Source organism: Capricornis sumatraensis, chromosome 16 (assembly GCF_032405125.1).
Source record: "Capricornis sumatraensis isolate serow.1 chromosome 16, serow.2, whole genome shotgun sequence".
In the NCBI taxonomy this organism is placed as follows: domain Eukaryota; kingdom Metazoa; phylum Chordata; class Mammalia; order Artiodactyla; family Bovidae; genus Capricornis; species Capricornis sumatraensis.
Window position 1 is genome coordinate 81,155,672 of NC_091084.1, and position 71,599 is coordinate 81,227,270.

Consider the following 71,599-nt stretch of genomic DNA (forward strand, 5'->3'; position numbering starts at 1 on the left):
ATATAAATGGGGCAAAAATAAGGAACGGGTGAGGCTAAAGGGTGTATGTGGTGTGGTTTAGTCTCTAAGTCGTGTCCGACTCTTGCACACCACCGGGCTTCTCTGTCCGTGGGATTTCCCAGGCAAAAATACTAGAGTGGGTTGCCATTTCCTTCTCCAGGGGATCTTCCCTGCCCAGGAATCGTACCTGGGTCTCCTGCATGTAGGCAGATTCATTACCGACTGTGCTAGGAGGGAAGCCTGTATTATTTTTGCAACTTAAAAAGTTACATTAAAATACATTACAATTATAAAATAAGTTATATTAAAAGTTAAAATCTGAGTGGGAGGAGAGCTGATGGTAGAAATGCTAAAATTGTTAACTATTCAAGTTAGATAAGAAGTGAATCTGAATTAATTTATCATACTCTCTGCTTTGTATACGTTTGAACCTTTGAATCCTAACTTTATTTTTCAAATTGAGATCCACTTGACATATCATATTTCTTGTGCCAGTTTAAGGTGTTTAACATGCTACTTGGATACTTTTATGTACGGTTGCCATTGTAGTGATAATTAGCACCTCTAATCGTCATATAATTGTTGTTTCTTTTTAGTGGCTGGATTAATGAAGATCTAGGCTCTTAGGCTTCCCTGGTGGCTCAGATGGTAAAGAGTTTGCCTGCCAGTGCAGGAGACCTGGGTTCTATTCCTGGGTAAGAAAGGTCCCCTGGGGAAGGGCACGTCAACCCACTCCAGTGCTCTTGCCTGGAGAATCCTGTGGACAGGGGAGCCTGGTGAGCTACAGTCCACAGTGTCGCAAACAGATGGACATGGCTGAGTGACTGAGACAAACACACGCAGGGTCTGTTAAAGTTTGATGACTATAAAAATCCTGTCTGCCTCCACTGTTTTTGCATTAGATCTCTAGGAGTTACTATTCGCTGCAAGTTTGTACCCTTAACAGCATCAGACCTGTCTCTCGCTTCCCAGTGCCTGGCAACCACCATTTCCCTCTGTTTTTAAGAGTTCAGACGTTTTTTAGATTCTTCGCGCAAGTGGTATCACGTGGTACTTGTGTGTCTCTAGCTTCTCCCCCTTAGCTTCCTGCTCTCAGAGTCCCTCTGTGTTGCTGCAAATGGCAGGGTGGCCTCTCTCACGGCTGGAGAACACCCCGTTGAGTATACACACCACATGTTCCGCATCCACTCCGGTGGCGGACATTCAGGTTGTCCCCACATATGGCTATTCTGGGAGATGCTTCCGTAAACATGGGAGTGCGCGTTAATACTAATTTTAAAGAGCTCTGAAGCACCACAGAAAAAACTTTCTTGCAATACTTTTCACTCCGTTTACTGCCGGGGTCCAGCCCCGGTGGATCCAGGGTGATTCGAAGGTGGGGACGGAGTCGGCGTCTTTGGAAAAATACATATTTAATCACAGATATAGAGAGATTGGAAATGGATAGTGCAGTAGGAAGATAAGTGGAGAAAAAGAGGCTGAATAACTTGGATTACGTGGAATAGCATCCATGCTCCAGATGGGAATTCAGCCAGAAAAACGGGAGCAAGAAAGAAGCGACATGGGGGAATCAGTCTTTCCAGAAACTGATCTGATTTCTTTATTTTGGGGTTTGCTTATATACCTTTTGTTACACATAGGGATGAATACAGAGTCACGCAGGGGTCAGCAGTCCTGACCTTTATCAAAATCAGGTGCTTCACATAAATGTCTAAAAAAAGGTACATCATCTTCTGGCCATGAGTGAGACCTGCTGACATTTTATGATCCTTTCTTTCTGATAACCAAAAAACTTATTTCTTCCAAGGGTGTTTTTTCTTAAACCAGGCACCACCCTCCAAATAAAGTTACATTCCTATAAGGTGAGGGTGTAGTGAGTTACAATCAAGAAAGGAATTTATTTAACCCAAGGTTAACATGATTAGTCTTAAAGGTTAATACTTATTTCTCCTATATGCTTAAAGGTTAATACTTATTTATCCTATATGCTAGTTATATTCATTAGAAGTGTAGGGAACATGGAGATTTAGCAGCAAACATCAGCCCAACAAATGAAAAATCCTTTCACCAATGTTCCCCTTAAGATCTATTTAGTCTTAAGATAGTGATAAAGTTACATTTTTACATGGCAAGGACACAGTGATTTATAACAAAGCACAGTGATCTATTACAAAAGAGAAAATCCATTAACTCGAAAAGCCTAGTATTGCTAACATCAAAAACTACCATATTTCCTTTTCTATAGTCCAAATATATTGATTAATATATTCCCAAGTGCCTAAGGATATGGAGGCCTGGCGGCAATCATTGACTCAACAAGAGGAAAAAGCCCTATGCTAATTAAGACTCTCAAAATACTCCAAAACTCTCTGTGCTCTTTATGGTTAAGAGGTAGTAAACAATCATGTGCATAGTGGCAGGAGTATGGATAATCCTGTCACACAAGCTAGTCTGTCAGCAGAGAGGTTTGACCTGAGACATCCTTGTCCCACCCAGAGCAGGGAATTAGCAGCAATTATTGACACAACAAATGAAAAAACCCTTCACCAATATAATTCCTAACCAACCCATTATACTAATAATTTCTAACTCCCCAAAATAATTTGCCTTTAGTAAGTCTAAAACATCTCGTGCCTCTCAGGTTGGGAGGCTGTAAACAATCACATGTGGCCAGACGAACCTATACAGGCGGGCTAGATAACCTTCAGAGGAGTCCGGAAGCTGAAACACTCTTGTCACGCCCAGGAATTTTTATTGCCTTGGAGCTGCACGTTTACTCCTTCTCCGAGAGAAACGGTGATGGGGGAGAGCCCCCCGTAAAGTCAGAGGTGTAGGTGAGCACATAAAACAGACTCTGGTTTTGGGGTTAGATGCTCGGGAACAGGGGGTTTCCTGAGGCTTGATCACGCCTTTGCGTATGCCAAGCCTCCTTCCTCATGACCTTTGCCATGGGCGGAGTTCCTCACGCTGGCCCCCAGCAGTTTACAGTTCAAAATTCATAAGTAGGGTGAAGTAAAGAAAATAATTTTTCACTATTTATCTTACAGACAACAAAACTGATATTCAAAGAAAAGAAGTTTCTTACCCAAGGTCACACAGCTAATTAATTTTGGACTCAAAGCTTTAACCCATATCTCCTGGGCCCCCAGTGTACAATCTTTAGACATAGCCTCCATCCTCTTAAATGGTGTGGGATCAATAATTTGGGATTAATGATTGGATAGTACTTTCTATCTTGCCCTAAAAGTTGCTTAGGTACTTTACCGCTTCACTTTTGGGAAAACTTAAAAACACCCAGAGACGAATATGATACCGTATGTCCACTATTTTGGCTTAGTAACTGTAGATGTTTGTGCTATCTATGCTTCAGATCTTTTTGTAAAAATTTTATGTATTTTGTAATTTTCTTTCTTTCTTTACTGTTGGTGGTGTTGGGTCTTCCCTGCTGCTGGGGCCTTCCCCTCGCTAGAGCGAGCAGGCGCGAGTGCCCCCTGCAGCATGTGGGCTTCTTACTGCGGCGGCTTCTCTTCTGGGGATCACGGGCCATAGGCACGCAGACATCAGCAGCTGCAGCTACCAGGCTCCAGCGAGCTGGTTCAGGCGGCTCAATTGCTCCACGGCCCACGGGGACCTCCTGAACCAGGGATCAGACCTGTGTCTCCTACATTGGCAGGCAGATTCTTTACCACTGAGCCACCAAGGAAGCCCCTTCAGATTTTTTTCTTTTTCAACTGGACAATAATTGCTTTATAATGTGTTGGTTTCTGCCATACATCACAGATCTCTCTCTTTTTTTTAAATCAGAGAAATAATACATTAAAAGTCATTGAAATCCCCATGTGATCTTATCCTAGTTCCAAGCCTCTCTTTCTTTAGAGACAATCATTATCATAGACTTGGCTTGTATCCTTTAGTCTATGAAAACCCAGTTTTCAAAAACTGAAAACTGTGACTTCTACAAATGTAAGAGAAACACATCAAAGAGATTATGCAATCTATCAAGGAAGAAAACAGTAAGCAATTAAGGCTAATTCAAGGAGCATTTGAAAGATAACTGTAGGCAGTGAACTCAATAAAATTAACAAAAGAAACTTCATCAACTCAATGAAAGAAAGTTTAGAATGTAGAGAAGATTGTTGGGTTAGATAGCCAAGTGGTTCTTGTGCTGTATGGCAGTAAACTGTAAACTCTGGGTGATATTTTTCTATAAGACACATACTGTTTGCATTTCTACTGGACAAAACTCTATGAGTAACACATAACTTCACTAAGTCTGGAACTTTAATCAATAGTGAACAATCAGACCAGGTTCATTTTCCTAAATAAATCCTTGGCTGCCCAAGGATTTAGAGTAAGCCTTAGAATGACCCTGAAAAGACATGCTGCTCCCCTTTTTCCAGTATTTCCAAGTTCTGGATAATTTCTCTGCGCAAATCTGTATTGCTCTATTTTAGCGCAGTTATGAATCCATAGATAATAATAGTAGGTGGTGATTATTGAGCATTTATGTGTGCCAAGCAACGTCTTAACTGTTTCATTGATACACGTATTAAGTCTCTTTAGCTCCTCAATACCAATATTAGGTTCTATTACTATTCTCATTTCACAGATGAAAAATCTGAGGCACAAATCCCTAAGATCATTCAGCTAGAAAGAGGCAGAACTGTGATCAGTCCCAAGCTGCCTGGTGTCATACTGTACATATTATTGGGCAGGTCGCTTTTGAGTTCCTTTTCTGCTAGATGGCAAGACTCTCTGCGTCAATTCTGAGTAGTCATAGTATAACAGTATCCCCCCCGCACCCTGCCTCAACATCCACCCATGCAAATCTACACCATTTAAGGAATATTGCTAAAACAAACACACATTTATGCACCATCTATCTTAAAATAGAAACTTACAAGTATCTTTAATGTGCTTGTGAATCATCTGACGATCAGGTTAAAATACAAATTATGATTCGGCAGATTTGGGGAACAGCCTGAGACTCTGTGCTTCTAACTAGCTCCCAGGGGACACAGATGCTGGTGTTCCACAGATGACGCGTCGAGCGTCGTGACCTAAGAACATTCCTGTGTTCCTCTCTAATTTCACCCATGTTTTCACCCCAACAAGAGGTAAGCACTATCCCAAATTTTGTGTAATCACTCCTTGCTTTATTTTAAATAGCTTTAGCATCAGTGAATACAGTTCTAAATATTATAATGGTTTAACACTCATTACAGAGTATTGGCTGTGTTCCTTATGTTATTCAACGCATCCTTGAGTGTTTTACACTCAAAGCTTCGCACCACCCTCTCTCCCAGCCCCGCGGTGGCCCCCACTGCCCTATCCCAGTGGTGACCTCCGGCTTCTCCTCTGTCTCTATCTGCGAGTCTGCCACTTTTTTGTGATATTCAGCAGTTTGTTGTATTTTTAAGATTCCACATAAAAGTGATATCATACAGTATTTGTCTTTCTCTGTCTGACTTATTTCACTTAGCCTCAGTTCAGCTTAGTTGCTCAGTCGTGTCCGACTCTTTGCGACTCTTTGATGATGCCATCCAACCATCTCATCCTCTGTTGTCCCCTTCTCATCCTGCCCTCAATCTTTCCCAACATCAGGGTCTTTTCAAGTGAGTCAGCTCTTCGCATCAGGTGGCCAGAGTATTGGAGTTTCAGCTTCAACATCAGTCCCTCCAATGAACACCCAGGACTGATCTCCTTTAGGATGGACGGGTTGGATCTCCTTGCAGTCCGAGGGACTCTCAAGAGTCTTCTCCAACACCACAGTTGAAAAGCACCAATTCTTCAACGCTCCGCTTTCTTTACAGTCCAACTCATCCATAAATGACCACTGGAGAAACCATAGCTTTGACTACATGGACCTTTGTAGACAAAGTAAGGTCTCTGCTTTTTAATAAGCTGTCTAGGTTGGTTATTGCTTTTCTTTGAAGGAGCAAGCATCTTTTAATTTCATGGCTGCAATCACCATCTGCAGTGATTTTGGAGCCCAGAAAAATAAAGTCAGCCACTGTTTCCACTGTTTCCCCATCTATTTCCCATGAAGTGATGGGACCAAATGTGGTGATCTTAGTTTTCTGAATGTTGAGCTTTAAACCAACTTTTTCACTCTCCTCTTTCACTTTCACCAAGAGGCTCTTTAGTTCTTCTTCACTTTCTGCCATCAGGGTAGTGTCATCTGTATATCATATCTGAGGTTATTGATATTTCTTCTGGCAATCTTGATTCTAGCTTGTCCTTCAGCCAGCCCAGCATTTCTCATGATGTACTCTGCATATAAATTAAATAAGCAGGGTGACAATATACAGCCTTGACGTACACCTTTTCCTATTTGGAATCAGTCTGTTGTTCCCTGTCCAGTTCTAACTGTTGCTTCCTGACCTGCATTCACATTTCTCAAGAGGCAGGTCAGGTGGTCTGGTAATCCTATCACTTAGCATAATACTCTCCAAATCCATACATGTAGCTGCAAGTGGCAAAATTTCCTTCTTTTTCCCTATATAGGCTATATATACTTATAAGCCCTATATATAAAATAAGCCGTATATATATATATAAGCATTACATGTAAGGCCATAGCCCTGTAGCCACCAAGGAAGCCTTATACATAGGCTCAGTGATAAAGAATCCTCCTGCCAAGGCATGACATGAGGGTTCAATCCCTGAATTGGGAAGCTCCCCTGGAGAGGGAAATGTCTACCCAATCCAATATTCTTGCCTGGGAAATCCGAAGGACACAGGAGCCTGGCGGGCCACAGTTCATGGAGTCACAAAAGAGTTGAAACATAACCTAGCGACTAAACAAAAGAGCGACATATAGATACGCTCCACACACACACACGCCACCTTCCTCTTCACCCGCTCATCTGCTGGTGGGCACTGAGCTCGCTTCCATGCCTTGGCAACTGTAAATAGCACTGCCGTGAACGGTGAACACAAGCATCTTTTCCAAACAGTGTTTTTGCTTCTTTTAGCTTTGTATCTGGGAATGGAATTGCTAGATCCTGAAAAGACTCTGATGCTGGGAGGGATTAGGGGCAGGAGGAGAAGGGGACGACAGAGGATGAGATGGCTGGATGGCATCACAGATTCGATGGACGTGAGTCTGAGTGAACTCCGGGAGTTGGTGATGGACAGGGAGGCCTGGCGTGCTGCGATTCATGGGGTCGCAAAGAGTCGGACACGACTGAGCGACTGAACTGAACTGAACTGAACTGTCTTTTTAAACCTGACACCGATGGAACACTACTATGAGCAGCCTTCTGTTCCTTGTTTCCTGCAGCCGTATGCCTTAGAGACGTGCTGTCTTGATGTACAGGCCTCTGGTTCACGCACCTTCGCTGCTGTCTAGTTTCTGAGCTCTGTCTGACTCATCCCTTCCCACAGATGACAGGTGTTTGTGTTGCGTTCACATTTTTTTGCTGTGAGAAGCAGTGCTGCTTTAAGCATTTCTGGTATATGTTTTATAATGAAAATGCACAAGAATTTCTCCTGATTATATGCCTACTTACAGAACTGCTGAATCGTAGTGTGTATACATGTTCAGCTTTTCAGTTCAGTTCAGCACTCAGTTGTGTCTGACTCTGCGACACCACGAACCGCAGCACGCCAGGCCCCCCTGTCCATCACCAGCGCCTGGAGTTCACTCAGACTCACATCCATCAAGTCGGTGATGCCATCCAACCGTCTCACCCTCTGTCGTCCCCTGCTCCAACCTTCAATATTTCCCAGCATCAGGGTCTTTTCAAATGAGTCACCTCTTTGCATCAGGTGGCCAAAGTATTGGAGTTTCAGCTTCAGCATCAGTCCTTCCAATGAACACCCAGGACTGATCTCCTTTAGGGTGAAATGGTTGGATCTCCTTGCAGTCCAAGGGACTCTCAAGAGTCTGCTCCAACACCACAGTTCAAAAGCGTCAATTCTTTGGTACTCAGCTTTCTTTATAGCCCAACACTCACATCCATACATGACTACTGTGTAAGAACCATAGCCTTGACTATATGGATCTTTGTTGGCAAAGTAATGTCTCTGCATTTTAATATGCTGTCTACGTTGGTCATAATTTTCCTTCCAAGGAGTAAGCATCTTAATTTCATGGCTGCAGTCACCATCTGCAGTGATTTTGGAGCCCAAGAAAGTAAAGTCTCTCACTGTTTCCATTGTTTTTCCATCTATTTGCCATGAAGTGATGGGACCAGATGCCATGATCTTAGTTTTATGAATGTTGAGTTTTAAGCCAAATTCTTCACTCTCCTCTTTCACTTTCATCAAGAGGCTCTTTAGTTCCTCTTCACTTTCTGCTACAAGGGTGGTGTCACCTGCATATCTGAGGTTATTGATATTTGTCCCAGCAATCTTGATTTCAGCTTGTGCTTCCTCCAGCCCAGCATTTCTCATGATGTACTTTGCATATAAATTAAATAAGCAGGGTGACAATATACAGCCTTGACATACTCCTTTTCCTATTTGGAACCAGTCTGTTGTTCCATGTCCAGTTCAAACTGTTGCTTCCTGACCTGCATATAGGTTTCTCATGAGGCAGGTAGGGTGGTTCTGGTATTCCCATCTCTCTCAGAATTTTCAACAGTTTGTTGTGATCCACACAGTCAAAGGCTTTGGCATAGTCAATAAAGAAGAAGTAGATGTTTTTCTGGAACTCTCTTGCTTTTTTGATGATCCAACGAATGTTGGCAATTTGATCTCTGGTTCCTCTGGCTTTTCTAAAACCAGCTTGAACATCTGGAAGTTCACAGTTCACGTACTGTTGAAGCGTGGCTTGGAGAATTTTGAGCATTACTTTACTAGCATGTGAGATGAGGGCAATTGTGCGGTAGTTTGAGCATTCTTTGGCATTGCCTTTCTTTGGGATTGGAATGAAAATTGATCTTTTCCAGTCCTGTGGCCACTGCTGAGTTTTCCAAATTTGCTGGCATATTGAGTGCAGCACTTTCACAGCATCATCTTTCAGGATTTGAAATAGCTCACCTGGAATTCCATCACCTCCACTAGCTTTGTTTGTAGTGATGCTTTCTAAGGCCCACTTGACTTCACATTCCAAGATGTCTGGCTCTAGATTAGTGATCACATCATCATGATTATCTGGGTCGTGAAGATCTTTTTTGTACAGTTCTTCTGTGTATTCTTGCCACCTCTTCTTAATACCTTCTGCTTCTGTTAGGTCCAGACCATTTCTGTCCTTTATTGAGCCCATCTTTGCATGAAATGTTCCCTTGGTATCTCTAATTTTCTTGAAGAGATGTCTAGTCTTTCCCATTCTGTTGTTTTCCTCTATTTCTTTGCATTGATCACTGAAGAAGGCTTTCTTATCTCTTCTTGCTATTCTCTGGAACTCTGCATTCAGATGCTTTTATCTTTCCTTTTCTCTTTTGCTTTCGCCTCTCTTCTTTTCACAGCTATTTGTAAGGCCTCCCCAGACAGCCATTTTGCTTTTTTGCATTTCTTTTCCATGGGGATGGTCTTGATCCCTGTCTCCTGTACAATGTCACGAACCTCATTCCATAGTTCATCAGGCACTCTATCTATCAGATCTAGACCCTTAAATCTATTTCTCACTTCCACTGTATAATCATAAGGGATTTGATTTAGGTCATACCTAAATGGTCTAGTGGTTTTCCCTATTTTCTTCAATTTAAGTCTGAATTTGGTAATAAGGAGTTCATGATCTGAGCCACAGTCAGCTCCTGGTCTCATTTTTGTTGACTATAGAGCTTCTCCATATTTGGCTGCAAAGAATATAATCAATCTGATTTCGGTGTTGACCATCTGGTGATGTCCATGTGTAGAGTCTTCTCTTGTGTTGTTGGGAGAGGGTGTTTGCTATGACCAGTGCATTTCTTGGCAAAACTCTATTAGTCTTTGCCCTGCTTCATTCCACATTCCAAGACCAAATTTTTCTGTTACTACAGGTGTTTCTTGACTTCCTACTTTTGCATTCCAGTCCCCTATAATGAAAAGGACATATTTTTGGGGGGTTAGTTCTAAAAGGTCTTGTAGGTCTTCATAAAACCGTTCAACTTCAGCTTCTTCAGCATTACTGATTGGGGCATAGACTTGGATAACTGTGATATTGAATGGTTTGCCTTGGAGACGAACAGAGATCATTCTGTCGTTTTTGAGATTACATCCAAGTACTGCATTTGGGACTCTTTTGTTGACCATGATGGCTGCTCCATTTCTTCTGAGGGATTCATGCCCACAGTAGATATAATGGTCATCTGAGTTAAATTCACCCATTCCAGTTCATTTTATTTTGCTGATTCCTAGAATGTTGATGTTCACCCTTGCCATCTCTTGTTTGACCACTTCCAATTGGCCTTGATTCATGGACCTGACATTCCAGGTTTCTATGCAATATTGCTCTTTACAGCATCGGATCTTGCTTCTATCACCAGTCACATCCACAGCTGGGTATTGTTTTTGCTTTGGCTCCATCCCTTCATTCTTTCTGGAGTTATTTCTCCACTGATCTCCAGTAGCATATTGGGCACCTAATGACCTGGGGAGTTCCTCTTTCAGTATCCTATCATTTTGGCTTTTCATACTGTTCCTGGGTTTCTCAAGGCAAGAATACTGAAGTGGTTTGCCATTTCCTTCTCTAGTGGACCACATTCTGTCTGACCTCTCCACCATGACCCACCTGTCTTGGGTTGCCCCGCAGGCATGGCTTGGTTTCATTGAGTTAGACAAGGCTGTGGTCCTAGTGTGATTAGATTGACTAGTTTTTTTGTGAGTATGGTTTCAGTGTGTCTGCCCTCTGATGCCCTCTTGTAGCACCTACCATCTTACTTGGGTTTCTTTTACCTTGGGCGTGGGGTATCTCTTCACGGCTGCTCCAGCAAAGCACAGCCACTGCTCCTTACCTTGGATGAGGGGTATCTCCTTACTGCCGCCATTCCTGACCTTCCACGTGGGATAGCTCCTCTAGGCCCTCCTGTGCCTGCTCAGCCACCGCTCCTCAGGTTGCTCCTCCTGGCCGCCGACCTTAGCCTCAGGCGTGGGTAGCTCCTTCCAGCTGCCCGGCTCCTCCCAGCTGCTGAGCGCCTCGGGCTCAGGGTGGATCCTCAGGGTCACCGCCCCTGACCTCAGACGCGGGGTGTCTCCTCCCGGCCACCACTGACTTTGGACGCGGGGTGGCTCCTCCCAGCCGTTCCTGTGCTGTTGCAGCCTGGCACTCTGGGCCGCTGTCCCTGACTTCGGATGTGGGGTAGCTCTCGGCAAGAACTGACTCATTAGAAAAGACCCTGATGCTGGGAAAGATAGAAGGGGGGAGGAGAAGGGGACGACAGGATGGAATGGTTGGATGGCATCACCGACTCAATGGGCATGAGTTTGAGCAAGCTCTGGGAGTTGGTGATGGACAGGGAAGCCTGGCGTGCTGCAGTCCATGAGGTTGCAAATAGTCGAACACGACCGAGCGACTGAACTGACTGATGCCTTCCTCATTCCAACAGCCTTGCAGGGCTCAGCAGAGAAAGCTGTTGACCTGGAGCCTCCTCTGCAGGGCCTCCTTCACCTCCTTGCTGCGGAGGCTCTAGATGGCGGGGCTGAGCATGGGGGTTATGATGGTGCAGCAGACAGACACCACCTGGCCACTGGTGTCATCGGCGGATCCACGAGGCTGGACGTAGGTGAAATCACGGTGCTGTAGGAGATGGCAGTGGCCAGGAAGGGGGAGGCACACGTGGAGAGGGCCTTCTCCTTCCCAGCTGCCCAGCGCATCCTCCCAATGTTCACCAAGACCAGGCCGTGGGAGGTGAGGATGAGGGCAGCAGGTAGATAGGTAGCCAGGGCAGAGAAGGTATAGAGGGTCATACCTGCCGTGGCTGTGCTGGCACAGGCCCGACGGAGAAGGGGTTGGATGTCACAGAAGTAGTGCGGTACCTGGTTGGGCCCACAGAAAGGCAGGGCAAAGACATTCCCAGTCTCAATAGCAGAATTAGTGCCACCGAAAGCGAGGAAGCAGCCACCAGCTGGAGACAGGGGCCCTGGTCATGACGGAGCCCAGTGGAGAGGTCGGCAGATGGCCGTGCAGCGGTCGCAGGCCATGGAAGCCAGCAGGAAGCTCTCAGCCGTGGCGGGCATCACAGAGAAGGCCGTCTGGACCACGCAGCCCTTGAAGGAGACGGACCTGCCCGAGGCCAGAAAGTCGCCCAGCAGCCGGGGTGTGACCACAGAGGAGTAGCAGATACCAAGGAAAGAGAGGACGCTGAGAAAGAGGTACATGGGCCTGTGGAGGCGGGAGTCCGTGAGGATGAGTGCCATCATCCCCAGGTTGCCCACCACGGTCATGACATAGATGAGCAGGAAGCCTCCAAAGAGAAGCTTCTGGAGGTCTGGATCATTGGAGAATCCCAGCAGGATGAACTGGGTGACGGGGGTGTAGTTTCCAGCGGCAAGGGCTAGTTCTCCAGGCGTCATCTGCAGAAGTGGCAACTGACCATCACTCAGACAGTGTTACTGAGCGTGCCCGCCCGTGCATGTGCAAGGTGCATTGAGGGAGAACGTCAAGTGAGTGTCTTCATTTAGAAGAAGAAACGGCGGGGGAAGGGGGGGTCCTTGGCCCCCTGGTGGTCCAGGCTAAGGCTTCACATTTCCAAGGCAGGGCTTCCGGTTTCGGATCGTGGTCTGGGAACTAGATCCCACAGGCTGCCCCTAAGTGTTTGCATGCTGCAAGTAAAGATCAGATCCTCCTCACCGAAGACCTGGGACAGCCAGGGAAATAAACAAATATTAGGAAAAAGAAATAATGGCAAGTGTCATGCCACAGTGGATAGGACATGGGCGCTGAGGCCAGACAGACCTGTCTTAGTTCTGACTGTGCCGCTAACTGGTCCTGTCTCTTTGCATAAGCTGCATTCACAAGGCTTATTTTTCTCATCTTTAAAGTAGGGAAAGGAAGTCTACTTGTCAGGTGGCTCTTTGGTGGAAATGAAAATACAAATCTAAAACCTTCGAATGTGTGGGACACTGCAGGTTATCAGTAAACATGAGGTCACTCCCCCCTCGATTGTGCGTAGATCCATAAATAATGCTCACGACTCTGTTTGACGATGACTGCATTCTATGCTTTTTAAAGAGTTATTCGTGTTTATTTTGGCTGGGTCCTCGTTGTGGTGCTCAGGCTCTGTCTGGCTGTGCTGAGTTGGGGGCTCCTTTCTCCTTGCGTCGTGTGGGCTACTTAGGGCACTGGCTTTGCTTCTTGCAGAGCTGAGCTCTGGGCACTGGGCTTCAGTGGTTGCGGTGCACGGGCTTAGGTGCCCTGTGGGACATGGAATCTTCCTGAACCAGGGATTGAACCTGTGTCCCCAGCATTGGCAGGCAGATTCTTAACCTCTGGAGCCCCAGGGACGTCCTCATTCTGACCTTTTTAAATCGCGATGTAATTCACATATCGTAAAGTTCACTATTTAATGGTGTACAAACCAGTGGCTGTTTGTTCATAACATTTCATAACCATTGCAGAGCACTTTCACCACCAAAGAAAGAAAACTCTGTTAACTATTACCATTCACCTCTTGTTTCCCTCTTCCTCCAGCCCTTGGCAACGATTAATCCACTTTCTGGCTCTGTGAATTTGCCCACTCTGGATGTTTCATGTCCTAGGATTCACACAGTCTATGGTCTTTGGGCCCTGACTGCTTTCACTTCGTCTTTGCAGGGCTTACCCATGTTACGGGCACGTATGACTATTCATGCTGTCTGGTTCTTAAACATCCTCCGGGTGCCCCCTTGTCTATACCATAACCGTTTTGTCCTCTGAGAATCTACTGAGTTGAATGTCACCTCAGAGACCAGTCAGACTGTACATGGTGTGTTGGGGCTTCCTGGACAGTCCTTCAGGACATTTCTCCCTAGGAGGACTGGATAGGCCTGGGGTCCTTTCTTTCTTCCCCACACTTTCCTCTCTATTCTGTTCCTCAAATCCTTCTTCGTTGAGAGTTTGGGCTAAGGTTCTGCAAAGCAAGCCCAGGGACACCTCACCAATCTCTTCATCCAAGCCTCACAGCCTGCATAGAGGACACGGAGGGAAGAGCATTGAACTTGACCGAAGAATGTCACAGCCTCATCTTTGTCCCGCCCACTGTGACAGGACAGGGGAGGAAGGAAGAGCCGTGGACAGGACGGACGGAGACCTGCCTCCTGGGTCTGGCTCTGCGGCCTGCTGGCTCTCTTAGCTTGAGCGATTCTCCGCCCTCTAGACCTCTGATCCCTCGATAGCAAAATCAAGGTTGTGCATGAAAGACACCTGGAGTCAGGCCTGGTGCTGACAACCTGACTGAGACTCTGGGCTTCTTCCCGGACTTCTTGCCTGGGTACAGATCTTGGTGCCAGTGTAACCCCACACAGCACACAGAGAACCCCCCAGACGTGTCCAGGGAAAGGATTCTCCACGGCTGATTGGAGGAGACAACTTTAGGAGAGTCTGACCAGCTCACAGGGATCTATTTAAGTACCTGTCCACTCATGGCAGTAATCCCTGGTAGACACGTTATGCATGAAGTGGCAATTTCTGTGACACCTCGTTAACATAAATGAATCAGTGGGACATAAGGAGTCTTGTTATGGTGATGTCATTTAACCTACTGAGCTCCTTCTCAGTGTCGAGAATCACAGAGTGATGTGTCATCAAAAATTAGTCTTAATTCTGTTTTTTATTTTTAAAAATTTGTTTTTAGCCAGAGGATACTTGCTCCACCATGTTGCGTTGTTTCTGCCATACAACATGAGTCTGGCACAGGTATACACATGCGGCCTCTGTCCTGAACCTCCCTCTCACCCCCATCCCATCCAAGCTTTCAGGTGCTCACAGAGCAGCAGTCAGCTGTTACTTTTGAAAGACCCTCTCTCCATTCTGTGGAAAGATTCCCACCTGAGTTAAATATTTTTCTAGGCTTATATTCATTCATTTTATAAAATCAGTTTGTTTAAATAAAGTCATGAAACTCGTTTGCTTTTTCAGCAGCTGTTTATGAAATTACTTTCCTGCCTGTGATAACCTGGCTGTTCTGTGTGCTGGTGAAATGCCTTCTACTGGCAGGCGGGATATTTCCTCTTGAAAGTGGGAGAAGGGCAACTGTGGAAAGGAAGAGGAGGAAGCAGCGTGGCACTTGGCTACAGATGCGTGTTCAGGGACGCTGTTTTCATAAAAGCGTGAACTGCGGCTCTGGAAATTGGTTCCTTTAGGCCCATGAGCTCTTCGGAAAGTCTTCCCTTATCCCCAAAGGGACACCACCCCGGTCTGAAGACGGGAAGGGCTGTCAGTTCCAGGAATCTTGTCTCTTGCCCTGTGGCCTCTCTTTCCTCCCCCAGCTTATCTCCTGATTCTGGGACGTGAGGAATTCACTGGAACACCCTGTGCCCTTCACAGAGCAACCTTCTGTTTATTGCAAAGGTCACAGTATGCATCGCTGGAAGTCAGGGTCCTGGCGGTGTGGCGGAATCCTATCGCATGATTCAGCCTTAAAGTTAAACCTGCGAAGTCTGCTTCCTGCCTGGGACTCCTGTTTCTCCACCTGATGCCCCACGTATTTTTCATATGCACACCTCCCTTTCTAACTGTCTTACTTTGGGGGATTACTTTTGTCCAGATCCAAATGTCCAAGAGCTTCTGATCCACAAAGAAAAGTAGCATTTTCCTTTTTCTCTCCTAGGAGGACAGCCTGATTCCCACCCCACCCCACCCGCCACGAAGCATCACATCCAGCCCTGTGCTTGGGCTGGACTTCATCCTGCTTCCCAGTAAAGGAGGTTTCTGGTCCTCCTCCCCAGCTCCCCACGTCTTACCATCTTCCCCGACCCAGACAGTCTACGCTCCCTACTAATCGGCTCCTCCCGTCCCAAGTCCCAGATGAATGCTTGATTCCTTCCGAGGCACCTCTATCAATAATTCTCAAGGACGATGCCCTTGACTGCCAGCCTCAGAATTGCACCCCGAGGCTCTCAGCTAGTGAAGAGCCTCCAGATGTCTCCATGAAGCCTGCAAAGTCTGCCTGCAGCCCTGCTAGCCACCCGCCCCTCACCCAGCTGAACTCCCTTCCTGGGTGCTGCTGTAATCTGGCAGGTGATCTGACTCACACAGATGCATTAAGTATTGTTTAACAGGGCTTTGTCAATGTTTCCATGTTTTTCTACCCCACCCCCCACACTGTAACTTCTGAAAGCAGAGGCTGTTCTGAGTTTTGTATCAAGTGAATAGCAAATATTTGAACAATGACTGATACCAAAAGTTATTTGAACCATTCCCTTTGTTTAAAAGTATTCAAACAACTGTTCAAAATAGCATAAAGCCAGGCCTTGGTCATTTAGGATCTTGAAATATTGCTGAGAGAGAAACTGACCCCGTGACCCTGGAGTGAAGTTGGGGGGTGCCCACTCGGCAGGAAGAAGCATTGGAGAGGCCGCGAGGGCTTCGGAAAGGGAGGGACAGGGCTGGACCCTGAAAACTGAGGGAAGTGGAGCTCGATGGAGGAGATGGGAACAGGTGACAGCCTGGAGAGGGAGCTCACCGCCTCAGCAAGCGTTCATGGGGCAAAAAGCGTGCGAGGAGAGTCAGGGGACCTGGCATTTGAGAGCCACTCAACCCTGTGGAGCCTCGGTCTCCTCCATTCCTGTGAGGGCGGGGACAGCGAGTGTCAGTGACTCAGCACACGTCTGGAGGCAGGGCACACACTCGATGTGCGTTACCTTTCACCCCGCCCCAAGTTACATTCTGAACATGGGGAGCTGGGCAAGCTTTCCGGGGACCCCTGAATGCAGCGGGGTCTCAGGAAACGCCTACAGGCTGGCAGAGTAGGGGGTGGGGTGTGTCCAGATTTGGGGGAGAGGAAGGAGAGGAGAACAGGGGACCTCAGCTCTCTGAACCAGCTCTGGTGGGGTACTCAGTAGGACTTCCGATGGACAATCACCCATCTCAGCGGGAGGTGCTCCCACCTGGCACACCGCCAGTGGGAACTCAGGATCCTCCCCACCAGGCATGCGGGGGATTCCAAGACTCACTTCCACGCCAGCCCGTGTCCTTGGGGTTCTCTCTAGAGCTGTTTCTGGACTCAGAGCTGATGGCAGGGCTCCCGGCTCAGGGGAACAGAGAGCGGCCCTCAGGACTGAAGCTGAGGCCGTCCCCGGTCCCGCCAGTGTATCAGGCTGGCTCTGCCCTCTCATGTCCCCAGGTGCAGTGGAGGCTCAGAGCTCCGGGAGGCCCTGACACACACCGGGTCCAGCTCGTCTCCTGGGATCCCGGGAGGGTCAGTCTCAGGGCAGAAGGGATGATCCCCTGCAGAGTCTGGTCACGTGCTTTGGTCCTGAGGCAGAGGAAGTTAGGGTCTCCTTGAGGAGCTGGCGCTTGTGGTTCCACCTTGGCCGCAGGGAGGCTCAGAAGGAGAGGAGGGAGCTGTCCCGTGTCCTCCCTCGACTCTGAATTGTGGGTGAAGGGACATTGTCTTTCCCCTGTGGGGGCTTGCTGGAATCTGGAGGCCAGTTTTCCCAGCTATTCTACTAAAGGGCCCAGGGCACCTTGGCTGGACACGGAGGGCCTGCCCTGGGCTCCAACCCTGGAGGACGAGTTGGTGACCCTGAGCTCCACGAGAGTGAGTCTAGGGCGGGTCAGGCCGGGCTGAGCCCCTTTCCTAGATGGACCTTTGTTGGCAAAGTAATGTCTCTGCTTTTTAATATGCTGTCTAGGTTGGTCATAACTTTTCTTCCAAGGAGCAAATATCTTTTAATTTCATGGCTGCAGTCACCAACTGCAGTGATTTTGGAGCCCCCAAAATGAAATCTGTCACTGTTTCCACTGTTTCCCCATCTACTTGTCCTGAAGTGATGCGGCCAGATGTCATGATCTTAGTTTTCTGAATGTTGAGTTTCTTTTTTTTTTTTTTTGAATGTTGAATTTCAAACCAACTTTTTCACTCTCCTCTTTCACTGTTATGTGTAATTTACTATAATAATTGAAAAAAAAGAAATGGAGGGGTAATGGAATCTGACTTCCATGCTTGTCCTGAGAATTAAACAGCATTACTTATGAAAGCCCCGCCTCGGGCGCAGCAGACACTCAGTGAAGTGCAGCTACGGCCTGTTTCTTCCTCTGCTTGGCCCTCACTTCCTTCTTTACCTTCTCCACCTTCTGTTGACTCGTGTTAATTTCCAAGTTCAGGGTCCCTGTTGTGCGCCTCCTACCCAAATCATATACTGAAGCCTTAATCTTCTATGAGGAGATAGTGTCATTAGGGAGATAGTCAAGGATTCAGGTGAAAAGAATTCATAAGGGTAGCGCCCTAGTCCGATTGGAATGATGTTTCTTATTTATTTGTTATTTTTTGGCCACTCTGTGCCACCTGCTGGATCTTAGTTCCCTGGCCAGAGATCGAGCCTGTTCCCCGCCTGCAGTGGAAGTGCAGAGGGCTAAGCACGGGACCCCCAGGGAATTCCCAGGAGCACTGTCTTTGCAGGAAGAGGAAGAGGCAGCTCGTGTCTGTCCTTCTCTCCCTGTGTGTCTGCAGACACAGCAGAGGCCGTGTGCGGACGTGGCAGGAAGGCGACTCTCTACGAGCCAGGAAGAGAGAGGCTTCCCCAGAATCCGACGGATGGCACCTGGGTTTCAGACATCCAGCCTCCAAAACCGCGAGGAAGTGCACTTCTGTTGTTTCAGTGACTGACTCTGTGGTGTTTTCCACGGCAGCCCTGGTAGGCTGACACTCTGCCTGCGGGCACGGTCGTGCGGACAGCTCTCCCCACGGCACCGCTTCTCAAGCCCCACTGGGGATTTGCCTTCCTCAGCTCGGCCGCTTTTATCCTGCCATTGCTGGGCACTTAGAAAATTCAAATTTATCTTAGTGTTAGCTTGAGGAAGACATGATTAGGGAGAAAATCTGCTATAAAAACAAATTACCTTGTGGGTTCCTGAGACAAACATGAGTTATGTTTGGAAAGTTGGTATAATTGCTCTCTCCCCGCAGATGCTGATAACCAAGTGTTGACTGTAAATTATACAAGTACACACAGAGAAGTGGAGGTGCGTGTGTGGGTTGTGTGGATTGTCCAGCCTGTCTGAGCCCAAAGGAACCAATTTACATGCAAGTGAGGGTAGGTAGGAGAGAATGAGATAGAAAGAGCACGACTTTTGCAATTATTAAATAGGTTAAGACAACCTCGATCCATCACTTTTACAAACTGTATAACCTGGAGTCAGTTACCTTTGCAAAACAGGGACGAAGCACTCACCGCAGAGGGTGATGGGAAGATCCCCATGAGGCAGTGTTTGCCAAATGTGGATCAGCTCTAAGTGTCTCCCTCCTCTGTTTTGAAATAGAATCAGTCAAGCAGATGTGTCCTTACAGACCTTGTGCTCAGAGGCATGGGCTGCAGCCCACCAGCCTCCTCTGTCGGTGGAATCCTCTCACCAAGACTACTGGAGTGGGTCGCCGTGTCCTCCTCCCGGGGATTAAACCTACGTCTCGTATGTCTCCTGAATTGGCAGGCATGGTCTTCACCACTAGCGCCGCCTGGGGAGCCCCTACATTTACAGAGCGTAAAGCAGAGGAGAGGGCTGACCAACTGTCTCCCAGGAAGTGAAGATGCAAAGAAGAGTAAGCTCACGCCAGAGGATGGCAGATTTAGAGGGAGAGATGGAAGGGGAGAGGGCTTAGTTCTTAGGAGGGGCTTAAAACACAATCTACTGAATTAAATGGAATTATTAAATGAGTGAACCGTTTCCTTTGGAGTAACACAGGGGTTTGGGGTGCCTGCTGTCTGCACAAGTGAAAATTCGAGTGTAACTTTACAGTCAGCTTTCTGTATCTGTGGTTCTGCATCCGTGGATTCATCCGTGACCTGGATGGATTTTGTGTCTGTATTTGAACTGTTTTCTCTACGAAGGAAAAATGAAAGCTTTCTCTTATCCCACTTTGAGTATTTTCTCTCTTTCCATATTCAAATCCATTTTTATAAATCTGGATTTATCCAGTTTTATAGATTCCTTCATGTGTGTAGGAATTTATTTTTTAATTCATTTGATATCTATCAGGTAAACATCTACCATTTACAAAAAGCTGCGTGTGGTTTCTTTGTCTTAGATAAGTCCTTGTTGATATCTGAAGGAAGCAGGAATGGGTACCTGTTAGGAACTGTACAAAGGCCTCTAGGAACTCATCAAATTAACATAGGCAAAACATTTTTTTTTAATTGGCCATGCCATGCAGCTTGTGGATCTTAGTTCCGCGACCAGGGGATCCATGGCTTCCTCAGCGTAGGCACAGAGTCTTAACCACTGGACCACCACACTGCACTCCTAATGTCAAATTTAAAAGATAACTATTAAGATAAATCTATTACCTTTGTTTCACCTAAAATTCTGTAGTCCACACTAATGTGGCCTTGGAAATAACTTAAACCAGGCTTAAATCCTGGCTCTGATATGTATTAATTGTGTATCCTTGGAAAAACTACCCTGTGTCTTTGACTTCCAGGTTCCTCATTTGTAAAGTAGGGTTGAAGATTCTTGCTTGCAAGAAATGTCAAACAACCAAATGAAATACAGCACATAAAGTGTGTAGACTGGTTTGGTGCCTGGCACAAAGTATGCCTCTGGTTAGTGAGAACTTAATTGATTAGAGACGGCAATTTAGATTCACTAATTTCCAAATATAGTTTGGTTTGAATGGAAACAAAGACAAAAAGGGTAACCCATCTGATTCCATCGTAGTGGACTAGATTTTCCTTGGGATAGTAAAAGCTGTTATCTCCAAGGAGGTGTCAGAAATCATGAGAGTAGCTGGCCGAAGATTGGTGCAGGGCTGTGACTGGTACGTTATGACTGGAGCCAGATACTGCATCCAGCTTCTGAGTGGCCTGGAGGGAGCGCTGTCCACTCACCAGGGTGCTGAAATGACCCCGAGCTGCACACAGCACGTGGCGAGGGGTTTTGTCTGAACCTATCTCTGCTCCCTAAAGATCACCTCTCAGGCGCCCCTCCTCCCCTCCCCCTTTCTCACAGTCTGTCACCCCAGCCTCCTACCTCCAGCTCCCTTTCTCACTCACACCACCCCTCACCCCTCACCGCTTCTCTTCTAGCCAGCGGATCTCCAACCTTCCTGCAAATGAAGCTCACTGGTGCTAATATGCTTCATTCCAGGATGGTGCTGCGTGTGGGAAGTGGGTGGAGTGAGCCTTTGAGAATTTCTCCCCCAGTCACTAATAGCCGCTGGTGTTAATGTGGCTTGGATTACAGCCTCAAGGACTGAAGATGCTGAGGATGACGCTTTTCCGAAACGTGGTTGTAGCTGCCTGTTCTGGCTGGCCCTTTCCGCTCTGTCTCCCGTGGTCCTCAGCCTGGATGCTCGGGTCTCCACCCGTTCAGCTGTTGCGTGTGATGTTCTTCTCTGCTTCCTGTCTTCTTCTGGTTCCTTAAGCTTAGGATAGCCTTCTTTCTTCTCCAATTAAGATGTATCTTTCCTATATTTAAATGTCCAATTTAAGATTCTCCCCCTCCATGGTGAATATAGCCAATATTTTATAATACCTACAAATGGAAAGTAGGTATGGAAATGGAAAATTGAAGGGCAGGGATCAAGCTGTGTTTCGTTCCAAACACTGATGCAGGATATGCTGTACCAGTGAAGTTGCTCAGTCGTGTCCGACTCTTGTGACCTCATGGACTGCAGCCCGACAGGCTCCTCTGTCCATGGGATTCACCGGGCAAGAATACTGGAGTGGGTTGCCATCCTCTTCTTCAGGGGATCTTCCTGACCCAGGGATTGAACCCGTGTCTCCAGCATCTCCTCCATTGGTACTAAACCACCTGGGAAGCCCAGTGTGTACCTGGCATCATGACCGACGCTCCTGCTGGGGGGGAAACAGATGACCCGTGGCTCTGCATTTCTGTGGCTCCTAGGGAGCTGTGTTGTCAGGGTCATCTCCATGCTTGTATCTTCTCTTATGCTTCCTTTTGTGGTTGGTTCTTCCCACGGCTCTCTTTTCCTATCTTCTCTTTATCCTTCTGCTTATTCACTATGATGTAACCTTTCAAGAAATGTTAAGACCCTGGGGTAGTTTCTTTGGAAATACTGAGGGCAAAGAAAATGATGACTCTCTGTTTGGAGACCATACATAAACACAGAAGAAACCTCGAAGGTTACACATCTAACTCGGTCGTGCAAAAAGAGATGCTAAGAGCCAGATGGGGAAGAAGTGTTTCAACTCAATCACCTGATTAAATAGCTACTGAGGGTGAGGTTAACAGTCAATAATTTTGCACCATAAGTCCCAGGAAAACATTTCCAGAGACCAACACTCAACTATGCAGACTAAAAGGACTGTAACAATTTGAGCTGGCTGGATGTCATATTTACATATCATTTGCATACACCTACATCAACCCCGCCCTGCAATGTCTTCTTGGTTATTTCTGAAGTGAGAATGTATCATTGCTTCCCCTGGTTGGCATTTTTAGTCTTTCATTTCTCTGTTCCTTTTCACCCACTCACAGTCTTTGGCCCAGATCCCCTGCAGCATTCAAGGGGAAAAAGTATTCACAGAACATTAAAATTAAACTTCAGACAAGTGTGTTTCTCTGACCATCTGGCCCCCTCTAGAACAGCCACTTCTCGAAGACAGGGGCTCTGGGCCTCAATATTCCCTCCAGAACCCAGAAAACGGGGATGCTCAGTGAGCCCCAAGCTGAAGAGGTGGATGGTTGCAGGCGGAGCCAGTCGGGGTGGTTGGGACATAGCTTGACAAGGGTTTTAATGCAAGACTATATATTCCGTGAGGACGGTGACTTTCTTCCTAATCACACTACCTCCAAGACTAGGTCCAGCTTCAGATACAGAGTAGACCACATACATGTGGGGAATACATGAATGTATGAAGTTACAAAAAAGTTTCGTATGCTTAGGTGAGGGGAAAAGCCAGGCATCAGTTAGTTGTCTGCTGAATATGTATTTAGTAGTGAAAATCATAGCTTTTCATGCTTTTAGAAACTTCACAGTCTTCCTGTCACTTGCTCTCTCACAGGTTTCAGGGAAAGTGCCAGGTGAAGTCTTAAGTGCTATACAAGTGAGGTATGTTGTTATTTCAACACAATTAATCAATTTTTGGAAGAAATATTCTCAGCCCTAGATTATATTTCTGGGAGGCAGAGTTACAAAATTTAACCTTAAGAACTTATTAGAGACGAGTGACAGATAAAGAACTTCTTAACAAAGAGATTTAAGTGCATGTACACACTGCTATATATAAAATAGCTAGCTAATAAGGGCCTGCTGTATAGCACAGAGAACTCTACCCCGTACTCTGTGATGACCTATATGGGAGAAGAATTTTAAAAAGAGTGGAGATATATATATATATCCTGGGGGAGGGCATGGCAGCCCACTCTAGTATTCTTTCCTGGAGAATCCAGAGGAGCCTGGTGGGCTACAGTCCATGGGGTTGAAAGCAGTTGGACACAACTGAAGTGACTTAGCACACACACACGTGTGTGTATATATGCACACATATAGAGCTCATTCACTTTGCTGCACAGCAGAAACAACATTGTAAATCAACTGTGTTCCAATAAAAATTGATAAAAATAGACATTTAAGTGCAGGCCTGGAGAATCCAGTCTGAGCCATCTTAAACTAAAGAGGGGGATTTATTATTAGACTCCAGAGGTGCTCCACGGAACTGGTGGTGGTTCTGAGGCAGGTGCACAAACCCTGAGAGCCCTCCTTTCAAGAGGTTGGCCTTAGTCCCCTCCCTCCCCGCCCCCCGCCCCCCGGGGCCTGGGCTGGACCTAGGGTGACTCACTCCCGATAAACGGAAAGTGGAAGCAGCGATGACGTGTGACTTCTGAGATGTGGTCGTTGCGTTGGCTTCAGGGCTGCCGTAAGGGGCACCAGAAACTGGGTGACTTAAACAGCAAAAGGGTGTGTCTCGTGGTTTTGGAGGAGTCAGACAAGCCGGAGCCCTGGGTGTTGGCACGCTGCTCCCTGCTGGGGGCTGTGAGAGGAGCGCTCGCTTCACCGCTGCTGGTGGGCTGGTCACCCTTCTCCCCAGGGTTCTCCCCGTCTTCACTGTCACACAGCAGTTTTCCTTTATGCATGTCTGGGTCCAAAGTTCCCTACTTTTGTTTTTGGAAACAGGAAAACGTTTATTACAGGGCCATATAAAGAGGTGGGTGGCTCATGTCTTACGAATCCCAAGATTACTGAAAGCTTTCCGCCAAGCCCTTTTAGAGGAAAGGTGAAGATGAGGCGTGGTTGTGCAGAGTCACACAGTCGTGTCTGACTCTTTGCGACCCCATGGATGGTAGCTCGCCCGGCTCCTCTGTCCATGGGATTCTCCAGGCAAGAATACTGGAGTGGGCTGCCATTTCCTTCTCCAGGGGATCTTTTCAACCCAGGGATCAAACCCAGGTCTCCTGCATTGTAGGCAGATTCTTTTCCATCTGAGCCAAACTTCTTGGTGCCGATCCTTTGTTCTTTTTTTCTTTCCCCCCTCCGAGTCTTTCCTAATGAGCCTGTTTGCAGCAGCAAACGGGGTGCAGACATGAAGGACAGACTTGTGGACACAGCGGGGGAAGGAGGGTGTGGGGTGAATTGAGACAGTTGTGGGGAAACGTGTACGTTACCACCTGTGAAATTAGACAGCTGGTGAGAAGGAACGGCGGAGGGATCGGAAATCTGGTGCTCTGTGACAGCCCAGAGGGGTGGGATGGGGCGGGAGTGGGGAGGGAGGTTCCAGTGGGCCAGAACGAATGCATACCTATGGCTGACTCATGCTGAAACCAACACAGTATTGTAAAGCATTTATCCTCCAATTAAAAACAGATAGATTTTAAAAGGTTGCCCCCTTGTATATAAGGACATGAATCGTATTGAATTAGCACCCATCTTAATTACCTCATTTTATTTTATTAAAAAATTTTTAAATTTTATATTGAAATACAGTCAATTAACAATGTGTTAGTTTCAGGTATATGGTAAAGTGAATCAAGTATGCATATACATGTATCTATTTTTTCTCCAAATTCTTTTCCATTTAGGTTATTACAGAATATTGAGTAGAGATCCTTGTACTGTATAATAGGCCCTTGTTGGTTGTCTGTTTCATTTTGTTATTATTTAAAAGTGTGTATTTATTTGGCTGTGCTGGGCATGCAGGCTCTTTGAGCTTTAGTTGCAGCCTGTGGGATCTAGTTCCCTGACCAGGGATCGAACCCGGGCCCCCTGCCCTGGGAGCACCCAGTCTCAGCCACTGGACCACCGGGAAGTCCCAGTCATTTGTCTTAAATATAGCAGTGTGTGCATGTGATGAGCTCATTCAATGTGAGTACTTCTGTAAAGGCCTTATCTTGAAATAAGGTCACATTCTGAGGTATTGAGGGGAGGGCTTCAATATGTGAATTTTGGGAAAGACTCAGTTGAAGCCGCAGCAATCATAAGCGGTCCCGTGGCCTCCTTCTCGCTCTGCCTCCTGGATCACTGACTCTGAGTCCAGCCGCTGTGCTGTGAGAACACTCAAGGTCTGCTCGGCAGGGACCAAGGCCTCCTGCTAACGACCAGGTGGCTGAGCCACACTGAAAGCAGCTTCTCCAGTCTTGGGGATGACTGCCGCTCTTGAGGACCTCTTTCCCCTCCAGCTTCATGGGGATATAACTGACAATTAAAAATTGGTTGCATTTAAGATGATAACTTGATGGTTGGTTTTGTTTCTCAGACAGCTTCTGGGATCTTAGTTCCCTGACTAGGGACCGAACCTAGGCCCACAGTCTTAACCTCTAGACCACTGGAGAAGTCCCACCGATTTGATATGCCTATACACTGTGAAATAATCCCCATAATCAATCCAATTACCGTAATCATCACCTCACACAATTACTGTCTGTGTGTATATATAGATATGTCGGGGGTGCTCGTGGTAAAGGAAGAACCTGCCTGCCAGTGTAGGAGGTGCAAGAGGTGGGGTTTGACCCTGGGTCAGAAGATCCCCTGGAGAAGGAAATGGCAACTCACTCCAGTATTCTTGCCTGGGAAATCCGTGGACAGAGGAGCCGGGCAGGCTGCCATCCGTGGCGTCGCCCAGAGTCAGACACGACTGTGCGCCTGAGCGCCAGCACTGCGGTGTTTACATCAGATCTGTGGAACTGGTTCACCTTTCATAACTGAAACTGTGTGCCTGGACCAACAGCTCCCATCTTCTACTTAGTCCAGCCCTTGGTAACCAGCATTCTACCCTCTGCTGCTCTGACTCTGATTTTTAGATCCGCGTGTAAGTGAGGCATTTGTCTTTCTGTGCCTGCTTATTTCATTCAGGACAGTATCCTTCAGGTTCATCCAGGTTATTGCAAATGGCAGGATTTCCTTATTTCTAAGGCTGAATGACATTCCACGCGTGTGTGTATGTGGGTATACCTATACGTACACACATATGTCCATGTGTATAACCTTTTCTTTATCCATTCATTTGCTGACAGATAGTTTCCATTTCTTGGTGACTGTGAACAAGGCCGCAATAAATGCGGGACTGCAAATATCTGTGGCATTATTTCCTTTGATATATACCCAGAAGTAGGGTTGCTGGATCAGAATGGATTTCTATTTTTAATTTTTTTAGGAAGCGCCATGCTGCTTTCTGTAATGGCTATACTGATTTCTCTTCCCACCAGGGGTGGACAAGGACTCTGGCTGACCCCTTGACTGCAGCCGTATGAGAAACCCTGGGTAGAACCACTCGGCTCAGCTACCCTGGAATATTCAACTTGCAGAAATCGTGAGATAATGAATGCTTGTTATTTTAAGCTGCTAACTTTGGGGGTAACTCATGCAGCAGGAGAAAATTAAAGTGGACCCTACTGGAAGGGACAAGGGAGGAACCAACAGGCATGTCTCCTCTGCCTACTGGCTTTCTCTAGGACTTCATCCATAGGGAGAGACATGAGCACCTCGTGGCTTTTGAGTTTACCTGTTACAGTTCCAGTAATGCAGAAATCCCAATTTCAAATTTCCGCGAGAGTGCGGGTCAGCTGGGGCAAGGACAGATCACTGTAGGGATGAGTCCAGGCTTCCTGGGACATGGAGAGTTTATCTTTGGGGGAGTTCACTAAGAAAAAAGAACACTAGGGAATTCCCTGGTGGTCAAGACTTGGAGCTTTCGTTGCCAAGAGCACAGATTCAATCCTTGTTCGGGGAACTAAGATCCTGCAAGCTGCTGGGTGTGGCCAGAAAAAAGAAAAAAAGAAAAAGAACACACGATTACACACAAAAAATGATTTCTTGGGGTGGATGAGAAAATAAATCACAACAAATAAAAAATGTTCTATCAGTGACAAACACCAATGCGTCACAAAAAAAGAAACAAAACGGTCTGATGTTTGTGTCAGCTACCCCGACGACTGGACGTGGCTTCTGCGCCTGTATTTTCTGTCCATTTCAGGCCCGTGTGCGTCTGAGTGCTGTGGCCACAGGAGTGTAGTCGTCTGAGTTCCGACTCCGCACCGTCACGCCTAATGCCGGGAGAGCCGGCACAATGGGTACGTCCTGAAAGCTGTTCTCCTCTGGGATGACTACCAGTGTGTGCCAAGTCGCTTCAGTCATGTCCAGCTCTTTGCCCCCTATGGGCTGTAGCTGCCAGACTTCTCTGTGCGTGGGATTCTCCAGGCGAGAATACTGGAGTCTGTTGCCATGCCTTCCTTCCTGGGGTCTTCCCCACCCAGGGATCAAACCAGTGTCTCTTACGTCTCCTGCACTGGCAGGTGGCTTCTTCACCACTCGCGCCGCCTGGGAAGTCCTGGAATGACTACCAGTAACTGAACCAAATGCCAGGCTCTTTAGAAATCATAAGAATATATGCGACAAACCCAAGCAGAGTGCAGTCCCATCTCAACCAGCCCTTAGCTGGGCCTCACATTGCCAGCAGCCACTCTAAAGCTGCAGAAGGGTGAGCGGATGCGGGCGAAATCAGGGTGGAAAGAGGCAGTGGTTTTAACCAACTGTGGCTAAAAATACCTTCGTTCTAAAACTTTACAAAAAGACATCTGAGGATGTGAGCACGTAGCCACGGCTTTCCTAGGGCCTTGGGAGAGTCCTGGCAGGTAAGGAGCCCTGAAGCCTTGGTGTGTCACCCTTCCGGAAGATTTGTCTCTGGGCAGAGTCTTGTATTAATAGGACACAGTGATTGCTGGAAGCTTAACCTGGTGGATGGGGCAAATGTTTCCTGAGAAAATAACAAACCCCGTAAGGAGAGATAATTATAACGCACAGTGAGACGAGGCTCGGGAGGACCAAGGGTGCAGAAGTGTGGGAGTGGAGGGTTGACTCAAGCTCGCAGAGTCGACGTGAGGGATCGCTTACTGTGGGAAAGGACGTCTGCCTGAGGGGGAAGAGTGTTCCAGGCGGACACGTGGCCTATGTGACGGGAGGAGGTGTAAGAGACTGTGGCTGATTTGGGGGGCACAGCAGATATTGCAGGGATGTTGGCGTGAAGGGCGTGAAGGGCGTGAGGATGCTTGAGAAGTGACCCAGGACAGCAACCTAGGTCAGGTCACGCAGGGCCTTTCGAGTCATGCTGAGTCTTCTTTGGACTCTACTCCGAAGGAAGTGGGGCATCAGTGAAGGGTTTTCAGCAGGGAATTTGGACGATCAGATTTGTATAAGCCTAACACAACCCTGAATATTCACTGGAAGGGCTGATGCTGAAGCTGAAGCTCCAGTACTTTGGCCACCTGATGTGAAGAGCTGACTCACTAGAAAAGACCCTGATGCTGGGAAAGACTGAAGGCCGGAGGAGAAGGGGATGACAGAGGATGAGATGGTTGGATGGCATCACCGACTCATTGCACATGAGTTTGAGCAAGCTCTGGGAGATAGTGGAGGACAGAGGAGCCTGGCGTGCTGCAGTCCACGGGGCCACAAAGAGTCAGACAGGACTTAGCCACTGAACAACAGCAAAAACTACAGCACTTGAGTCAGTATGGGAGGCTCAGCTATGTTAGAAGAAGACTGTCCACAGATAATTTAGAGACCCGATAGACCTTTGTTCAGTGACAGCGTCTAGTCTAGCAGACTGGGAAGCGCTCTGAAGAGCTGTGCAATTCGAGAGAGTTTTGCAGGCCGATGTGAGTAGGAACAAGGAAGTTAAACTGCGCATTTGCTTTTTGTTTGATTTTTTGCAGATTGCATTTCACTGTAATTGTTCCTGGAGAAGGAAATGGCAACCCACCCCAGCATTCTTGCCTAGAAAATCCCTTGGGCAGAAGAGACTGGCAGGCTACAGTCTGCCAACTGGGGCTGCAAAGGGTTGGCCACAACTGAGCGACTGAACGCATAGTTAATTACAACATATTGAATGAAAATTCCTGTGCTATATGGTTAAAAAAGTTAAAAAACAAAACAAAACTGGGCACTTGCCCATTGGGTAAAGCAGGGTTGTTTCCTTACAAGGAGAAAAGGGAAGTCTTGGATGCCGGTCAGGTGACTTGTGCTGAGTAGGCAAGCAGTGTTGGGTGGACCCAGGGCTTTCTCTTCTGGGGGAGCAGAGAAATTTAGTTAAGTTTTGCTTTGTTGATATGGGGCTTAGCATGAATCCATTCTGGGTCTATTGCGGTTACTTTAACAGAGGAAACTGGAACCCCTTTCTATCTCAAACGCAGCAATGCAGGGGGGAAAAAGCCCTAATAAAACAATTTGAAAGACATGATTGAACTCAAATCTCAGGAAAGGAAATCCCTGAGAGCCAGAACTGAAGAGAACTCCTAAACGTGGGGAAGGGAGGGGAACTTGGACTGTGGCCCCAGCGGAAGGGGCCTGGATTAGGGTCTGTAGGGTTGGGGCTGGGCTTGAACGATCAGACACGTTGAGGGGTTGTCTGGGCCGCAGGCTTGGCATAGGCAGGATGCAGTGACTGACTTCAGGAGTCATAAATCCAGCTGTCCACCCAAGCCTCTGTGCGAAGGGTCAGGACGCCAGAGATCTGCAGATAATGGGTCATTCCTGCCTTAGCTTCTGACATGGAGACCTCTCAGAGACCTCCCTCCTCTCCCAGCGTGTGGGCTGCACTTGCCTCCTTGTGCAACACAGTCACACTTTTTTTTTTTTTGGCTGCACTGGGTCTTTGCTGCAGCACAACGCGGGCTGAGTTCCCTGACAACGTGGGATCTCAGTTCCTGGACCACGATCACCAGCGATTGAACCTTCACTCCCTGCGTTGGAAGGCAGATTCTTAACCACTGGACCACCAGGAAAGTCCATCCATGTATTAACTGAGATCCTACCGTATGTCAGAGATCATGTACTAGGGGTTCAAAGATTAAAAAGAAGAAAAGAAACGAACCCTTTAAATCTGCTGAATGATTATCTAGGAACATATCCAGTGAAAAAGGTTTGGAAACTTGGAATTTCTTTTCCTGAGCTGGTCGCTTTTTTGTTTTGCTTTGTTTCCGTGGGTTCCAGTGGCCTCCTGTTGATGATTGTTCAGCGACTGCTCTGGCAGGAGGAGATGAACGCGTGTCCCTCCACTCCACCATCTTGAACTGGAAGCTGCGATCCCCCTTAGCTGGTCTTAGCCTCAGCGGTTTTCCCATCTCTTTTCCATCCAAGGCCCTGCAGGACCTTTGAACCATGATGAGTAGATTTCCGGAGGTATATCCCGGCAGAACAGGCACAAGCGAGGGAGGGTCCCACTCACTGTGCGTGCTCATTTGCTTCAGTCGTGTCTGACTCTTTGCAACCCCATGGACTGTAGCCCACCAGGCTCCTCTGTCCATGGGATTCTCCAGCCAAGAATACTGGAGTGGGTTGCGTGCCCTCCTCCAGGGGACCTTCTGGACCCAGGGGTCAAACCCATGCCTCTTAAGTCTCCTGCATTGGCAGGTGGGCTCTTTACCACTAGCGCCACCTGGGAAGCGGTTATAAGTCTCCAGCAAGGGCCCCATCCTACGTCTGGTACCTTAACCAGGAATGTGTCCATCAGGCTTGGGTCTTCATCAACTGAACAGAGGCTCTCTGCTCAGTTGAGCACGACCTCTACCTAGCAGCAAGCAGATGTGACTGAAGGGCTGGTGAACCGATTATGACACACAGGGCAGGGTCTGAGGGCCTCTTGGGTCTTCAGTCTCGCGTTGGGCAAGCAATGAGCACAGCAAGCTTCTGCGGAGAAGCAGGGTGTGTATAGGCTGGGTGGAATTCGCTGACGGCTGGGAGAAAGTCCGTGTGTAGGGTGGGGTTAGGGTAATGTATGCCCTGAGGATTTATAACTTTCTTCCTGACGAGGGGTGTGGCATGGAACGTTTGAGGTCCAACTCTTGGAAAAGGACCCAGTGGACAACCTGCAGGCTGCTTTGTTTGTGTGCCCAGGAGTGGATGTTGCGTTGGATGGGGTGGGGGCCCCTTGGAATGGGTATCTTGTTCTCTAAATTACGAATACCTACTTGGAGATCGGATTGCCTCACTGTGCTGCTAAGATCGTGGCCTCTGGAAGCTCTCTGGTTCTGGGAGAAGGGCAGGGGTGAACCTCAGCCGCTGAAAGAAAGCCTGGTCTTACCATGGCTAGTTTGGAAGCCACCAGCCAATGCGGCTGCTGAGCCTTGAAAGATGCCTGGTCCAGACTGAAATATGAGAGAAAGACATGCTTCAGATGTAGACTTCCTGTGGGAAAAGAAGAGAACATAGCTCATTACTAATGGTAAAACACTGACTGCATGTTGAAGTGACTATTGACATATTGGGTTAAGTAAAATTTATTTTTGAAATTAATTTTGCCTGTTTAATTTTTTAAAATGTGAACAACCGCTAGGAAAGGTAAATAACATGTGTGGCCTGTGCTTGTGGCTTGCATGATGCTTCTTTTTTTTTTTTTATATACCCAGCGATGTTTATTGTTAGTAAGAAGATTGCATCCCTCACTTCTAAACAAGTGCATACATAGGTGGATGTACAAATAGGAGATGCATATTCACTGTTAAAAGAGAACGCAGACTGCATGACGTTACTCTTGGACGATGCTGCCTCAGCCCATCAGGACTTCTGGTTACCGTAGGATCTGAACTCCTGAGTCCCTGCTTGGTTCTTCCTCCCCTCCCCACGCTCTGAGAATCTGATTATTCTCCATGACCACCACTTCCTCCTTCTCATCTATGAATCTGAAAGAAGCAGCCATAAGCCCTTAAATGTGATAAGGAGATAACCTTCAGGAATTGCTAGGAAGAAGCAGCTACGAGGGAAGGGGTTGGGAGACTGAGCCCAGCCCTGCTTTCTGTAGAAGGAAGGGAAGGCGAGGAGGGAGGTCCTCTAAGGCTAGGGGTCTCAAGCAGGCTCCTTCCTTCCTACCCCCGGGGGACATTTTGAAACATCTGGGGACATCTTTTAGCTTCCATGACGGCTCAGATGGTAAAGAATCTGCTTGCCGATGCAGGAGAAGCAGGTTCGATCCCTGCATCAGGAAGATCTCCTGGAGAAGAAAATGACAACCCACTCCAGGATTCTTGCCCAGAGAACTCCTTGCACAGACGAGCCTGGGAGGCTACAGTCCACGGGGTTGCAAGGGAGTCGGACACAGTTCAGCAACTAAACAGCAACAACAAGGAGACGTGTTTGGTTGTCACACCCGGTGAGATGGGGATGCTACCAACATCTTAAGGCAGAGGTCAGGGAGGCTGTGAAATGTTCTACAACACACCGGAAAGCCTCCCCCCGCCCCACTGCCACCCCCCACCAAAGAATCGTCCAGCCCCAAGCGTTGATAGTGGGAAGGTTGTGAGACCCTCACCCGCCTCGAAAGGCCTTGGATAAATGGGGACCTGGGACAGAAAAGAGGCTGCAGACCCTGACGCAGCAGGGAGCCTGCCTCACCCCCTCCCATTCCCTGGCTCTTTCTTTTTATGAAAAATTTATTTATTTTTAATCAGAGGGTCATTGCCTTACAATGCTGTGTTGGTCTCTGCCATACATTGACGTGAATCAGGCACAGGAATAACACGTCCCCTCCCTCTTGAACCTGCTCCCACCTCCCTCTGCACCCCATACCTCTAGGTAGTCACAGAGTGCTAGGTTGAGCTCCCTGCCTCATACAGCACATTCCCACCAGCTATTTATTTTACAGATGGTAGTGTGTACGTTTCAACACTACTCTCCCCGGCTCTTTCTTCCTCCTCGGTGACTCATGGCGCTTCCCCTGTACTCCGAGCCTGTCTGAACTCATCCTGGTGGAGAGAGAAGCTCTCCTTCTCAGGCATGACTCACAGGCCCCGAGCCTCAGGCACAGACCTCTCCCTGCAAGAGATAAGCCCTCTGGGGGAGAGAGCTAGAAGGGGATTGATTCGGGGCGGGGGGTCAGTGGCCACTCTCTTTCCCTTACCTTGCTGGGTTTTTTTTTTTTTTTTCTCCCCTCTTGTTTTCAGTTCCCCTGCAGCTGCCCTGAACTCACCAGCAGCACCCGGTGAGACCTGACTCTACCAGAATCCTTGGACAGGTAGCTGGCTGTCAGAGTTGCTGGGCTGAGAAGGAAGCTGGCGGAAGCAGGCAAGGATTTCTCACAGAGGAGAAACCTGTGAATTTGCCTCTGGATTTCTTAGAGCTCTCCAGGGTCTGCAGCTGGGGGCAGTGCTGCTAGGGCTTGGACAGGTCCATCCTGTAACTTGAACAAGAGCCAACCAGTCTATCCTAAAGGAGATTGGTCCTGAACATTCACTGGAAGGACTGATGCTGAAGCTGAAACTCCAATGCTTTGACCACCTGATGTGAAGAACTGACTCATTGGAAAAGACCCTGATGCTGGGAAAGATTGAGGGCAGGAGGAGAAGGGGACGAGTGAGGATGAGATGGTTGGATGGCATCACCAACTTTATGAACATGAGTTTGAGTAAACTCCAGGAGTTAGTGATGGACAGGGAGGCCTGGTGTGCTGCCGTCCATGGGTTGCAAAGAGTCGGACACAACTGAGCAACTGAACTGAACTGATTCTGTAACTTTCCCACCAGATTTCATGGAGCCCTGATTCCAAACCCCAGCTCTGAAAGGCAAACTCCCTGCCCTCAGAGAATTTACTGTCTAGCTGGGGAACATGAAATGTGTATGCTTAAAATGATCTAAAAGGCTTTAAAGGGGACTCAGTGATAACAGAGGCTTTAAGGCAGCAGAGAGCCAGGGTTCAGGGTGACAATGGGGTTGCCAGAGCTGACAGCACCTGGGCTCTGGAGCCAGCTTTGGCTGAACCCTTTAGTACAAAAGGTAGCACTAGTGTTACCAAAACAGTGTGGTGAGGTCCGGCTGCTCGTCGCTCAAAAGCCAATCAACAGGCCGGCTTCATGGGAAGAAAGGTTTGCTTTATTTCCCCCCGCTGGTGGCGGGGGAGGGTGGTGGACGTCTGTCTGAGGGCTGACTCTCCCCCGACTGGCAACCAGTGGGTCAGAGCTTTTACAGGCAGAAGGAGGCTACGTGCGGAAACAGCACAGTCAGCTCTGACAGTCATCTTCAGATCAGCCATCGGGGGCCTGGCCAGGGTCAGACCTACAGTTCGTTTGACCTACAGTTAATCTTCAGTTCCGGCCTTCCCAGGTGGCTCAGTGGTAAGGAATCTGCCTGTCGTGCAGGAGACCCTGGTTCGAACCCTGGGTCAGGAAGATCCCCTGGAGGAGGAAATAGCAAGTCACTCCAGTATTCGTGCCTGAAGAATCCCATGAACAGAGGAGCCTGGTGGGCAACAGTCCATGGGGTCGCAGAGAGTCAGACACGACTGAAGCGGCTGAGCACAGCTGCCAGTTCCAAGGTCCATCTGTTCCCATTTCTCGGAGGCCAGTTCTCGGAACTGTCTTGGGTACAGTCCGGTCATTGTGTCGTTAACTTCTCCACCTGGTGTTTCATTATTGCTAAGACAGCTCCCGGGACAAGGCTCAGAATATGATCTGTAGAAGTCCTTGACTTTGCTTAATGACTACATTGTTATTATTTAGCCTCCTCTGACTGTTTTTCTTTGTTTCTGCCTTTCTCACTTCTCTGATTAAGCTTACTGACTAAATGCTTCCACAAAAGACAGGCAGAACACCTGAGGGGGTTGGGGGTGGGGCAAGAACCGTGGGGTCCTGCTCCATTTCACTAAAACCTAGGAATAAACGAGACTCTGCTCTCTGCTCCTGATGCCCGCACACAGCTGGGCAGAGTCCTCCCTAGGAGGACTGCTGGGGGTTTCCAGGTTGGTGTCTGCTGGAAAACGGCCCACAGATGCGGCTGGCTGACCTGGACAGGAGGAGTCCCGGCTCCCCACAGAAGCATGCAGCCCTGTAGCTTGCAGCAGTGGCTGTGGGCTTCAGCTGGGGGCATCCTCCCACTCTGCTCTTGGGAGAGGGGCTCCTTCGGTTCTTCCGCCTTCTGGCAGGAGCTGTGATTTACTGTGCGTCTATTCTGTGGCAGGTACTGTGTAGGCGCTTGGCTGTTTTATCCTATTTGTCAAGCAATAAGCAGTGGCTGGACATCCTCTCTGTACTGAACACTGGGGCAGAGGCTGGGTGACTGGGAAGTCAGCTAAAGAAAAACCCAAAACACAAATGGGAGAGAAAAACAAAACTGACATTTTCTTTTTCTAAAATTATTCCTTAAAAAAAACCACATTTATTTCTTTTGGCCGTGCCCTGAGTCACGCGGGATCTTGGTTGCCTGAGCAGGCATCGACCCAGTGCCCCCAGCCCTGGGAGCATGGAGTCTTAGCCACTGGACCACTAGCCTTTGTTCAGTCGCTCAGCCGTGTGAGACTCTTTGTGACCCCATGGACTGCAGAGCACCAGACTTCCACGTCCTTCACTGTCTCCCAGAGCTTGCTCAAACTCATGTGCGTTGAGTCAGTGATGCCATCCAAGCCTCCCATCCTCTGTCATCCCCTTCTCCTCCCACCTCCAATCTTTCCCAGCATCAGGGTCTTTTCCAACGAGTGAGGCCTTCCCATCAGGCGGCCAAAGTGTTGGAGCTTCAGCGTCAGCATCAGAGGGAATGGCAAACCACTCCAGTATTCTCCCCTTGAGGACCACGAGGGAAGCCCCCACACTGACATTTTCAGCGCCACGTGTGACCGCTGGTGTGCAGGTGATAATCAGCCTTGACCTGGTCCCTGGCTGCTGCTGAGATGGCTGCTAACTGGGGGTCTCCCCTGACTCAGGCACCTCGCGTACACTTAGACAACTGGATGCCGCGACCCCACCTGAGCCAGGCGCCACACGTGAGCCAGAAGCCCAGTTCTAATGATGCCAGATCCTCTCTAATTAAAAACCTGGGGAGGACTTCCCTGGTGGTACAGTGGCTAGGAATCCATCTGCTGATGCAGGGGACACAGGTTCGATTCCTGGTCCGGGAAGATTCTGCATGCACAGAGCAACAAAGCCTGTGTGCCACAGCTCCTGAGCTGGCGTTCTGCAGCTACGGAGGCCCATGTGCTTCACACCCTGAGCCTGTGCTCCCCAAGCAGAGAAGCCACGGCGGTGAAAAGCCTGCGCTCTGCAAGGAAGCCCAGCTGCGGCTGGCTGCACCGAGGGAAAGCCCGTGCGCAGCAACAAGGCTCCAGCGCAATAAACCAAACAGTGAAAAACCCCAAAACAGCCCCCAGGCAGCCTCAGGTGTGCGGGACACCCAGCCACGCTGCTTTGCCAGCCTGGGGCAGGGACCGTTCCTGGTCTGGCTTCACAGAGTGCCTTTTCTCCTCTCACACTCTCAGATCTGAAGCTTTCCTGGGCTGTGCTGGACGGGGCTCCCTACTCGAACCTTTTCTTTTTCTTTTGTTTTTCCCATTCAGCGCTCAATCTTTAGCTTCTGGTAGTTTTCAAACTTTTCTTTAATGAAGGCAGAGGGAACACAGAGCAGGGAATGATGACGGCGGCTGTAGGAGGCGGAGAGATTCCCCAGAAGAGGCTGAGTTCAGGCTGGGACTAGAGCTTCCGAAGGCGCTTCCCAGGTGGCCTGCTGGTGAAGAAGGTGAAGTGAAAGTGGAAGCAGCTCAGGCTGTCCGACTCTGTGGCCCCGTGGACTGTATGGTCCACGGGATTCTCCAGGCCAGAAGACTGGAGTGGGGAGCCGTTCCCTCCTGCAGGGGCTCTTCCCGACCCGGGGACTGAACCCAGGTCCCCCACAGTGCAGGCGGATTGTTTGCCTGCTGAGCCACCAGGGACGCCTAGTGGTAAAGAACCCGCGTGCCAATTCAGGAGATGTAAGAGGCGTGGGTTTGATCCCTGGGTTGGGAAGATCCTCCAGAGAACGGCATGACACCCCACTCCAGTATTCTTGCCTGGGGAATCCCACGGACAGAGGGGCCTGCTGAGCTACAGTCCATGGGGTTGCAGAGTCGGCCTCGACGGAAGAGACTTAGCATATTTGCACGCAGAGTTACCAAAAGACCTGTCAGGCTGACAAAGGGGTGGGGAGACACTCTCCAGGACTCGGAGGATGCGAGCAGCGGAAGAGGTGTGTGCAAATGCCAGCCAGGGGCTGCGGCCTCAGGGTAGGCGGTTGGTGGAACCTCCCTGGGAGGCTAGGTCGGCACAGGCTCTTAAGGTCGTACAAAGAAGCTGAGACTCACCCCAAGGACCAAGGGTCACAAACTCCAATATCTCCAGGGAACACTCAGGCCCCTCACGTAAATAAAAAGGTGTTCTTTCCACATGGACAGACTTTTCTTTATTTTTCTAACGAAAAGGGAATATTTATTTTGAGTTGCCCTGGAAGGCACGGCTGACAATAATTAATAGAAATCACAGAGCGCCAATTCTGTTTGTCAGAATGGTGACATTTCTAACTTTCAAAGCTGTCCAACAACAGAATGAACTGCCTTGATGCAGACAGGTCCAGAGTTTTGAAGGCCAAAATTTGATGGCGATATTTTGGAGAGGAATAAGTATTCAGTGAGGTTTCCCTGGTAACTCAGACAGTAAAGAATCTGCCTGCAATGTGGAAGGCCTGTGGTTCGAACCCTGGGTTGGGAAGATCCCCTGGAGGAGGGCGTGGCAACCCACGCCAGTGTTCTTGCCTGGAGAGTATTAAATGGAGGCATGGGCCAGATAAACTCGAAGACTTTGCCCAAGCGTATCTTGTCAATCCATCATTATTTTGCAACACAGCAAACCTTTTCTTCATCTTCTAGTTTAGTGGCATGAGCTCTAAGTGGTTCTTGTCACTTACTTCCAATTCCAGAGATCAACAGGATACTGGTTGCTGCCTTTCTTTCTGGCAACTATGACAAAACCCAGCACAATCCAAATTTGCCAGGATGGGGAAAACTTTTGTGAGTAGGTTCATTAGATGTGATAGCAAGGAGAGATTCATGTCCTCATTTGATCCCTCAGAGCCATGTATTCTGAGGGCGGCAGAAGCAATACCCTCTACTGATTGTTTTTTCAAAGCATGGTAAATTAATCATTCTCAAACAGTTTGAAAGCTTCAAATGTTAGTTACATTCATGTCTGGACACATTTTTTTTTTTTTTGTGAGGGGTAATATTACATCTACATTTTCTTTTCTTACTTTTGCTGGAGATGTGGATATAATAAATTTTCTCTACTATGATAAAAGGGGCTTCCCTGCTGGCTCAGTGGTAAAGAATCCGCTCGCAATGCAGGAGATGCGGGTTCGACCTCTGAGTCAGGCAGATCCTCTGGAGGATGGCGTGGCAACCCATTCCAGTGTTCTAGCCTGGGAAATCCCATGGACAGAGCAACCTAGTGGGCTATAGTCCATGGGGTTGGGAAGAGCTGGACACGACTTGGCGACATAGGGCAGCACCACTCTGATAAAAAGACAACAGAGACTCTGGGAAGAGTGATGGGGAAGAATCGCATGGGGAGAGCTAGAGAATCTGTCTTGTTTTAAAGGGCATCTCTGACTCAGCACCAGGTGACTCTAGCTATGCTGAGATTAAGACTGGTGGAGTGCTCCAATTCAATTTTTATTCCCAGGGAAGGTGAGAATGCGGGTGTTTGAAATGTGACTGCATCAGAATTTTTTATGTTGGCTAAAAACTTTAAACGTACTATTTGCTGCCCACACACCAGCTGTTGGCCGGGTGCATCAGGGTCGTGGGCGAGCCATCGGTCCTCTGCCAACCCCTGTGCTGGGCAGTAGGCAGTAAGGGAGGTGTGGTCAGGAGTGCCGCCAATCCAGTGGGCACTCTCCCCTTCTTTGTTAAAAATAGGGTCCCAGGATAGTCAAGGTGGCTGTGTGTGCAGCTGACGGCCGTGTTCCCCAGCCTCCCTTGCTTAGTCAAGTCATCTGACTCCCATGTGACTAAGTCCTGGCTAACGAGAGGCCAGTGATTGCGCTTGGGTGTGTTTGAAACGGCTACAAGATGGGGATCGACAGCTGGAAGTTTCCCTCTTCTCTCCAACTTTCTTCTTCAAACAGAGAAGTGATGGCTAGGGCTTCAGCAGCCACAGTTGACCAAGGCGAAGCCTTGACACGCAAGCCGTATTAGCACTCCCTACCGTGACAAAATGGCACGGACTGGGCAACGTGAACTGCAGGTATTTATTTTTTCAGTGTTCTGGAGGCTGGAAGCCCAAGATTAAGGAGCTGGGAGGTTTGGTTTGTTCAGCAGCCTCTCTGCACCTCCTGGCTGTGTCTTCACAGGATTTTCTCTCTGCACGTGCTCGTCCCTGGTGTGTCCAAATTTCTCCTTCTTACAAGACATCAGGTTGTATTAAAGGCCCTGCCTTCAGATACAGCTGGAGAAGGAAATGGCAGCCCACTCCAGTGTTCTTGCCTGGAGAATCCCATGGACAGAGGAGCTTGGCAGGCCACAGTCCATAGGGTTGCGAAGAGTCGGACACGACTGAAGCGACTTAACACACAGTCCAAATACAGTTATGGTCTGAGGTCCTGGGGGATGAAATGTCAGCATATCAGTTTGGTGGTGGGGAGATAATTCTGCCCATAACAGAAGTGGTGCATGAAAGATGCTGGGACAGAGAGACGCTGGCACCTGGGATTTCAGCACCTTCAGGGAGTGTCCATATCAGTCGGAACCATTTCTAGCCTTTTCTTTTTACATTTATTTTGTTATCTGCTTTTAGCTGCACCGCGGCACATGTGGGATCTTAGTTCCCTGACCAGGGATCAAACCTGCGCCCTCTGCATTGGAAGCACGGAGTCCCAACCACTGGACAGCAGCGAAGCCCCACGCCTTCGCTTTTAAAAAAATACGATTCCACCACAATTCAGGACACACGGGGATGCCTTCTCCCTGATCCTTTCGTCAGCCTGAAAAATCTCTTTGTAATTAATTCAGTTCTGCCTTTCACTTAACCTCTCCTGGGAAACTTCTCTGACTCCAGTAGGCAGCAGGCATCGTAAGAAACCTTCGGAGCTTTAACTGCTACGGTCAGATCTCTGTTGGGAGCAGCGGCCGGCGGTTCCTGGCAGATTCACGGCGCTTCCTGGAAGAGGAGGGATCTGGCGGGTGCGTGTTCTCCGAAGGTCTGAGGCGCAGGAGAGACATTCAAGGGTAAGGCAGACGCTGTCAGCAGAAACCAAACAGGAACGCCGAGGGACAAAAGCTCCCGCAGCCAAAACCGACCAAGAACGTTCCTGTTTATGACCTAAAGCTGAGAAGTGCGTTTAGGGGGTTCCATTTTGATTCAAGGAGCCTGGGTTCTCTGCTCTAAACCACTTTATGACCTTCCAGTGAGACTCAGAGCTGACCAATTCAGCCTCTAGGATTTGTTATTATTTTTGGATTGTCTGTAACCTGGGGATAATGTTTGGCTTACTTATCTTACAACACTTGGGGAAGATTGAATGTGAAAATATTTTAAAAAACACGAATCAATACCAGTGTTCCTAAAGTCATCTGTCCAGCTCCTTCGTGATCTTTTGCCTTGTACTGTGGTTTTTCTAAAAATTGGACTATTCTAAAAAATTTGTATTAAAAATATTTTATCCGGATCATAGTAAAGTGATGCAATTAAAAAACAAAAATGAAAGCAATATAACGTTATTAATCGCTAGCTAGCTACTGTGAAGTGCTAAGGTTTGCTCTTAAAAACAGAGACTGGATTAAGGAAGGTTTAAAGTCAAGCCAGGGCTTCCCTGGTGGCTGAGCGGATAAAGCGTTTGCCTGGAATGCGGGAGACCCGGGTTCGATCCCTGGGTCGGGAAGATCCCCTGGAGAAGGAAATGGCAACCCACTCTGTATTCTTGCCTGGAGAATTCCATGGAGGGAGGAGGCTGGTGGGCTACAGTTCACGGGGTCCCAAAGAGTCGGACACGACTGAGTCAAATTAGTACCAGGTAGAAACTTTTTAACTCTGACGTAATCAGAAGAGTTAAGAAAGGAAAACGAGAAAAGGAAGAACCTTCCCCGATTCAGCTGGATGCTGCTTCAAATAGCATGTTCCCGACCCAGGGGTCGAACCCGGGTCTCCCACATTGCAAGGCGACGCTTTAGCCTCTGAGCCACCAGGGAAGCAGAAAAGGAAGAACCTTCCCCCGATTCAGCTGGATGCTATTTAGTATGGCTGCATGGTGCGGTCTCCTTTTTAAACAACATTGAGGTATAGTAGATGGACAATGTTGTGTTAGTGTCTGGTATACAGTGAAGTGATTCAGCCATACATGTGTTTATGTGTCTATACGTGTGCATGTACACGTGCGTTCCTCTTGCACTCTTTTCCATTGCGGTTTACTTCTTGCTGCTGAATACAGCTCCCTCTGCTCTGCAGCAGGGCCTTGTTGTTTATCTGATGTGGTCTCATTCTTAAAAAACACTGGTGGAGGGAATTCCCTGGTGGTTCAGCGGTTAGGACTTCACTGCTGAGGCCTGGGTTCAGTCCCTGGTCAGGGAACTAAGATCCTGTAAGCCAAGCAGCATGGCCAAAATAAACACAATCAGACGAAAGTGATGTATAAGAGTGTTTGGTTTTTAACACGACCGACTGTATCACATGGGGAACTCTGCGTGGTGTTGTGTGGCAGCCTAGATGGGAGGGGAGTCTGGGGAGAATGGACACATGTGTATGTGTGGCCGGGTGTCTTTGTTGACTACCTGAAACTATCAGAGCCATTGTAAACTGGCTATGCTGCTGCTGCTGCTGAGTCGCTTCAGTCGCGTCCGACTCTGTGCGACCCCATAGACGGCAGCCCACCAATCTCCCCCGTCCCTGGGATTCTCCAGGCAAGAACACTGGAGTGGGTTGCCATTTCCTTCTCCAACGCAAAGTGAAAGTGAAGTCGCTCAGTCGTGTCCGATTCTTAGTGACCCCATGGACTGCAGCCCACCAGGCTCCTCCGTCCACGGGATTTTCCAGGCAAGGGCACTGGTTGCCATTGCCTTCTCCAAACTGGCTATACCCCAGTACAAAATAAAAAGGTGAAAAAATACAAAGAACATTTGGTTTTACGGAGAGGTTTCCCCAGGGAAGAAAAAAGCTCAATGATTGGTGAATACTTGTTTGTGCCAGACCCTGTGTGAGCCCATTTTATCCTCATGGGAACCTTGATAACCAGCTGAGATGGGGATTAATGCCCCCTGGCTCAGAGGTTAAAGGGTCTGCCTGCAAGGTGGGAGACCCGGGTTCAATCCCTGGGTCGGGAAGATCCCCTGGAGAAGGAAATGGCAACCCACTCCAGTACTCTTGCCTGGAGAAGTCCATGGACAGAGGAGCCTGGTAGGTTACAGTCCATGGGGTCGCAAAGAGTCAGACACGACTGAGCTCACTTCACTTCGCTCGGGAAAACGGAGGGTCAGCGTTGTGTTCCCCGACTTGACATCTCACAGCTGCCGAAAGAGAGAAAAGCTCAACGGCAGCATGAACTCAGGTACGCCCGTACCGCGTGTAATGCTGTGATCCGGCTCCTCCTCATGACGCTTGGAATTAAGGAAGAGCTGTGTTCGGTGTCTGCTGGTGAGATGCGCACAACAGAAAAAGTCAGAATAATGCACTGGTTGAGAACCAGATCTCGGGGCCAGGCTGGCTGGATGCACACGCTGGCTCTGGTCCTTGTTTGCTGTGTGACCTCGGGCCGTTTACTCAACCTCTCTGTGCCTCAGATTCCTAAGGGATGATAAATAATCATACTCATTTCAGTTTGTTGTGTGAAGATTGAGTGAACTGGTATGTGTTAGTCATTTAAACAGTGCTGGTACAGGCTTCCCTCCATTCAGGGGAATGGGTTAACATCACCCATGCTTTACCTTACGCCTGCCACGTTATAGCTTGGGGGTAGACTGTTCCACCCTGCGTTAGGAAGGTGGCAGGCCGAGGCATCTCTTCTTTAGAGCAGCCTTCACGTCTGTATTCCTCAGGCTGTAGATCAGAGGGTTCAGCGAGGGGATGGTCACCATGTGGAAGACAGACACCACCTCGTTCTGTTCCGAGGAGCTGCGAGAGCTTGGCTGGGTGTACATAGAGGTGGCGGTGCCGTGGAAGAGGCAGAGGAGGGCGAGGTGGGAGGCGCACGTGGAGAGGGCTTTGCTCTGAGCTTTGAGGGAACGCATTGTGCAGACGGTCACCGGGATGTAGGCATAGGAGACCAGGGTAACCGCGATGGTAAGGAGGATAACCAGGGCAGCAGACGGGAAGATGACGGCCTCAGCCTGGGCTGCGTCTCTGCAGGCAAGCTGGAGCACGGGGGGGATGTCACAGAAATAGTGGTGAATGATTTGGGGCCGCAGTGGGGCAGCCTGAAGACGGTCTTGGTCAGCAAAGCTGAACTGGCAACAGAAGCCGTGTAGGTGGCCGCCACCAGCTGGACACAGAGACGTGGGGACATGAGGCTGCAGTAGAGGAGAGCGTGGCAGACAGCGGCGAATTGGTGGTAGGCCATGACGGCCAGGATCAGACACTCGGCGGTGCCGTGGAGCGCCGTGAGGGCCATCTGGACCACGCGGCCTGCGAAGGAGATGGGCTGGCTGGAGGCGAGCAAGTCCCACAGCAGCCCAGGGGTGTTCACCGTGGAGAAGGAGCAGGCTATGATGGAAAGCACGCTCGGGAAGAAGTATGAGCGTGTGGAGCTGCGGCTCTGCGTGGATCAGGCTGATCATGCCCAGGTTGCCCAGGAGGGTGAGCAGCAAGAGTGCAAAGAGGCCGCCCCTGAGCCCCGCCCATGCTGTGAGCCCAGCAGGACGAACCAGCTGACGTGGGTGCAGTTCTCAGCTGCGGGGCACCTGTCAGGGCAGAGATGCCCACTGAAGACCCGCTCACACCCTCGAGGCAGACCTGGGGTCCGGGCTGACGTTCGCTTAATGCCCCTGGAGTGGGTGGTGCTAGCGGGATGCTGGTGTGGATTGAACACCTACTGTGTGTCATGTGCTAACTCATTTCCTAAATGGCTGTTGAAAGCACACACATGCTTTCTCATTTCGATACTATGCCCATTTAACTATTCACAATAGCTGAGGCATGGAAGCAACCTAAATGTCCACTGGCAGCTGAAGAGATAAAGGAGATGTGAGGCAGGTATGCCGTGGGGTGTCAGTCGGCCGTAAGGAGAGCGAAATATCGCCACCCGCAGCGGCGTGGGGGCCCAGAGGCCATCATGCTAAGTGGAGGAAGTCAGGAAGAGGAAGACAAGCACCATTTGGCATCACATGTGGAATCTAAAAGATGATGCGAGTGAACTGGCCCATGAACCGGAAGCAGACTCACAGGCACGGAGCACAGACGTGTGCTTGCAAAGGGCATGGCGTGCATGCGGGTGGCTTGGGAGTTTGAGATGAGCAGGTACAGACTATTGCATAGCATGTACACAGACTGTAGCATGTACACAGACTGTTACATACAGGGTGGGATAAACAGCAAGGTCCTACTATGCAGCGCATGGAACTATACTCAGTATCCTGTGATAAACCATAATGGGGAAGAATATGAAAAAGAACCTTTAGCTATGTGTAACTGAATCACTTTGCTGTATAGTTGAAATCGGCACATTATAAATAATCTATACTTCAATAAAATAAATTAAAAAATAGAACTTAAAAATATTATGTAGAAATATTATCCCCACTTATATTTAGTGAGATTAGCAACCTGATCAAGGTCAGAAAGCTAGGACATAGGAAAGTGGGATTAGAACTCAGTCAAATGAATTATCACAAGACTTTCGCATAGTTACAATCATTTTTGTCCCCAAATTTCCTGTTCCATGGGGAACTGGCATCGCTGATGAGTGTTGGAGGCCTGGGCCCAGAGGGGGAATGCATGACAGGACTAATCTGTAGCTTATTTTGGGGCAAAGGAGCCGACAGTGCCGGCCCCTCAGGCCAGGGACGCAGGAGACTGGGCCTAATGTCACCAGAGCCCAGGGTGACCCAGGAGAGCAGCGGTTTGTCCCCGTGTTCAGGTTGACTTGTATCTGTCAGGAAGATTTGCTGAAGTCCCCACCCTGGTACCTGTGAATGTGACCTTATTTGGAGATGGGGGTCTTTGCAGGTGTGAGCAAGTCGGATCCTATTTGATTAGGGCGGGCCTTCAATCCACTAGGACTGGGGTCCTTATGAGAAGAGAAAGTGGGGGCTCTGCTGGTGGCTCAGTGGTGAAGAAGAGTCCCCCTGTCAACGCAGGGGCCACGAGCTCGTCCCCTGATCCAGGAGGACCCCACGTGCCACTGAGTGACTCAGGCCGTGTGCCGCTGCTGGAGAGAGCCCACCGCAACAAGACCACCCAGCACAGCCGAGTAAACAAACAAACAGACAGACAAAGTTAAGACGAGAACGGGGAGACACAGGGAGGAGAACGCCTGTGAAGGGTCAGACTCAGGGAAGGTGGCCGTGTGAAGACAGGCAGAGACCGGGGTAACGCTGCCACAGGAAAAGAGGTTGGGTGATGCAAAGAGCTGACTCAGTGCCAAAGCCCCTGTTGCTGGGAGGGATTGAAGGCGGGAGGAGAAGGGACGACAGAGGATGAGAGGGTTGGGCGGCATCACCGACTCGATGGACATGGGTTTGGGTGTGCTCCGGGAGTTGGTGATGGACAGGGAGGCCTGGCGTGCTGCAGTCCATGGGGTCACAAAGGGTCGGACATGGCTGAGACTGAACTGACTGTCACAAACCTGGAATGCCTAGAGCTTCCAGAAGTTGGAAGAGACAAGGAAGCATCCTTCCTTCGAGGCTTCCGAGGGAGCTCGGTTCTGCTAGGAGCTTCACTTTGGACGTGTAGCTTCTGGAACTACAAGGGAGCATATTTCTCTTGTGTGACTCTGCACACTTTGTGGGACTTTGTTACAACAGCCGTTGGAGACTGCCACTCCCATCTGGGAACCCTCCTGGCTCTTGATGGAGGCTCCTGAGCCGTTGTCAGGAGCCTGGGGTTTCTGATCCATGTCTTCGACAGAGCAGAGACTCCAAGGGGAGAAAATGAAATGACACAGAGCCAAGTCCGTTCTATCATTTACTACTAGCTAAGAAAAAGATTTATCCGGCTCCGGGAGCCAGCGTGAGGAACTCCGCCCATGGCAAAGGTCTTGAGGAAGGAGGCTTTGGCATACGCAAAGGCAGATCCAGCCTCCGGAAACCCCCTGTTCCTAAGCATCTACCCCCAAAACCAGGGTCTGCCTACTTTACAGTTTTATGCTCTCACCTATACCCCTGGCTTTACGGGGGGCTGACCCCCATTACCTCTCGCGAGGAGTTAACTTACAGCTCCAAGTCAATAAAAATTCCTGGGCGTGACAAGAGTGTTTCAACTTACGAACTCCTCTGAAGGTTATCTAGCGTGCTTGTACAGGTTCGTCCGGCCACATGTGATTGTTTACAGCCTCCCAATCGTGAGAGGTACAAGATGTTTTAGACTTACTAAAGGCAGATTCTTTTGGGAAGTTAGAAATTATTGGTATAGTGGGTTGGTTAGGAATTATATTGGTGAAGGGTTTTTCATTTTTTGTGCCAATAATTGCTGCTAATTCCCTGCCCTGGGTGTGACAAGGGTGTCTCAGGTCAAACCTCTCTGCTGGCAGACTAGCTTGTGTGACAGGATTATCCATACTCCTGCCAAGCACATGATTGTTTACTACCTCTCAACCAGAAACAGCACAGAGAGCTTGGAGTATTTTGAAAGTCTTAATTAGCATAGGGCTTTTCTCATTGTTGAGTCAATGATTGCCGCCAGGCCTCCATATCCTTAGGCACCTGGGAATATATTAATCAATGTATTTGGAATATAGGAAAGGAAATATAGTAGTTTTTAAGGTTAGCAATACTAGACTTTTTGAGTTAATGAATTTTCTCTTTTGTAATAGATCACTGTACTTTGTTATAAATCACTGTGTCCTTGCTATGTAAAAATGTAACTTTATCACTATCTGAAGACTAAATAGATCTTAAGGGGAACATTGGTGAAGGGTTTTCATTTGTTGGGTTGATGTTTTGCTGCTAAATCTCCATATTCCCTGCCCTTATAATGAATATAACTAGCATATAGGAGAAATAAGTATTAACCTTTAAGATTAATCATGTTAACCTTGGGTTAAATAAATTCCTTTCTTGATTGTAACTCACTACACCCTCACCGTATAGGAATGTAACTTTATTTGGAGGGTGGTGCCTGGTTTAAGAAAAAACACCCTTGGAAAAAATAAGTTTTTTGGTTATCAGAAAGAAAGGATCATAAAATGTCAGCAGACCTCATGGCCAGAAAAGGATGTAAAACCCTTGAAACCTTTTTTTATACATTTATGTGAAGCACCTGATTTTGACAAATGTCAGGTCTGCTGACCCCCGCGTGACTCTGTATTCATCCCTACGTGTAACAAAAGGTATATAAGCAAACCTAAAAAATAAAGAAATCGAATCAGTTTCTGGAAAGACTGATTCCCCCGTGTCATTTCTTTCTTGCTCCCGTTTTTCTGGCTGAATTCCCATCTGGAGCGTGGGTGCTCGCCATGTCTACTTACTTGCCCCGGTTTTTAAGTTCCATGCGAGAAGGAGCCCAAGGAGGGGCACCTTCCGATATTCAAGTGGCACCGGCGGCCCAACATAGATGGTGCAAATTCCTTGTCTTGGAATTTTATTGGTACCCCACGTAAACCAAGTTATTCAGCCTCTTTTTCTCCGCTAATTTTCTAATCTCTCTCTATCTGTAATTAAATAAGTTTTTTCCTAGGACGCCTATTCCGTCCCCACCTTCGAATTACCCTGGATCCACCAGGGCTGGACCCTGGCAATCCAGGCTAATGGGCAGCTACAGTAAATACGAAAATTCCTGTTCGACAAGACTGTAACCAAAGAGCAACCTCCTGTGCGCTAGCTATTAACCGAAGGCAGCAGGGCATGCAGATCTGCGGCTCTGGGGTCCGTGGCTGGGCACAATTCTGAAGGCAGAATTGTGTCCCCAGCAAGCCCAGGCCAGCCTTCTCACGCCCTCCTCCCTGACCTCCCCAGAGGGGCTCTCTCCGCTGTAGTCATGCTCCCAAGCACTTCCGTCTGGAGGACCCTGCCATCTAGATTTTCAGATCGCCACGGCCGCTACTGTTCTGAGGGGAAACCCTGGGGTGGGGTCCCGGCCAGGGTCTGCTCTCTTTGGCTGGACATCTGCTCGATGAGTGGAGTGTCGGCTCCGGATCTGTGCCTGCGGCTTTCCGGTTTGTTACATTTCGTAATTCTGAATGGTCTGGATGAGGCTGGGAGCAAAGGAGGAATAAGACAGCATCTCTTTAGAGTTTTCAGGATAATGAGAAATAGGTGGTGTCTGTGTGTGTGTTCATTGCTCAGTCGTGTCCGACTCTTTCCAACCCCATGGACTGTAGCCTGCCAGCCTCCTCTGTCCATGGGAGTTTCCAGGCAAGAATACTGGAGTGGGGTGCCCTTCCCTTCTCTGGAGGATCTTTCTGACCTAGGGATCGAACCCAGGTCTCCTGCATGACAGGCAGATTCTTTACCGTTTGAACCACAGGGAAGTCTAAATCAGGTGGTGCCTAAATCAAAGCTACTAACATGACTATGTGCCATCAGCATCTACTGGCAAGTCAGTCTCTTGCCGATAAGAAGAAGGGGATATTTCTTCTGTGCTTATGATGTGGCCTTCCCTAAAGTGAGGAACCGTTGTGCAACAGTCCTGACGCCCTCTTCTCCTAGAGCAGGAATTTTTGTGATCAGTGAGTTTGGGATAAGGCCCTGGATGTGTCTAGCTCTGCTTTGCTCTCTCCTTTGCTTTACTAGAAGGACAGGTTTCGCTCTGCTCTGCTTCTCTGTAATGTAGATCTGAAAACTAGGTCATTGTCTGAGTTTTCAGAAGGCCACTTACAAGGCTGAGTCATGTTCTGGAGCACCAGGGTTTTTTTCAGTTGGGCAGCTGGTATTTCCCGCTCCGTCTGCCTTGCTTCTACCTTCTCTCTCTTAATTGGCTCAGAGTTTGCAGAGAGGAGAGATGCTAGCTATCGTGATGCTTCAAGACCTCAGAGAGAACAAGATGGGAGCTGGCAGGCGTGCTTTGCCTGGCCTGTCTCTTCAAGGAGTCCCTGAGCTGGGTCAGGACACCGACAGGATTAAGGGGTGAGGTGGTGGAAACAGTGGGTGTGGTTGGACCTTGGAGGACCAGGGTTCATAGTGGTAAACTCCTGGACAAGAGAGCCGGCCCCAGCTCCTCTGCTGAGATGCTCACAAGGGGCTGCCATGGTGATGTGAGTGCATGAAGGAGACTGAAGGGTCCCAACACGAAGGAAAGAGGGGGCTTGTCAAGGTCAGCAGAGGGGTGGCTCGTGACCGTGGGTGCCGTCGAAGGATGGGGAGGCCGTGCGAGTTTCTGCAGGTCTGCTGTTCCCATGGACGCCTTCCAGAGTCATGGATGGGTCCTGGTTCTTCCTCTGACTCCCCCTGCTCTTTCCTCGGGCACAGAAATTGCTGTTTTTGGTTATAACTTTAAATGCTCAATAAGTGAAAAGTGAAGTTGCTCAGTCATGTCCCACTCTTTGGGACCCCGTGGACTGTAGCCCACCAGGCTCCTCCATCTATGGAATTTTCCAGGCAAGAGTACTGGAGTGGGTTCTTGTTCCCTTCTCCAGGGGATCTTCCCGACCCCGGGATCGAACCCAGGTCTCCCGCACTGCTGGCAGACGCTTTACCATCTGAGCCACCAGGGAAGCCCCAAGAATACTGGAGTGGATTGCCCTGCCCTCCTCCAGGGCATCTTCCTGACCCAGAGATCGAACCGGGGTCTCCCGCGTTACCCGTGGCCGCTTTGCCCTCTGAGGCACCAGGGAAGCCGAGGCAGTATGTACCAGTACGCAGGTTTGCCTTCCAAAAGCAGACATTTACTCACCAGTACTGGTTATTTTTAACCATGAGGGAATGCTGTTCAGCTTCTGGAGGACCGGCGTTGAGAGCCCCGTAAGTGGAGAGCATTTGTAGGCATTTAAACAAGACAGTGACCTGTCAGACTAAGCTGCTAAAGTGAATTTAAGGGAAATTAGACAGGAGGCGGGAAGCTACATTTGGCAACTGGCCGCAGTGGCCTTAGCTGAGACGATGATGTCTTCTTGGCTCGCGGATACTCTAATGGCCTTATTAGGACTGGAGACACAGTGGAGATCAAGGTAGGGGAGACCCTTGCTCCCGGAGAGAGAGGAAAGGTCAGGGAAAGAGCTGGGAGATGGGTTTATCCCTGCTTGCTCATTAATTGGATATGTGGGCTGAAGGAGAGTCAGGCGTGACATCCCGGGTCCTGGTTTGGGTGATGGAGTGAACAACGGCGTCATTCACTCTAACGAATAATAGACTTGAGGAGGGGTGTGTTGAGTTCCATTTTTTCTAAAAAAATATTAATTTGTTTATTTGGTCTTAGTTGTGGCTTGTGGGGTCTAGTTCCCTGACCGGGGGTCAAACCCAGGCCCCCACATTGGGAGTGCGGAGTCAGCCACTGTACCACAAGGGAAGTACCAGTGAGGCCTGTTTTTGACAGAGAGAGCCCAGGACACAGATCCGGGAGACGGCGGAGGGCGGTCTGCCATTCTGAAGCTTGGGAGGAAGGTCTTTGCAGGGGACACAGGCTTCAGAGTTGATGGACCTGTTCGGTCATTCAGATTGCGTCTGTTGTGCGTGTGCTGGGCACAGGGTGGGAAGTGAGCATCCAGTGGTAAGGGAGATAGACATGGAGCTCATCCTTGTGGAAGTAGCGGGAGAGCCAGACATTAATAAGGTAGCCACACAAATTGCTGAAAATTGCAGCTGGCGCAGTAACTGCAACGTGGAGGCACTTAGCGCTGTAAGCCTAAAACTTGGACTCAAGAAGACCAAGGAGAATTTTCCGCAGGAAGTTTTCTGTAGGAGGAGAGTGGGCACAGCCCATGCAAAGGCCCTGAGGTCTGAGCAAGCCTCTCGAGGTTGAGGAGCTGGAAGGGGCCAGTGCTGGCAGAGGGCAAAGAGCGAGGGTGTGCAAGCTGAGACCGGCAGGCGGGCAGCGTTTTGGAACTCTCAATGAGTGCTTTCTGTGTGTCAAGCGCCATCCTAAACACCATTCATGTAACTTAATCCTCCCAACAACCTTATCAGATGTGCTGTTGAAATCTCTATCTTACATATGCGGAAACTGTGGGACAGAGAAGTTAGGGGACTTGCCCAAAGGCTCAGCTAGTAAGTGGCTGAAGCGGGGTTTGAATCCAGATGACCAGGTTTACAGCCTACACTGTTATTGTCTGGTACCCTAGGTTATGTTAAGAATATATATATATATTTTTGGATGTGGGATACCATAAAAGATGGAGGAGGGAATGGCAACCCACTCTTGCCTGGAGAATTCCATAAACAGAGGAGCCTGGCGGGCTACAGTCCACAGGGTTGCAAAGAGTTGGACACAACTGAGTGGCTAACACACACCATAAAGGAATTGTAACCGAGAAGATGACAGGGCCATATTTGCTTTTTGATAAGATCAGTCTAAATGCATATTAAAAAGCAGAGACATTACTTTGCTGACTAAGGTCCATCTACTCCAGGCTATGGTTTTTCCTGTGGTCATGTATGGATGTGAGAGTTGGACTGTGAAGACAGCTGAGCGCCAAAGAATTGATGCTTTTGAACTGTGGTGTTGGAGAAGACTCTTGAGAGTCCCTTGGACTGCAAGGAGATCCAACCAGTCCATCCTAAAGGAGATCAGCCCTGGGTATTCATTGGAAGGACTGATGCTAAAGCTGAAACTCCAATACTTTGGCCACCTCATGTGAAGAGCTGACTCATTGGAAAAGACTCTGCTGCTGGGAGGGATTGGGGGCAGGAGGAGAAGGGGACGACAGAGGATGAGATGGCTGGATGGCATCACTGACTCAATGGATGTGAGTTTGAGTGAACTCCAGAGTTGGTGATGGACAGGGAGGCCTGGCGTGCTGCGATTCATGGGGTCGCAAAGAGTCAGATACGACTGAGCGACTGAACTGAACTGAACTGAACTGAACTGAAATGCGGCTGTGAGGATGTGATTGGAGGAGGGTCCGTAGATGGGGGAGATTTGTTGGGGGGATACTGAAGTCATCTAGGAGGGACTTGTCGCTTAGACTTGAGTGGCGGTAGTGGAGACACTTAGAGGGAAGCGGATCTGAGAGCTGATCAGCTGTCTCTGTGTCAGGATTTGGTGATGGGCTGAAGCGCCGTGTGAGGAGGAGAGCATGTCAGGGCGAGCTCTGAAGTCTCTGGTTTACAAAGTGAACATGGTGGTTGAAGCTGAAACAGGATAAGGTGTGAGCTATAAAAGCCAAGAGACCCCCGGGTACCACCCTAAGGAAATTAATTTCAACCTTGCTGCTCACTGCTTCTGAGCTCCAGTTTCTCCCTGTTCACCCAAGTGTTCAGGCTGGTGGTTGGATGGGAATAGTGCGAGCAGGTTCGTGAAGAAGGGAGAATCAAGGAAGCCAAGACCTCACTGGAATTAGGATTCCATCTCTCAGCCCACTTACCTGTGGTTGAATGGAGAACATCCGTCCATGAGCCCGGGTTTTGCAGACCTCTTGGGGGTATTTGTCTCCCCTTTTCACTAATGGCCTCTGACCAGCTTTCTCAAGAGAACTTCTCAACGAGTTGTAACAAAGCTTTGAGATTCCTTATTGCTGGGAAGACTCTTGTCTTAAGTTTCATCTGACTTTTTTTCATCCTGACCCCGGGAGTTCAGAAATGTGCCAGAGGGAGTCTGTGACTCATTCTCCCAGGAGCAGACCTAAACTGCAGGTGGTCCCCGAGGGATGCTGGAGAGGTCCTGGGGAAGGTTGTCTGGGAACAGCTGTGGACAGACGGTCTTCACTGACAGCGTCCAACCACGGTGAGCCTCTCTTCCCAGGTTACTGAGACTCAGGAAGCCAAGATGTACACAGGGACGCAGTCAACATAATCCTCAGGTCTCACGGGAAGTGACGGGAAGTAACGATGACGTCAACGTGTGAGCTCTTTGACTGGGAGCTGTGGCTTCCCCAGCTGTCATTTCCTCTGACCTTCAGAACATCTCTGGGAAAAAAGCATGCATATTATACTTGCCATAAGTATACAGCTGGGCTTCCCAGGTGGCTCAGTGGTAAAGAATCCACCAGCTAAGCAGGAGATGCGGGTTCAGTTGCTGGGTTGGGAAGATCCCCTGCAGAAAGACATGGTGACCCACTGCAGTGCTCTTGCCTGGGAAGTCCCGTGGATGACGGAGCCTGGTGGGCTGCAGTCCCTGGGTAGCAAAGAGAAGGATGTGACTGGGCAGCTGAACAACAACAACAAATAAATAAATGTACAATAAAGGGATTATACCATAATTGCCTGATTTGCTTAACAATATTCCAAATACATCTCTCCACCAAAAAAAGAAAAACAAAACATAATTCAACCCACCTACAAAATAGCTCTAATGTCTTTGTAGAAATAACACATGCTAGTCATAAAGAAACGTAAGCAACACAGAAAAGAACCAAGTAGAAAGCAGAACGTCATCTAAAACCCTGGCACCACAGAAAATGGGCATTGGCGAGCGTTCCTGTTATACGTTTCTTAATGCACTCATGACCACAATTTCCCATAAGCAGAATCAAACAGAATTATACTGTTCAAGCTATTCTGTCATTTACTTTCTCACTCATGCCGTGGACATTCCCCATATCAACCAATAAGTAATTGTCTACATAGTTGTATTTAATCATCACTTTTTTTTTTTTTTTTGCTGTGTGTCCTCATTTACTTAACTGGCCCCCTGGGTTGACGATAAGGTCTTTGCAAGTTTTCGCTGTTATAAATAACTTTGGCAGATGCCCCTAGGTGTGGACCCTGAAGAGCCTAGTCTCGGGAGAACAAGGTGTAGAGAGCCTGATTCTCACAGGCCAGGAAGGAAGACATTGGCTCATTCCTCGGGGGCCTTGGCAACTTGGGTTTCCACAATCCCAGGGGACATCTCCGCACACAGCAAGGGCCTTGTTAGGCAAATGACTTGTTTGGGTAGGGGAGATTCAGTCCCGAGACTACTGGTCTGGGAGAGAGTCTCAGCAGACGAGTGGCTGAACAGCCCATGTTTCCTGCAGGTAAGAGGAGGTTGATTCATGTGGGAGAGACCTGCTGAATCTCACCAGCAGAAGTGAAACAGGGCCGAGTCCTCTGCCCTTCGAGCTGGGTCCCACCTGCACGAGGTGTCTGATGCGTCTTCCCCAGGAACCTGCTTCGAGTTGCCGGTCCTCTCCCCAGGAGCTGTGTCTCCCTCGTTGTGTTGGATTTTGTCATGATGCCTAAGCATCAGGGCTCCTCCATGGAGCTCTTGGAAAACAATTCTTCCCACGGCATGTGGGACCTTAGTTCTCTGACCAGGGGTTGAACCCAAGCCCTCTGCACTGCAGTTCAGTTCAGTTCAGTCGCTCAGTCATGTCCGACTCTTTGCGACCCCATGAACCGCAGCACACCAGGCTTCCCTGTCCATCACCAACTTCCAGAGTCCACCCAAACCCATGTCCATTGAGTCGGTGATGCCATCCAGCCGTCTCATCCTCTGTCGTCCCCTTCTCCCGCCTTCAATCTTTCCCAGCATCAGGCTCTTTTCCAATGAGTCAGCTCTTCGCATGAGGTGGCATGAGTCCTTCCAATGAACACCCAGGACTGATCTCCTTTAGGATGGACTGGTGGGACCTCCTTGCAGTCCAAGGGACTCTCAGGAGTCTTCTCCATCACCACAGTTCAAAAGCATCAATTCTTTGGCGCTCAGCTGTCTTCACAGTCCAACTCTCACATCCATACATGACCACAGGAAAAACCGTAGCCTTGACTAGAGGGACCTTTGTTGGCAAAGTAATGTCTCTGCTTTTTGATATGCTATCTAGGTTGGTCATAACTTTTCTTCTAAGGAGCAAAGATCTTTTAATTTCGTGGCTGCAGTCACCATGGTGGAGTCGTAACCACTGGACCACCAGGAAGTCCTGGATAACGGTTCTTGCCTGGGGGAGGGGACTGCTCTGGGTCTTTGCTGCAAGAGCATGGCCTCTGGATCGTGGGCTCAGTATTTGTGGTGCAGGGGCCTGGCTGCCCTGAGGAATGTGGGATCCTCCCAGACCGGGATTGAACCCATGTCTCTTGCATTGGCAGGTGGATTTCTAACCGCTGGACCACTGGAAAGTCCCTGGATAAAATTTTTATCCACTCTCATACAGGTATATGTATGGCTGAGTCCCATTGCTCTCCACTCAAAGCTATCACAACATTATTAATTGACTACAGTCCCCAAAAAAGGAGAGAATTCATATCCGTTCTCTTCCCTCGCTTCAGTTAAGCTTGGCCACATCACTGGGCTTGGTCCTGGGAGTGTGAAGGAAGGTGTTCTGTGCCCTGTCTGAGCACAGATGCGCCTGAAGCTGCCCTGTGTCCTCCACGTCCCCTCTTTCTCTCTGTTGTGACAGCAGCCATGTCCAGACATAGGAATTTCTCTTACGTCAGCCCAAGGCTTGGGATGAAAAGTAGCAGGCTCACTACTGACTCAAGATAGACGTGAACAAGAGTGAGAAATACACTTTCTGCTGTTGTAACCCAATGAGATTTGGGCATTTGTCGGTTGATATGGTAAAGAATCCGCCAGCAATGCGGGAGACCTGGGTTCTATCCCTGGGTTGGGAAGATCCCCTGGAGAAGGGAAAGGCTACCCACTCCAATATTCTGGCCTGGGGAATCTCATGGACTATAGTCCACGGAAATGCAAAGGGCTGGACACGACTGAGCGACTTTCACATTCACTTCCTGTTACCATGGCAGCCTCCTGTTCATACGGTCATAGCCCTCTCTTGGCCATGACCCTGCTTCTATCTGCTCCATCCTGTCTCAGATGGTCCATGCTTCTCAGGCTTCTCCTCTCTGTCTCCTCCGAGAAGCTTTCATTCACACTTGCTGAGCCTGCATCTACTCGATTGACCTAAGGCAGTTTTTAAAAACTGTTTTCGCTTTTATTTAAAAACACTTTTTTGTTTGTTTTCTGTTTTCAAATTCTGTTCCTACATTTGCATTTAACTTCTAAATAGTTTTTTTTGTTTTAGTTTTTGGCTGTGCCGGGTCTTCGCTGCGTGTGGGCTGCTCCCTAGCTGTGGTTAGAGGACGTCTCACTGCAGCGCCTTCCCGTTGTGGAGCACCGTCTCTGGGCCTGCGGGCTTCAGTAGTTGCCACACGGCTCTGAGCTCAACAGTTGCGGTGCACGGGCTTAGCTGCTCTGTGCCACATGGGATCTTCCCCGACCAGAGATCGAACCCACGTCTCCTGTGTTGGCAGGTGGATTATATACCACTGAGCCTCCAGGGAAGCCCTCTAAAAGCACTTTTTTAATTGTGATGTAACTGACCTATAACATTATGTTAGTTTTAGATATACAGTATAATGATTTGATATTTACACATGCTGAGAAATGATCATCATAGTAAGTCTAGTTAACACCTGTCACCATACAGAGTTATAATTTTTTCTTCTAGTGATGAGAAATTTTAAGATCTACTCTAAGCAACTTTCAGATATGCAATATTCTTAACTATAGTCACCATGCTGTACTGGAGAAGGAAATGGCAACCCACTTCAGTAGTCTTGCCTGGAGAATCCCATGGACAAAGGAGCCTGGTGGGCTACAGGCCATGGGGTCGCAAAGAGTCGGACATGACTGAGCGACTCACACACACACACACACACCGTGCTGTACAGTACATCCCCGTGACTTAATTGTGTCAATACATTTTTTAAAATATGAGAAGGTTCTAGTTGTTAGTAGCAGGTTCCGTGCAACCCCATTCTTTCAAGCCTGATTGACAAGTGATATGAGCTCTTCCACAGCTGAAGCTGTTTCTTTATTACCTATCTCTGCTCACTTTGTGGGCTGAGGTGGGAGCATTAGAACACAGGCTTAATGTCACTGGTGGGAAGAAGGGAGGGGAAGTTTTGTTTCCATGGGAACAGAATAGCATCTCATGGTAGCTTTAAAAAAATAAATGAAACTTGAGCTTGGAGATCAACTGTACTCACATATTCTCTCTATGGGGACTGAGGTCTGCGTCATAACTGAGCACATTGTTCTTGGAAATTCAGACCTCAGAAGAGATGATTATAAACCAATAAATAACTTCACTGCGTGCTTTATGAAATTCCTGCCAGCCAATTTTTCTGAACAAATAGTTTGCACCTCTAGGCAAACATCTTTCTTGTTAAGACAATAGATCACTCTCTTGGATAAACAGTTTTCTCAACAAACAGCAGTTTACTTATTAAGATTTGTTTTCAGGTCCTTCCTCCCTTGTATCTGTCAATCCTAAACTATTACGTCACAAACTTTTTCCAGTCCTGATCTGCTCCCTGATTTGGAAAATCCACCTTAAACCACTTGAAGCCTGTCGTCCACATTCTTTAAATTTGCTGTTCAGTTGCTAAGTCGTGTCAGACTCTTCGTGACCCCATGCGCTGCAGCACGCCAGGCCCCCCTGTCCTTCACCACCTCCTGGAGCTCGCTCAGACTTGTGTCCCTTGAGTGGGTGATGCCCTCCAACCATCTCATCCTCTGTCACCCCCCTTTCCTCCTTTTGAGAACCACCAATGGTGAAAAAAAAAAGAAGGAAAGAAACTGAAGAGGAACTAAAGAACCTCTTGATGAGGGTGAAAGAAGAGAGCAAAAAAACTGGCTTAAAACTCAACATTCAGAAAACGAAGATCATGGCATCCGGTTCCATCACTTCATGGCAAATAGGGAGAAAAGTGGAAGGAGTGACAGAATTTCTGTTCTTGGGCTTCAAAGTCACTGCAGACAGTGACCGTAGCCATGAAATTACCTTCCTTGGAAGGAAAGCTATGACAAACCTAGACAGCACATTAGAAAACAGAGACATCACTTTACTGACAAAGGTCCATCCAGTCAAAGTCATGGTTTTTCCACTAGTCATGTATGGATGTGAGAGCTGGACTGTAAAGAAGGCTGAGTGTCGAAGAACAGATGCTTTTGAATTATGGTAATGAAGAAGACTCAAGTGTCCCTTGGGCAGCAAGGAGATCAAACCAATCAAACCTAAAGGAAATAAAAACTGAATATTCATTGGAAGGACTGAGGCTGAAGCTCCAGTACTCTGGCCACCTGATGCCAAGAGCTGACTCACTGGAAAAGACCACAGAGCTGGGGAAGATTGAGGGCAGGAGGAGAAGGGGACAACAGAGGGTAAGATGATTAAATAGCATCGCTGACTCAGCGCATGTGTATCTGAGCAAACCCCAGGGGATGGTGAAGGACAGGGGAGCCCTGTGTCCTGCCGTCCGTGGGTCACAAAGAGCTGGACGCAACTTAGTGACTGAACAGCAGCATTGAGAACTGCTAAGCTTCTGTGTTCTCTCTCACCACAGTAGGTTTAATAAACTTAGCTTTGGCTGAGGAACAGGTTTTCTGGTGGTCTTTCAAAGGGTTACCAACTGGCAATCTGCTCTTTACCCGGGGTGACTTGGGGCCATTTCGGTTCCTGTTTTGGCCACCTGATAACTGGGAAGACAAGCAGAGTTACATCACACGTAAGGGAGTTTGCGCCATCAGTTTTATGAGTATATAGGTTCATTGCTCCTGCCAAGAGGGTTCAGATTTCATGTGAGTGTCAGAACTGGAAGCAGCCTTACATGGATCATGTTCTTTAATTCCTCCTCTTGCACAAGGCGTCCGTGGTGGCCCAGCTGATAAAGAACCCGTCTGCAATGCGGGAGACCTGGGCTCAGTCCCCGGGTTGGGAAAGGCTGCCCAGATGTGCACGGTCCATGGGGTGCAAAGTGTCGAACTCAACCGAGCAACTCTTACTTTCACTTTTACGCGAGAGCTATTGAGGTTCTGGGGAAATAGACCCGTCTCTCACTTTGGGGGAGAGAGTCTCAAGCTGGCTTCTTTAAGCAATGGCACTCCTTCTCTAAGCCCGCAATTAAAAAAAAAATTTACTTAAAAAGTTTAACTTTTTAAATGGAAGGGTAATTGATTCCCAATACTGTGTCGGTCTCTGCCTGACATCAACATGAACCAGCCGTAGGTATACATATGTCCCCTCCCTCCTGACCCTCCCCCCGCCGCGCATCCCACCTCTACGTCGTCACCGAGCGCTGGGTTTGAACTCCCTGCGCCATGCGGCACATCCCCCCTGGCCAGCTGTTAGGCACACATGTATACGTTTTTTACTTTACAGTATTGCACTGGTTTTGCCACACATCAACGCGTGACGCATTTTCTGATGTGTATGTCTCCGTGCTCCTCTCTCCACGGGCCCCTCCCTCTCCTTCCCCACCTGCGTCCACAAGCCTGCTCTCCGGGCCTGCGTCTCCACTGCTGCCTGCAGAGAGGCCCATCAGTACCGTCTTTCCAGATTCCACGCATGTGTGTGAATGCGCAGCATTTGTTTTTCTCTTTCTGACTGACTTCACTCTGTATAGTAGGCTCTAGGTTCATCCACCTCTTTAGAACTGGCCCAAATGCATCTCTTATGGCTGAGTACTATTCTATTGCTATGCGTACCACAATTTCTTTATCCATTTGTCTATTGACTGACATCTAGGTTGCGTCCATGTCCTAGCTATTGTAAATAGTGCTGTAATGAATGCTGGGGTACATGTGTCTTTTTCAGTTATAGTTTTCTCAGGGTATATGCCAGTAGTGGGATGGTTGGATTGTATGGTAGTTCTTTCCTATCTTTTTAAGGAATCTTCATACTGCCTTCCTTAGTGGCTGTATCAGTTTACATTTCCACCAACAATGCCAGAGGATTCCCTTTCCTCCACACCCTCTCCAGCATTTATTGTTTGTAGACTTTTTGAAAATGGCCATTCTGATTGGTGGGCTGCCCTGATAGTTCAATCGGTAAAGAATCCGCCTGCAATGCAGGAAACCCCAGTTCAATTACTGGGTCGGGAATACCCCCTGGAGAAGGGATAGGCTACCCACTCCAGTATTCTTGGGTTTCCCTTGTGGCTCAGATGGTAAAGAATCCACCTGCAATGTGGGAGACCTGGCTTTGATCCCTGGGTTGGGAAGATCCCCTGGAGAAGGGAAAGGCTTCCCATTCCAATATTCTGGCCTGCATAGCCCATGGGGTCACAAAGAGTCAGACACGACTGAGTGACTTTCACTTTCACTTTCATCCTGACCGGTGTGAGGTGATATCTCATTGCGGTTTCGATTTGCATTTCTGAAATAATTAGTAATATTGAGCATCTTTTCATGTGTCTATTAGCCGACTGTATGTCTTCTTTGGAGAAATGTCTGCCCACGTTTTGACTGGGTTGTTTGTTTTTCTGGTATTGAGTTGTATGAGCTTCCAAGCCCCTGGTTTTGATCCTATCAATGAATCACTACTTGTCCACTCTTGAAACCAGCCTGGACTTGCCTTGGAAGGAAAATATTGCTTGCTGTGACTCACACAGAAACTCTATGCTGACATTAAGGTGAAGCACAGAAAGGGGGTGATGGGGCCATAAGTGACTTAGGAGACGAGCTTTCTTTCGTGGCAAAGGAGTGAGATCAAAGCAGTGGCACCAGGGGCCTTCCTTGCCTCATTCTTCTGCCCCTTCTTTCCCACTGTTTTTTTCCTCTTCCAAGTGGCTCTTCAGGTGGGCTGTAGGAACTGAAAGCTCCTGGTAGGAGTCAAGACTCTATGGGATGATTAGAAAAGCTGGGTCCTGGGGGAAATATGCGAGAAGCTCTTTCAATATATTTTTGGAAGCAGTAGAAATGTAAATTTGTAAAATTTTCTGCAAAATCCCAAGGAGGTTTAGGCCTTGCAGTAGAGCATAGACTTTGGAATCAGTTGAACTTGGGTCTGCCTTTATGAGCTATATCTGACCTTGGATTTCTTGGACTCTCAGTTTTCTCATATATAAATAGGTCTAGCCAACTCATGGAATTGTTTTGAGGCTTAAATGAAATAGTGTGTTCCAGGTGCCTCCCAGAATGCTTGGCACCATAATATATATTCAGTAAATATTAGCTGTTAATTTCATTATTGGGCAAATGCCTTCTTCAGGCAGCAGGAGTGTTTCGTGAAAGTCCTGGGCCTTATAGAGCAGTGACAACCGTCTTCTTTTCATCTTCTGCTGTCTACAAGTTGCAGATCCAAAGAGGAAGAGGTGAACTGTATATGAATCCATAAACCTGAATTAATATTCCCCCATTAAGTACCTTGCACTGTGCCAGGTTCAGTGGCACACGAGATGAAAGACGAGCGCTGGTTTCTGCTTCCGAGAGCCTGCGGTTTATTTGGGGAAGCCAGAGACACAGCCAGATAACGACGGCGAGTGGAGTGTGTAGGACTGTAACTCCATAGAAATCATTCAGCTCTGTCCCAGGGACAAATGCGCTCACATCTGTCTGCTGTCCTGGGAGCGGAGAGCTCGTGAACAAGCAGGGGCTGGGGAGGAAACGGGTGTTGAATCACAGTACGCGTCACCACAGCCTCTGAAGTGTTGCCTTTGGCCACTGCCTTTAATCAGCGGCAGGAGAGATGTGGAGGATAGGTCAAGGTCAGGTGCCAGAATAGGACAGGCCAGGTCTTTCAAAGAAGCTTGTACGCATGCGAGCTAAGCTCTTCAGTCGTGTCCGACTCTTTGGGACCCCACGGACTGTCACCCACCAGGCTCCTCCATCCATGGGGTTCTCCAGGCAAGAACACTGGACTGGGTTGCCATGCCCTCCCCCAGGGGATCTTCCTGACCCAGGGGTCAGACATGCATCCTGAATTGGCAAGTGAGTTCTTTATCATTTGGGAATCCCTCAAAGAAGCTTAACTCCAAACACATTTTGTACATAAGCAGGAGTCTGGAGGGATCTGAAATACCCCTTTACTCTGAGTCTGGCTCCTCACAAGCTAGCTGTGACTTCCAGTGGCCTTAAGGACAAGAAACCTGACCTACGTCTTGCCCCCAAGGACAGTGCTTATTGGTCTAAGCTCATGCCTGACGCCGATTTCACTCACAATGCTGCCTTTCTTCACTTGACCTGGGTTTTGAAAAATCTTATCCTTCTTCTCCTGGTATTCGGCCCTTGGCTCATCCTTGCCTAGGGTTCCTCTGCTCTCCGGGTTCTGGTTACTTGTCCTGGCTCTGTCCTGCTGGAGGGCTTAACCCACCATCTTGAGACTTGAGTTTTGCTTTGGGCTTTCAGGGAATGTATCCTTCTGAATGTGACTAGGATGACGGTGATGATGAAGCAGAGCAAAGGAAGACGATGGTCTCAGCCTGGCAATGTCGACACAGGCGAGCTGGAGGTTGGGCAGAGAGCCAGAGGCCACAGACGTGCTGATTAATGACTCTGGGCCCACAGAAGGGCGAAAGGAAGAGGTCATCTTGCACGACTGCATCTTGATACCAGCAGCCCATGCCCTTTCAATGCCCAGAGTGCATAATCCTAGAAGAAGTGGGGAAACTGGTCTCCAGGGGTCATCTACTACAAACCACGCTATCTGCAAAGCTTTCTGCCATGTATTTAATCTTTACACAACTGTCTTGTTTACAGATTACGCTAGATTGTATGTGGCGAAACCAGACTCGGGCGCCGGTCCTGTGTTGATTCCACAGCCCCTGTATCTTCTGTTTCATCGTATGCTCTCCCAGATCCGCAGTCTTCTGTCTCAGCATGTCTGGTTCACGGGGAAAGAGAAAGACAGAAATCTGGGAGAGTGACTGGGTGGCCGAGGAGGTCGATTCATTACCCCGTAGATCTACGTGGCCTGTGCTTTCTCAGGGACAGCTGCGCCCGGGAAGCGGCTGGCGTGGTGGAGAGGGGCTTAGCCAGGCTGGACGCGTCAGTGTTTCCCGGGCTGGGGTCTCCTCTCGTGGAGAGCTGGCTCTGTGGCGGTGGTCTGCAACCCTTGTTATGCAGCGTTTTGTGACTTCATTAAACTTTCTCCCCTGGATAGAAATAATAAGGAAGGTAAAATTATAGAATAACACAGGTTAGAGAAATTATTCAGTGTGAGGATGACTAATAACAACAGCTAATATGTGCGGAACGCTAATTAAGGGCCTGGCGCTGTTCTGAGCTCTTTATAGACATTAAATCTCCTTTCATCCTCACAGACCGCCTCACGAGGTAGTTAATATTGACAGACTCATTTTTCAGGCCAAGAGACCAAGGTCATAGAGCTCTGTGTGACAGAGCTGGGATCCAGTCCTGGGTCTGGCTGTCTTCAAAGTCCATCCTCTGAGCCTCAAGAAGACACTGCCTCCCTAAGGAACAGTCAGCGTGAGACTGGATCAGACTGCACAGGCTCGTAGGGACCAAGCCCGATGGAGCCACCGCCGGGGACCGCACGAGGTCTGGGGACTCAGGGCAGAATAATTCAAGGATGATCCGTTAAGGGTTATTTTGGTTATCTCTTTGCTATATAAGAAAGCTCCCTAACACGTATATCTTATAAATATGATGATCTGCTCTTTCTCACAGTTCTGGGGGTAGGGGCTTGGGGCACATTGCTCTTCCCCTTCTCCTGGTACAGACAGGGGTCACTGCCTCAGCCACACAAAGCTGGCAGCTGGGCTGTCCTGCCAGGCTGTGGCCTGACCCAGTGTCAGGGGCTCAGAGCTTCCCATAGGGCGCTTCCCCGCGGCTGGCCGGGCTGGCCCACAGCACAGTGGTGGCAGGGCGGGCTTCTGAGACGAGGAGCTGGAAACCAGCCGCCCTCTTGGGGCTGGGGACTGGCCCACGGTCACGCCTGCGGTTTGTTATCGGTCAAAGCAAGGCACGCGGGGAGCTGTCCGGTAAAACATAGCTGTTGGGACGTCCCTGGAGGACTCTGCGCTTCCAAAGCAGGCGGCGTGGGTTCGGTCCTCGGTCAGGAAACTAAGATCCTGCCTGCCTCATGGTGCCGCCAAAAGATACAGCAATCCACACCTGGTGCCCAGCTAAACTTAAATTTCAGATGAGCGATCAGTTTTGGCTTGTGTCCTATGCAATACTGAGATACACGTAATCTGAAAAACTATTCATTGTTTATCCGAAATTCAATTTTAAGTGGGCATCTGTATTCTTATCTGCCAAATCTGGCGATCCTAGTCGCAAGACTAGAGCAGATTCTACGGAACGCAGACCTCCCCTGACCCCAGGCTTGATGGGAGGAGCACCCGGACTTTCCGAGAAGGAGGGAGCTAATAGTTTCCATCCTTGGAGACTCTTCTCTTTACGTGTCCACAAAATACTTCCTACATAGTGCAGACAACGTAGCAGTTGGACGTTCCTGGGTCTGTTTCAATCTTGATTCTGCTGCTTCTCAGTATGTGACCCCGGGCAGGTTATCTTACCCTTCTGTGACTCAGTTTTCTTATCTTAAGAATGGGGCTATCCGGAGTTTGTGCCTCATGACGGTTGTTGGTAGAATTTTGTGAGGAAATGGAGCACAGTGCCTCGTAGACAGAAGGTGTTTGATAAACGTCAGCTGTAATTAAGGCAGGATTTTAAGTGAAGCTCTGGGTAAGGTTTCACTCCTACGGGGTCAGAGACAAGGGGGCAAAGGGGCCCCTGCCTCCGCCCTTGGCCGTCTCTTGGAGGCTCGCACCCGAGCTAAGCGCAGCTTTGCTTTTCGTTTAGTTTTCCTCTTTGACCGCGCTGGGTGGGCGCTGCAGCAGGTGGACGGTGCTGGCTCAGCTGCCTGCGGCGTGTGGGATCTTAGCCCCCCTGCCAGGGATCGAACCCGTGTCCCCTGGATGGGAAGGCGGATTTTTAACCCCTGGACCACCAGGGAAGTCCCTCCAGTGCTGTCTCTGATACTGTCCTTGTACTGGCAGACTGGCCAGTGGACCTGGTTCTTTCCTCAGGTTTGCCCCAGACGTAACACACACGTGTGATGCAAGTGCATTAGAAGACTGCCCCCCCTGCCACATCAGGGAATATTCGCATGGCTTTGTCACTTTCCCAGCCGTGTGTTCTGAGCTTCGTGTTGCGCAGAGGATGGGTCCCCAGGAGAAACATAAAGAAAAAATGGCAGAGTTTACCGTGAAGCAAATATTGGGTTGCAGAAGCGAAGGCTGAGAAATGGGGCCTTTGAGGAAAAGTACTAGCGGGATCCCTCCAGCCTGAGCTTCGGATAAGAGCAAGGAGTCTCCAGGCTCCTTGAAATGCAGGCGCCTCTGGAGCTTGAGAAAGAAAGTGGACCAGCTCGACCGCGTTCTGGAGGGGATGCTCTGGCCCTTGTCACGTCTGTGAGCGGCTGTCAGCCCCACGGCAGACAGGTGATCAATAAGCTGGAGCCACTGGTCTCCAGCAGATGCTGAACCCTGGGCTCACGTTGAGTTGGATTTAGCCGTGGGTTGCGGTGGTCACACCGAGTGACCGCTCTGGCTTCCCCAGGAGTCCCGCCGTGGGCACCCGGGGACGGAGCAGCCCGGGCGGCCTCCCACCCTGGGGGCGAATGTCTGAGTCCAGCCCCTGTGCTGGGAGTCGGAGGTGGAGAGAGGCATGAAGACAGAGGTGTCGGAGGGGACTGACGAGAAATTCGAAGGATCCTATCCCGCCTGCCGGCCCTCAGGTCTGTCTCTGGCCTTCCCTGAGCACGATGTAAGAGCCTGCCGGTCTTGCTCACATCATTTGTTTTACCGACGGCTTTGTAAATTCCGTGATTGGGTCATTTTTACGAGGAGGGGCAGTTTTGAGCTCTGAAGCGCATGCGCGTAGAACACACCGGCCCGGGAGGCAGTAGCAACCCACGAGGGGGGCCACACTGTTCAGGCTCCGAGGCCCTGCTTCGAGCGCAGCGCTTGTGGGGCATAGGGCCGTCTGGGTGATACTGATTCTGGAGGGCTGGCCTTGACACCTCAGTCTCAGATTATCAGACATCATTTTTAACATGCATCTCGGAGTAGAAGAACGGGGGTCTGAGGTTGACCGGGCCCCCTCCATGGGCAAATCCAGCCTCACAGGGCTCCTCCACACCCTGACTGCGAGTCAGGCGTCTGCTGCTGCTGTTCAGCGGCCAAGTCATGCCGACTCTTCCGGGCCTCATGGGCTGTAGCCTGCTAGGCTCCTCTGTCCCCGAGTTTGCTCAGATTCGGGTCCATTGAGTCAGTGGTGCTGTCCAACCATCTCATCCTCTGCCGCCCCCTTCTCCTTTGCCTTCGGTATTTCCCATCATCGGGTTCTTTTGCAATGAGTTGGCTCCAATGAGTCAGGCTTGCTTCCCATCTAACTCAGCTCCTTGGGACTGGCCGGTTTCTCTGAGGTTCCAGAGTGGGGGAGGGATGAAACAGGTGTGGGTGTGGCCAGCGTTCAGTGTCCTGTGGAGAAGGCAGGGTGGTCCCCGCCCTAGAGGGATCCGAGGATCTTCCGAAGGGGATATAACCTTCTGCTCTCCTTGTGATGCTGGCTGTCTCTGAGCAGCTCCAGCTGGAAACGCCCTCAGCCTGTCTTGAATTCTTTCTGCAAGGGAAGGCCCCTCATTTCCCTCATTTTGGTTCCTGCCATCTTGCCCCAGGTTGTCCCTTGGGATGGTGTCTTGAGAGCATCACACTTGGTGAGTGAAGCTGTCAGCCACTGGAGAGGCTGGGTTTCCCACTGAAGGCCCCGGTGCCAGGCTGAGTCCCCACCTCACTGCAGTGTCCCTCCCTTGAAGACCTTTGCTCCTGCTGTTTACTCTCTAAGTTGTGTCCGCCTCGTTGTGACCCCATGGACTGTAGCCCGCCAGGCTCCTCTGTCCATGGGATTTCCCAGGCAAGAATACTGGAGTGAGTGGCCGTTCCCTTCTTCAGGGGATCTTCCCGATCCAGGGACTGAACCTGTATCTCCTGCACTGGCAGTTGGATTCTTTGCCCCTGAGTCACTTGGAAGCCCAGGAAGTCCTTTAGGGTTCAGTTCAGTTCAGTTCAGTCGCTCAGTTGTGTCCAACTCTTTGTGACCCCATGAATCACAGCATGCCAGGCCTCCCTGTCCATCACCATCCCCCAGAGCCCACCCAAACTCATGTCCATCGAGTTGGTGATGCCATCCAGCCATCTTATCCTCTGTCGTCCCCTTCTCCTCCAGGCCCCAATCCCTCCCAGGATCAGGGTCTTTTTCAGTGAGTCAGCTCTTCACATGAGGTAGCCAAAGTATTGGAGTTTCAGCTTCAGCATCACTCCTTCCAATGAACACCCAGGACTGATCTCCTTTACGATGGACTGGTTGGATCTCCTTGGAGTTCAAGGGACTCTCAAGAGTCTTCTCCAACACCAAAGTTCAAAAGCATCAATTCTTCGGCACTCAGCTTTCTTCACAGTCCAACTCTCACATCCATACATGACCACTGGAAAAACCATAGCCTTGACTAGACGGACCTTTGTTGGCAAAGTAATGTCTCTGCTTTTGAATATGCTGTCTAGGTTGGTCATAACTTTCCTTCCAAGGAGTAAGCGTCTTTTAATTTCATGGCTGTAGTCACCCATCTGCAGTGATTTTTGGAGCCCCCAAAAATAAAGTCTGAGACTGTTTCCACTGTTTCCCCATCTATTTCCCATGAAGTTAGTTTAAATGAATTTGAGATGCTTGAGAACATGATGGATGTCTAGGAGATTCAAAGTGACTTATCCCCTTTCCGTCTGTAAACAGGAGACTTTAGAGGTCATCTCTGTTCCACATAGACTAGACCTGAGGTCCAGCAAGGCCAACTTTTCTCAGGTGATGGAAGCAGTCACCACTCATTCAGCACTGACCATTGGCAGGGACCTTGATCCACTGTAGCCCAGTGCTTTGGCTGCCTGGTCGGGACCACAAACTGGTCTTTGTTTCAGCACTTAGGGCTTGATCTGCCCCTAACATTACCTTCACTTCCACCCGATGGAACGTTCTAGATCTTCAGGTACTTTGTGGGCTCTGGGTGCTCTGAAGATGTGTAAAGAAAAATTCAATTCAAATGCTCTTGAGAGAGGTAACACTTTGACTGAGCTTCCAGTCTTCCAGCAGACTCTTGCTGTGTCGTGTCCAGATGGTCTTGGGTGAAGGCAGAGGAGGAGGGAGCTGGGCTGCGTTTGCAGAGGGCAGGGTGTGTGGGGCTGTAGGAGCTGGACGCCTGGTCTCCCTGGCAGATGTGCCGTGGTGTCAGCTGCTCCTGTACTCGGCCCTCTGCCTTGCCTTCCCTCCGATTCTCACCAGCCAAATTTCTGGGGAACCTGTTTACTTCTTAGCCTGTGACCTGGTTGCCTAGGGCTTTGAGGGAAACTTCGCTCAGCAACTGATGAAGTTAGGAGGCAGAGTCCGGGATTACAGGGCAGTGAGGAGGGGCTGCACCCCTCTCTTGCCTCCCTGGTCCCCTGTGCCTCCTTGGCTCAAAGGGAAATTATCATTCAAAGAAAACTTTCTTGTTAAGCGAATGGCTTATTTCATGGAACGATTGCATCCCTAACCTCCCGAGTCTGAGATGGTAGGAGACTGGCCGGATCTCGTTCTCTTCTTAGTTTGTGTGATGGATAATTTTATGTGTCGATTTGGCCAAGGAAAAGAACGCCTCAAGAGCTCATAAAACGTTTCTGGGCATCTGTGAAGGGTTTCTGGAAGAGATCAGCATTATAGTTGGGGACTGAGTAAAGAAGATGACCCTCACCAGTGTGAGTGGGCATCAGTCAGTCATTTGAGGGCCTGACTAGACCAAAGGGGTCAAGAAGGGACGACTCAGCTGTTTTGGTTGGAGCTGGGAGTTCTGCTCTCACACATGGCTCTTCCGGGTTCCTGAGCCTTCAGATGCCCACCACAGCTTCCATCGGTGGCCCCTGGCTTTTAGGCTTCTGGATTCAGACTGAATTACAGCACTGTCTTCTCCTGCTTCTCCAGCTTGCAGATGGCAGATTGTGGGTCTCAGCTTCCATAACTGCATGAGCCAACTCTTATAATAAATCTCCATTTTTATCTCTCTGTAATATATCCTGTTGGTTCTGCTTCTCTGGAGAAGCCTATACAGTAAGTTAAGAAAAGTGATCTCAGACCTGTACATAAAGCTGGGAGGTGATTCCAGCATGATTGCTAGGCGTTGATCAGTAGGTTCACCCGTGGGTTAACGAGTTTTTTAGGAAAACATTTCACTTTGGCATCTGTGAGTTTACAGGTGAACATTTTGTCTGGGAGAGGTGCAGTCTCTTCGGCTTCTTCACAGGGCTGAAGCCCAGCTCTGTGGCCCACAACGCAACCTGCCTAAGTCTGCCCTTTCCCCTCCCTATCAGAACCTAAAATGGTCAGAGTTTGTTTTTTCCCATTTCCTCATTTACATCATCCACATTCCTGATCCCATGCTTTTCTTCCTGTCCCCGAATGAGTCATTCAGTGGATTAAGGAACTGGGACTGAGGTGAGCCGGCAAAGCACAAAGCACAAAACACATTCACAGCCCTTTCCTGCCGCTTCCAAGGCCCCAGGAATGTTTGCAGGAGTGTGGGGGCACCTCCACACTGGACTGGGGTTCAAGCTAATTTCATCTGAATCCTCCAAAGATATGGAGCCTCAGCTGACATCTGGGTTTCACAGTAAAATGTACCTCCTTTTCCTTCTCTTAAATCAGTAAGACTGATGTCTGTTTCAATAAAAGAAGGGTTTTATCTAAAAACATACAGATAGTTTCTGATTGAAAACAGTTATATGGTCTTCGGTCTGTAATACTGCTTCATTGGTCCTTTGCATAGAAACGATAGCTCACTACTGCTTTAGAGGACGTTTTAGTCCAGGACTAATTAGGGATTTCTGTGCTGGGGCCTCCATTCTCTGCTGCAAAGTCGAGTGACTACTCTCTTCCTTCTGTAGTTGAACACCACGTGGATTATTCCTTCAGTAGCGTTTATTCAGAAGGGCAACATACCTTGTAGAGCCTTATGGGGAAGGTCGCTTTGGTTGAAATATGTTGTTTTCACTGTTTGGCATTCAATGAGCCTTTCTATATTTGAGAACTCTCAAAACAGGAAGCAGATAGAGTCTAGCTCCCCCTTCTACCTCCCGGGGCTCTGAAAGATAAAAGCATGGATGGAGGAGATGAGTATCTGTGTGCTATCTATGCTGAATGTGGTTAATACATCAAGAGATATAGACTAGGCCAAGAAAGGCAGGATTGCACTTTTTTTTCCCTTCCAGATTGAGTTGGTGCAGTGTATTCTTGGTTACCAGAATACTTAGAGCTTTGGGACTTTGAAACGGTTAATATTCATGATGTGTATAACAGTATGATATGTAACTGCATGATCTTAATGACATGAATACGGATGCTTAGTTGTGAAAATGCACAAATGGTACCTGGAAGGACATGTCAGATGGTGAACTGCTTGTGGTTATGAATGACTTTGTTTTTCGCTTCTGTGCTTTTTGCTTTCCTATTATGCACATGTGAACTTTTCAGAAACAAATGTTACAGACCTTCTAAAAGGAGCTATAGAATAGCTATGCTGCCAGACAGGTGAATGCTCCTGCTTAGGACCTGAGCCTCGAGGAGGTGATGAAAGGCCTAGGATCAGCAGGAGATGTGGTTGGATGCTATAGAGGGTGGTGTGGTGGCTAGAACAGGTGGCTCTGTCCAGTGCTGAGTGGTGCTGAAAGCTCAGGGCAGTAATTGCAGCCGCAGTCCTGGAGAACGCACAGAGGTGAAGCTCCTTATGGTGGCATCGTACACAGACGACCCTGTGGCAGGGGCTTGGCTGTGTCTTGCCGCTCTTGGTTCTTGTCCCGGCTGGGTTCTCTAGGCTTCTCTTCTATGCTATGGTCTTCGGAGGCCTCTCTAACAAATTCTCTTTCTGCTTAGGTTAAGAACCCTTAGGAGCACAGCAGCCTTGACATCTTTATTCCTTAGGCTGTAGACCGGCGGGTTCAGCATGGGGATCACGATGGTGTAGAACACAGAGAGGAGCTTGTTGCAGGCTGAAACACTTTCCGGGTTGGGTTGGAGATACACAAGGAACACGGACCCATAGAAAAGGCAGAGGGCAGTGAGGTGGGAGGCACAGGTGGAAAAGGCCTTGCGCTGGGCCTCCAGGGACCTCATCCTACGGATGGTGACCAGGATGTAGGCGTAAGAGACCAAGATGACTGAGACTGTGGGGACAGTGATCAAGGTGGAAAAGATGAGCAGGATGACGTTGGCCACAGTGGTGTCTGAGCAGGCCAGCTGGAGTACGGGGGGATGTCACAGAAGTAATGGCCAATGACGTTTGGACCACAGTAGGGCAAGCTGAAGACATTCCGTCTGCACTGCTGAAGTGGAAACCCCCACGGTATAGGTGAGCCCCACCAGCTGGACACACAGACGCTTGGA

The 71,599-nt window shown here is 48.9% G+C and overlaps 3 pseudogenes; all 3 read right to left on the reverse strand.

Annotated features, from left to right (window-relative positions):
- Window positions 1-11,485: 11,485 nt before the first annotated feature.
- Window positions 11,486-12,441, reverse strand: LOC138092291 (olfactory receptor 5J3-like; annotated as a pseudogene).
- Window positions 12,442-43,200: 30,759 nt separating this feature from the next.
- On the reverse strand, window positions 43,201-46,277 carry LOC138092292 (olfactory receptor 5P55-like; annotated as a pseudogene).
- Window positions 46,278-71,065: 24,788 nt separating this feature from the next.
- Window positions 71,066-71,599, reverse strand: part of LOC138093175 (olfactory receptor 5J3-like) — a 943-nt pseudogene continuing 409 nt past the window's right edge.